Here is a 60,287-nt window from a genome sequence, read left to right as displayed (position 1 = left end):
AGTCTTGGTTTTTGTTGAACCAGAATCAAAGTTTAGGGAAATACTGTCTAAGACTCAAATTCTTTTTTTAGATGCCTGCCACCATGCCTGGCTAATTTTTGTACTTTTGGTAAGGACAGAGTTTGCCATGTTGGCCAGGCTGGCCTCAAACTCCTGACCTCAGGTGATCCACCTGCCCCGGCTTCCCAAAGTGCTGGGATTACAGGCGTAAGCCACCGTGCCTGGCCTCAAATCCTTTTTAATAATATATCATGGTGGTTCTGAGCACAGGCTCCAAGATCAAGCTGCCTGGGCTTGAACCCTGGCCCACATTCACTAGCAGTGTAACCTTGAGCAAGTTGCTCATCTCTCTGTGATTTCACTTCTCCATCTCTAACAAACACACATAAGTGAGATATGATTAGGGTTACGTGAAATCATTCATGTAATAGACAGTAAAGTGTATTAAAAATATGACCTATACTTAAGTATTAAGCAATCATTATGACTATTTATCCTATTATGCCCATGGCAAGCCAGGTTGTTTGGATTACCTGGTTCATAATTCAGGCATCAACATTAATTGGGTGGCATTATACTCAAGTTACGGTTGCCATACCTAGGAGGAAAAAACAGACCCAGAACACTGTAAGTAAATATTTTACCTACATTTGGGGATAGATGGTTTTTGCCCAGAACATACACTATGTATTCATAGCAGAATCCTTTCTGTTTCCAGTTTCTCAAAAGGAAGTAAAATGGAACACTTCAGGAGAGTTGTTGGTTGTAGAGAGACAGAACGCTCTATTGCCCTCACCTGAACCATTCTAGGCTGGATTGCTATTTCTAGGGACTAATCAGGCAAGAACTATGATCTTGTTCCTGCTTGAGCAGGTGTTATATGCAAGAAAGAAAACAGAAGGAGAAAAAAGAAAGATGCTTGGAAACGCTACTAAACCAGAATCTGTACTAAAGCTCTGTCTGTATTAGTACCTCATCTACTAGGATGGAAATTACTCATATTTTCTTTTTAAAAAATAAATTACAGAGTTGAGGAAGAATTTTAGCATTAGGAATATCAAATTATCTTACATTTCAACCTGCAAAGACTCACAAAACTCCTGGTCAGCTATGTCCTTATAAACTGTGGCTTAGATTGAGTTGTCATGAATTTAAAAATGTTTTTCATTTTGAGAATGTTTAGCTATTTCCTCCACATTGATGGGACTGTGATCTCTTGTGTTCTTGAGAACTACTGGGACTAATAATGTGCAAAAGAGCCAAAATTAATCATTTGTTAAATAAGTTTCCTGGAAATTTTTCTCATTAACTATTGGTCAGGGTGAAATGCTGGTCATTAAGTATCGGTCTACCCTAAGATAACAGAAGTTATAGAGTTTCTGGAGAGATTTTAACTAGAAGAGATTCTCTTCAGGCTGGATGGCTTAGACATGTCCTGCCTGCAAGCAGAGAAATGGACTCAATGATCCCTGATGATCTTTTTGCTCTGTGCCTACTGGGCCCAGGATGGCTTGGCATGGAGGCGGGCTCCTTTGCAATAGGTGGTGGGAAATCACTACAGTAACACTGCTCAGTATCAGGGGAGGCTGAGAGCAGAGCCAGAGCTGGGAGCCTTCAGGAAGACCTGAAAGGCTCAAGGAAGTTATGAGACTTTGACTGAACTGACACACTGACAGCACAACTAATGGGATCAGCAGGCTTGATCTTTTTGTGAAAACTTACTTATTTTTAATTGTTTTAGAGACAGAGTTTTGCTTTGTTGCCCAGGTTGGACTATAGTGGTGCAATCATAGCTCATTGCAGACTCAAACTCCTGGGCTCAAGCCATCCTCTTGCCTCAGACTCCCGAGTAGCTAGGACTACAGGCACATGCCAACATGCCTGACTAATTTTTAGTTTTTAAATTTGTTTTTGTAGAGATGGGGCCTCCTTTTGTTGTCCAGGCTGCTCTGGAAATGATCCTCCCGTACTGGCCCCCCGCCCAAAGTATTGGGATTATAGTTGTGAGCCACTGCACCTGACCAGCTTGATCTTGAGTACTAAATTGACCCTTAGTTAGAAAGGCTAATATAGACTAATTTTTGTGTTCATTCAACAAATATTTATTGAACATTGATCTGTATGCCAGCGATGTCCGAGGTAAGGGGATACTTATTAAGCAAAGCATCTTTATTAAGCAAAGCATCATTATTCCTGATTTCATGAGCTTATGATATGATACAAGAGACCTGTATTAACTAACCACATGCATATACAATTACAGACTGTGATGAGATTCCTGAAGAAAATTACAGGGCACAGTGAGAGTGTACAAGATGGGAACCTAACTGAATAAAGAGGTAGTGGTCAGAATTTGAAATTGTGTGGGCTTCCCTGAGGACGTGGTTGAGATCTGTAGGACAAAGAAACTAGAAAACCAGGTAAGATGGAACTTTCCAGGGAGAAGCATGGGAAAGGTGCTGAGGTAGCCAGGTGTAGAGAATAGTGCTATAAAATGAGGCTAATGAGGAGTATGGGGGCAGCAGGGTTCACAAAAGCATTTTAGTCTTTAGCCAAAGTGCAACGAGAACACGTTGAAGATTTTAAGAAAGCAACAACAGAAGGAGCAGAATGATTAGATATTAATTTTGAGCAATTCTGACTGCAATGAGGAGAAATCACTGATGGTGCACAAGGTGGATATGCTGTAGTAGAAACAAGAGACGGTAGCTTGAACAGGTGATCGCACTGGAGATGAAGAGAGGTATTCAGACTCCAGATCCCTATGGAGATTAAATTGACAGTAGTTGGTGCTGGACTGGGAAAATGTCTGTGGGGTGGGGAAGATGAAACTCCAGATTTGAATATATTGTGGCTGCCCAGATGAAGGACACAGCTGGATTTTTGGATCAGATCAGAGAGAGGGTTTGGGAGGTTCTCTTGGTCTCTCCAAACTAAGTGAGGAAGAATCCTTCAAGCTAGATGTGGTGGAGGACAACATCTCTGTTCATCTTGGCCGTGCATTCCTGGAGAAGGTCCTCTAAGGCTTCCTGAGTATTGGCCTTAGCCTTGGATTATTTCCAAAAGGCTCTATGGAGGAAGGCCTCACATCCATCATGTTCCTTATTACAGGCCAGTACTTAGAAGAATGTCCATCATCGTCAAAATATGTTTCCCCAAATATTTACAGATAAAACTTTGATAGGTATTTCCCCTAAAAGAACAGAGAATTAGAAGTGATTATGGTAAGATAGAGAGAAGTCTAGGAACTCCATGCCCAAGATGCCTGACATAGTGACCGTCTGATATCCTCATCCCTCCATTGCTCCCTACCACACGGGTCTTGTGCCTCTATAGAGACTTACGCCTCTATGCCCCCAACACCCCACCTTCTCGTGTATTTTAAACACCTTTAAAAATTGCTTAGGTGAATATATTTGGTATTATTTTGGAATAATATCACGCCTGATGACATTTAAGGAGAGACTTTTTTGGTTGGATGAAACAGGGAGTTACCAAATTGTAGCTACTAGAAGGAATGAACAAAGAACTCAGGTCTAGGCAAAACAAAAGAAAGAACACAGTTAGGTAGGCCCAGGAATATGACTGAAATTGTTAGAAGTTTGGCAAAGAAAGTTCCTTCAGATTCAAAGTATCTTGGCAGCCCTGGGAGGTCTGGAAAGTCAGGGAGGAGCTTGTCAAGAATTCTAGGCCGGGCGCGGTGGCTCAAGCCTGTAATCCCAGCACTTTGGGAGGCCGAGACGGGCGGATCACGAGGTCAGGAGTTCGAGACCATCCTGGCTAACACGGTGAAACCCCGTCTCTACTAAAAAATACAAAAAACTAGCCGGGCGAGGTGGCGGGCGCCTGTAGTCCTGGCTACTCGGGAGGCTGAGGCAGGAGAATGGCGTAAAAACCCGGGAGGCAGAGCTTGCAGTGAGCTGAGATCCGGCCACTGCACTCCAGCCTGGGCGACACAGCGAGACTCCGTCTCAAAAAAAAAAAAAAAAAAAAAGAATTCTAAAGCAGTGAAATGAAGCCAAGGTGTGAATTCAAGGCAAGGGGGTTCCCAGTAAACAACATTGGTGAACTTTACCTCCAAGGATGGACTGTGGGGTGGTTAACTGCAACAAGGAGAAACCAGAGATCTACAAGTGAGCTGTCTCTGGGGCTAGGTCCAAGATGGGGATGACCTCACAGGCAGGCAGGTTAGCTAACTTTGCCCCAGAATTCTTCCATCTCATTCTTGCTGTGATTTTTTTTTTTCATTTTGATGCAAAAAGGGTGAGTATATACTTCTTCAAAATTACAAAATGTATATACAAGTGGATTGACACCATTTGTAATTTGATTTTTCAGTCACCAATATGTTGTAAACTTGAAAGCAGAAAATTACCTAATAAGCAGATATTTCTAGAAAGGTGATTAAAAATGAGTAGAATTACTAATACCTTCAAATGGACATGGTTTCAAGCAGCAGATATTAAATATTTTTTCTTTTTTCTTTCTTTTTGAGACAAGGTCTTGCTCTGTCTTCCAGACTAGAGTGCAGTGGCATGATCACAGCTCAATGCAGCCTCAACCTCCTGGCTCAAGTGATCCTCCTGCCTCAGCCTCCCAAGTAACTGGGACTACGGATGTATGCTACCATGCCAAGCTAACGTTTTAGTTTTTGTAGAGACAAGATCTCACTATATTGCCCAAGCTGGTTTTGAACTCCTGGGCTCAAGCGATCCTTCTGCCTTGACCTGCTGGGATTATAGGTGGACTTTCTTCGCAATATGTTAAGCGTGTGTGTATATGCATGTGTGTGTGTGCGCGCACATGTGCACACTTGCACATGTACATTAGCTAATTTCTCTGACTCTTTACACTGTATTATTATGCAAAAAATGTTGCCACTGAAGACTTCTTGTAAATATTCTACAAACGTTTGCGAGCAGTATTGGCTGCTGGAATCGGGAAACGTCTGTTTAGAGAACTCTTTCTTTTGGATGGGGTGTGGGCCCAGGGTCAATTCAGTGTAGAAACATGAATACAAACAAGACGCAGATCTAATCCCACTGTAACTGTAGGCTAAAGAGAGTCTTTTTATTTAGCTCTATTTCTTCATGGGGCTTCAAAGACACCTCAAATACAGGATTTCCAGCCATCTCAGGTGTAAGTTGTGCCACCTGGTCTGGGTCTTGTTACTTTTACAATCATCAGAATAAACTAACCAGAAGAAAAATGTGACATTTTTCTTCTTTTGGAATGATTAGTTACTATGTCATTACATCTTTCCACCAGAAAACTGTGTGCATCAATGTTCTTAGTGGCCTTGAATAGGATGTTCATCCTCCATAGCTCTCTCTGGGAAGGCTCGTCTGAGTGTTGGGGAGTCTCTCTTCATATATACATATTTAGGTATGTATTCTTTTTTGCAGTCCTCTTATTCCTTTTCCTATCTTTTTCTTTCCTTCTATTTGCAGTTCTATCTCATGTTTTACTGCTGCTCTTAGCTTATACCACTGTCACACAATGCTTGATCCCTCTTCCTTTTCCTGTCCTTTTCAAAGCTTATCAGAACTGAGCTTCAGTCCTTCAGAGTCATCCTCAGCAAGGTAACAAAACATGTCTATCCACTCATGAAAATGTTTGATTTATCTTTTAATATTTAGATAAGAGACGATACTTAACATTCACAAGTTATTCTAAATGCTGGGGACCATAAGCACAGGGTAGGACACGGTGAAGATCATTTGGAATGGGCAAGTCTTTCAATTTCCCTTACATCATACCAAGCAGGCAAAGCCTAAACACAGGGCAGGACCTGCCTGTGTGATGTACCATTCCAGCCCTCCTTTTCAAAGAAAACTTGAGCAGGGACCCTAGGATACCACCAACAATGGTGGGACTCCCTTTTGTAATCCAAATAAGTAGGATCTAAATGAGTCCAGGTTGGAGCAGATAAAGAATGGGGTTGAAAAGGAGATGTGCTCTTGAAATCGGCCAATCTCATAGCCTGGAGCAGGCACCCGTGGTTGGCTGAGTCACACTGCCTTGGGATTAGCCAGCTCTGTTTTCTGTTTCAACAACAAAAAGTCTTGCAAAACTGCTGGCATGTGAGACAGAGGTATCCAGAAAATTTTGGCATCTTTTCCAGCAGCATAATGAGTCTTAGGGAAGAGACTTGTTAGAGCGTGGTCCATGCACTCTACCACCGGAGAGAGGTCCATGTTCGCATAGGATTTATTGCCTTTCAGTTTGTCTAGACCTAAAAAGAGACAAAAGCACATTTACTCTTTGGAAGAAGGGGAAAGCAGAGTGGAAGTCTAGGGTGCAAAGGGGAGGATGGATACAAGGGGATTTTTTCTGAATTGTCTGTTATAATGGAAGCTCATTTTGAGGATTTACTATCTATTCCTCAGAAAAGGATACTACAGTGCTTTCTTTAGACCGGCGGCTCTCGAGATTGGGTGGGCAGCAGAATCTTCTAGAGAGCTCAGTAAAACTCAGGTTTCTGGGTTCCACCTCCAGAGTTTCTGACTGAGGTATGAGGTGGGGCCCAAGAATGTGCATTTCTAACAAATTTCAAGATGATGCTGATGCTGCTGGTCCAGGGATCAAACTTTGAGAGCCAGTGCTTTAGAGCAATGAGCAAATGATACTTCATAAAGCCCACGAGGCCCCTAAGCCTAGAAAGTTGTATGTTTGATTTCTAATTTATTTTAGGGGATTATGTGTCTAGAGAAAATGTGGGTTGCACATGTGCTTGTGCATGTATGTGCATGCATGTGTGGATGTGAGTGCACACTTGTATACCACAGGCTTCTATAATCTGTAAATAAAGAGTGAATCATCCCGAATGTACTGACTCAGAAAGCTACAAGGATCCCAGTTCTCATGCAAATGAAATGTTTGAATAATGAGCGAAGGTACCTTTAGAGAGGCAGGTTTTTTCCAAGGGATTAGTGGTGGTTTAGAACCCTAGTCTTTTGAATACATGGTATTGGGAAAACAGTATATCTACATGCAGAAGCATGAAACTGAATATTACACCATATAAAAAAAATCAACTCAAAATGGATTGAAGACTTAAACATAAGACCTGAAATTATAAAACTGCTAAAAGAGGCCTGGCATGGTGGCTCACACCTGTAATTACAGCAGTTTTGGAGGCTGAGGTGGGAAGATCACTTGATCCCAGGGAGTTCAAGACCATCCTGGGCACCATAGTGAGACCTCATCTCTACTGAAAACAAACAAACAAACAAACAAAAACTACTAGAAGAAAACATAAAGGAAATACTTTTTGACATTAGTCTGGGCAATGATTTCTTTGGACATGACCCCCAAAGCACAAAACTAAACAAAAGCAAAACTAGATAAGTGGGATTATATCCAACTAAAAAATTCTGCACAGCAAAGGAAACAGTTAAAAGAGTTAAGAGACAACATATAGAATGGGAAAAAATATTTGCAAACTTTATATCTTATACACAGTTAATATGCAAAATATATAAGAAACTCAAATAACTCAACAGCAAGAAAAGAAATAATCTGATTAAAAAATGGGAAGAGAATCTGAATAGACTTTTCTCAAAAGAAGATACAAATGGCCAACAGGTATAAGAAAAAAATGTTTGTCATCACTAATCATCACGGAAATGCAAATTAAAACCACATGAAATATCACCTCACATTTGTTAGAATGGCTGTTATCAAAAGACAAAAGATACAAGCATTGACAAGGGCATGGAGAAAAAAGAACTCTTGTATACTGTTGGTGAGAATGTAAATTAGTACAGCCATTATGGAAAATGGCACAGAGATTTCCCCCTCAAATTCAAAGCAGAGCTATCATACGATTCTCACATACTTTTAAAACATACCTGAGTTGTGTATACGATTCTCACATACTTTTAAAACATACCTGAGTTGTGTCTTCTCAAGGGAAAGTCTATGAAGTTAGATCTTTCTTTCAACTTCAGGTCCCACTGGCCACAAGTTGTTCAAAGCACCTAATAAGTCTTAGTGGCTATTTTAAACTCCTACTATCCCAACTCGGGAAATTAAGAAAAGATGACCTTGAATTTGTGATCTACTTTGGAACTGTGCCTTTGGCTCATCTCCAAGTCCTGACTTGAAAACTCTAATAAGAACAACCAGTCTGAAACTGAGCTCAGTGGCTTTTGGTATTTCTGAGACAGAACACAAGAACCAGGAACAAAGCCAAAAATAAGTGGAGATGGAAGTCAGTGATATATTTAAAGGCATTTAAAAAGTATCGGTGTCAATATTAAACAGAGAAAGCTCTTTTAAATGAGGGGTTTTGTTTATGAAGTATTAAGTTCAGTCTTAGATGGAACCTACATAGAACCTTCAGAGTCAGGAACTGAAAAGTAGAGCATTTGATGGCAGTGGTTCTAAACCTATAGTGACATGTCAGCACTAAGACGCTTTAAGACCAGACATTTCAGTTGATATATAGATAATGTGTGTACCTCTGTGTGTGTGTGCGTGTGTGTGTGTGTGTGTGTGTGTGTGTCTGGGGTAGTGGTGGTTGGAGGAGTTAGACATTTTAAAAACCTCTCCAGGGGGGTCTGACTTGGCTTTTGGTTCTGCCTTGAAAACTGCTGACCATGAACCTTGCCACAGTTGACTGTCTTACCAAGTCCACTAATCAAGAGGCATGGGCACAGTTTGGAGGAATAGAACTACACATCTACACATAGTTAGGTGGAACCCTGCTCAACTCAAAGCAGGAGCTCAGTAAGTATTTGAGGAATATCAAGTAAACTTTAACCGACCCAAGACGTTTGTGGTGGAAGGGAAGGCCTGATAACAGGAGTGTGACCAAAGTCCTTAATGCCTTGTTCACATTATAGTGCTACAGCCAAGCATAAATGGCAGGGTCAGGCTGCCTGGGTCCAAATCTAGCTCTTCCACTTACTTGTGGTACAATTTTGGTAAGTTACTTCTCTATGCCTCTATTTCTATAAAATGAAGATGATAATAGAGTTTTTGGGGGGATTTTAAATGAGTGTCCATGTAAAGCACTTAGAATGGTGACAAATACATAGTAAATATTTACTATTTGTTAGCCATCATTATGCCATCTTTATTATTATTGTCCCATCACTGACTCAATCTCTGACTTATTCTCTCATCTCTGACTCAATCTCTTGACCAGGAAGGCTCCTGGTGTCTTCCGTCTCCTCCTCCATGTGTTCCTGCTCCAGACAGTTTACACCCAAGTAATTATTTCCTGTCCTTTGGGTCTCATTCAAACCTGACCTGCCCCATTAGGGTTTCTTAACCAGCAATGCTCTTTTCCTGGTCTGAATTCCCTGGGGAATTAGAAACCACACCATCTAGCACCATTTCTGGGCTGTTAGATTACACCTAAGAAGTAAACGATCAATTTTATTGTGTGCTACATTGTTTCATTGTTTTACATTCTCACTTGGTTACTTCTTGTTGTCAACTAGATTGTAAACTAGTTAAAGGTCAGAGGCTGAACCTTCTGTATCTTTTGTAACCACCATAAATCCTTAAACAATGCTAAGTGTACAGCTGGTGCTTGACGAAAAGAGGAGGTATGGCAAAGGTGAAGACCGTGGGCTGGAGTCACCTGCCTGGGCTCAGGTCCAGGCATGACTAGGAGGTGTTGTGTAATCTTGGGCAGGACATTTCACTTTCCCAAGCCTCTGCTCATTACTCTAATAGTTTTTGAGGAGTAAATGATATAATTCATAAGACACTTAGCAGATAGCTTGGCAGTTTGTAATTGCTCAGTAAATGGTTATAAACAGAAGCAAGAGATGACACTGAAATTAATAGGTGATCCCTGATCCATGGTTAAGATCCTTATTGGGGTATTACTCAGAACCTTGTTATTTCATCTGTGTTTGAATCTCCTTCATGCTGTTCAGGACAAAGAATTCCAGAGGACAGTGGCACCGCCCAGAAACTCACTTTTTTCAATGTAACCTTCTCCATATTGTTGTTTGATGTCTGGAGACAGCTGCTCCCAAATGGCGAGTTTTTTTTCAGTTGCCTTTACTGGATCTGCCAAGTTTGTTTTGAACAATCCTGGTTCAATACATGAGACGTGCACACCAAAAGCTTTCATGTCCCGTCTGTGAAAAGAACCCATTGAAGATGTTTAATTCAGGTTTGTTTAGAAAATATTTGCTATTTGAGTGACTATTTTCTCATAAATCTTTTCATGGAATCACAGATTTGGGTACATTTGAAAGAAATACCTTATTCTTTCTCCCTTTCATTTTACAAGTGAGGAAACTGAGGTTTAGAGTGGTGAAGTGAGGACTAGTTAACAGCAGGATAGGAAAGGGATCTGAGTGGACACCACCCACAGTCCACTGTTGTTCTTCCTAGAGTGTTCTTCACGCTCTCATCATTGACTTAGTGGACATTCAGGTTATGAACAGGTTTCTTATCAGTACTTATGGTGAAATGAACTAATGATAGTCTGGACGGACAAGTTCACCTCCATTCTAGCAACATAAGGAGACTGCAGCACAAATGAAGATGTGCTGAAGAACACAATACAATAATCCCTGATGTGACTAACCTGCTCCCTATTCTGTTGAGCATGCTTTTTTCTTTTTCTTTTTTCTTTCTTTCTTTTTTTTTTTTTTTTTTTTTATCATGCTGCAGCAGAAAACCAAAAGCCTACTCATTCCCTAGGCATCTAGGTTTTACAGGAATCATGGTGCCCCTTTCTTTAAAGCAAACCAATATACAGATGCTCCTCGACTTCAGATGGGGTCACATCCTCATAAACTCATTGTAAGTTGAAAATATCCTATGTCGAAAAATGCATTTAATATACCTAACCTGCCGAACATCATGGCTTAGCCTAGCCTACGTTAAACATCCTCAGAACACTGACATTGGCCCACAGTGGGGGGAAATCATCTGGCCACACAGCGCCCTGCAGGATAGCAGTTCTTTACCCTATGATTGCAATGGCTGACTGGGAGCTAAGGTTCACTGCACTGCACAGCATCGCGAGAGAGTACTGTCCATATTGTTGCTGGTAGAAGATCAAAATTCCAAATTCTAAGAAAAGTTTATAATACATGCATCTAAACGAAAGTTGAAAAGTCATGTTTAACATTTAAGTCAGGGACCACCTGTATGGCAAACCAGTATATGAATAATCATTTCCTAAATTTGATTTATATTCCTACCAGGAATATATAATATAAGGAAGTATTTATTCATTTTATAGAACTCTTCACCATAAGATTTTTAAAAAGCTCTATTAGTGAATTTAAAATGTAATTTATTTTTTCTTAGGTTCTGCGTTTTAGCAATGTTACTATTGTAAAGTTTGAAATATATTTTCCTAAAAATGCTAGTTAGCTTGACCTTGAGACATTCCAAAAGGTATGTGACTTGTACTAAAATTTTTCCCAACTTACTTTTGTTGTATTCATCTGTTGCCTGATTTCCTCTAGATCGTGGATGTAGCAGTGCCAAGAGGCTATTTGGGAAGACTTTCCTTCCCACCCACTCATAAAAATAACATACTAGGGACAAGTGGCTTTAAGTCCTCCAGCCAAGCTTACCAGATAAGTAAAAATCATGTTAAATCAGTATGCATACTGGAAAAATACAACTTTAAGGAGCCCCGACCCTCTCTGAGATGGACTGCTGCCCCTAAACCTTCCTATATATAGAAATTGTGGAGCTGACACTGGATTGTGGAGTACCTACGTAACACCATTTAAAATACTAGTTTCATGATTCATTTAAGAAAAATACTCTTTATTGATTACTTTTAGGCATAGCATAGCTGCATGGCAAAGCTCACAAACCCTTCAGTTGAAATCTTTTTTAAACGTGAGTAAATCTCTAAGTACATATACTAAAATTTTATTATGATACTGCTGGTTGTAGAGTGGAACCAAAGGTAAACCAAAGAGACCAGTGGAGGTTCTTTATGACCTTGCTACTCAAAGTGTGATCCCTGAACCATGGGCAGCACCTGGAGCTTGTTAGAAATGCATGGTCTCAGGCCCCTCTCCAGATCACTTTATCAAAATCTGCATTTTAAAAAGATCCCCAGGTGATTCAAATGAACATTAGTTTTTTGGAAGAATTGTTCCAATATTTTTGTGTTTATTTCCTAGGGGAATCAAACTTGGCAACCTGATCAAATGGTAAAATGAAGTTGCTCTATCTTTATTAATTTCAGTGGAATAATTTTAATCTTTTATTAGTAAACTAAACCTAGGTCCATGGTGTAGATAATAAACTCTAGCATATGCCTTCAACAAATAATAGTCAAACAAATAAATGGGTGAATCGAAGGAAAAACTATATCTAACTTTGTCTTCTCGCTTGCTTATTGCGGCACCACTCAGCTGAATATCTTCCACTTACTTGCTTCTCTAGTCCTTTCCTCCGCCCTCTGTCTGCACCATATTCTGGGAGTCTTACCTGCACTAAGTATTCTCTGGCTTCTGTTGAGTTCAGTCTATTGAAAGTGCCAGTAGGAAATCAGGAAAGAGGTGAGGGGGCCAGATTAGTTATCCTCCTGTGGTGTCAACACTGGTTATTTTTATCCCTTAACTGAAGACAACAGCCTCTGTGTCTCCAGGTTCTGGAAACTGCCCTGTCTCCTTGTCCCTTCAGTCCTCTGAAGAGAAATACCCCTGCTGTCATTAGCCCATAGATTCTATCCTTTGAGATTTCAGTAGATACCTCACACGTTTATAAGTCCTTTAAGCGTGCTCTGCCTTTTACCGAGTTTTAATGTGCCACCATTTCCTGCCAGAATCTTGACTGAAAGAACCACTTGTACTTTAGGGGATTTGAACTGATGGTGATAAGTTCTGGTTCCAGGTAAGATGGATTAAGCACACTTCCCCCAGTCTCTCCCACGGAATGAAGCTATAAAGCTTGGACAGCATGCATGGAGCTATTTAAGAACTAATGGTTTTCTACCGAAGGTTTAAATAGGATGGTACTGTTGTGTCTGCAACTGACAGTAAACCAATGAGAAGCCTATTCTGATCTAGCCTCTCTATATGATTCCCTAACTATTTGACAAACTGACCAGTTGAATATAAATTCGCTGCCACTCTAAGCATCATGTATTAAGGCAAAAAGTGAAAAGGAGTTAAACTCGGGTTCGAATCTCAGTTCTACCACTTACCAGCTGGATGACCTTGCACAAATGAATTAACCTCTGTTAGTTTTAGTGGCATCATCTATACACTGGGAATAACTTATAGTACTAAATAGGGTAGAGGTGGAGCAGGATGGCCAGATAGAAGCCTTCACTGATCATCCTCCCCACAGAAACACCAAATTAAACAACCTTCACGCAAAAAACCTTCAGACAACCAAAAATCAGATGAGTGATCACAGTCCCTAACTTTAGCTTCATATCACTGAAAGAGGCTCTGAAGAGGGTAGGAAAGACAGTCTTGAATGGTTGATGCTACTCCTCCTCCATAGACCAGCAGCAACTATGAGGCATGGAGACAGAATCTGAGTACTTGAGGTGGGAGGGAGAGCACAGTGATTGTGGGATTTGCATTGGAACTCAGTGCTGTCCTGTCACAGTGGAAAGCAATACCAGGCAGAACTCAGCCAGCACCCATAGAGGGAGCATTCAGACCAGCCCTAGCCAGAGGAGGACTTTCCCATTTCCGTAGTTAGAACCTGAGGGCCAGCAAGCCTCAACAGTGTGGGCTCATGTGCTCTGGGGTTCTAAATAAACTTGAAAGGCAGTCCAGGTCACAAGGATTGCAATTCCTGGGCAAGTCCTGGTGCTGTGCTGAGCTCAGAGACAGTAGACTTGGGGGGCAAGCAACCTAGTAAGATGCCAGCTTGGGCAGCCAAGAGGGTGCTTGTGCCACCCCTCCCCCAGCCCCAGGCAGCACAGTCCACAGCTCTGGGAGAGACTCCTTCCCTCTGTTTGAGGAGAGGTAAGGGGAGAATAAAGAGGACTTTGTCTTGTGACTTGGATACCAGCTTAGCCACAGTAGGATAGGGAACCAGGTAGAGTCCTGAGGCCCCTATTCGAGGCCCTACCTCCTGGATGACATTTCTAAACTTGTCCTGAGCCACAAGGAAACCCTCTGCCTTGAAGGGAAGAAACTAATCCTAGCAAAATTCGTTACCTGCTGACTTAAGAGCCCTTGGGCCCTGAAAAATCAGGAGCAATACCCAAGGTACTCACCATGGGCCTTGGGTGAGACTCAGAGACATGCTGGCCTCAGTGTGACCTAGGACATTCCCAGCTGTGATGGCTACAAGGGGAGACTCCTTGTGCTTCAGAAAAGGAGAGGGAAGAGTAAAGGAGATGTTGTCTTGCAGCTTAGGTGCCAGCTTGGTTTGACCGCAATGGGGTAGAGCACCAAGTGGGTACTTAGCGTCTCCAATTTCAGGCCTTGGGTCTTAGATGGCATTTCTTGACCTATCCTGGGCCAGAGGGGAGCCCAGTGCCCTGAAATGAGAGTCTCAAGCCTAACAACATTCACCACAAGCTGATTGAAGAGCTCTTGGGCTTTGAGTAAACATTGGTCATAGCCAGGCAGTACTTGCTGCAGGCCTGAGATGGTGGTAGCTATGGTGAGAGATTTCTCTGCTTGTGAAAAGGGGAGGGAAAAGTGGGAAGGACTTTGTATTGTAGTTTGGATGCTGGCTTAACCACAGTAGAATAGAGTAGGAGGTAGATTCCTAAGGTTTCTGACTTCAGTCCCTGGCTTCCAGATGGCATCTCTGGACACCCCACCCAGGGGTAGGGAGACCTTGCCACCCTGAACGGAAGGACATAAGTCTTATTGGCTGGCTTCACCACCTGCTAATTGTAGAGCCTCAGGGCTTTGAGTAAACACAGGCAGTAGCCAGGCAATTTTACAGAAGGCCTTGGGTCTGACTCAGTGCAGTCCCAATGATAGTGGTCAGGAGTGCTTGTGTCACTCTTCCACCAGCTCTAGGCAGCTCAGTATATAGAGAGAAGCTCCACTTGTTTGGGAGAAAGTAAGGGAAGAGAACAAGAGTTTCTTCCTGGTAAACCAGATAATTCTTCTGGATCTTATCCAAGACCATCAAGGTGGTACCTCTGTGAGCCTATAAGAGGCAGTCTTACTGGGCTTGGGGTGCCCCCTAATGAAGATATGGCTGCAGGAACCAAAAAGTTAGATCACAACACCCAAGTCCCTTCAAATACCTAGGAAGACTTCCCCAGAAGGATGGGTACAAACAAGCCCAGACTGTGAAGACTGCAATAAATACCTAACTTTTCAATGCACAGACATAAAAAAAAAAAAAAAAATCCACAAGCATCAAGACCACGGAGAAAAACATGACCTCACCAAATGAACTAAATAAGACGCAAGAGACCAATCCTGGAGAGACAGAGACATGAGACCTTTCAGACAGAGAATCCAAAATAGCTCCTTTGAGGAAACTCAGTGAAATTCAAGATAACACAAAGAAGGAATTCAGAATCCTATCAGATAAATTTGACAAAGAGACTGAAATAATTAAAAAGAATCAAGCAGGAATCCCGGAGTTGAAAAATGCAATTCACATAATCAAGAATGTGTCAGTCTTTTACCAGCATAATTGATCAAGCAAAATAAAAAAATTAGTAAACTTGAAGACAGGCTATTTGAAAACACACAGTCAGAGGAGACAAAAGAAAAAGAAATAAAAAAGAATGAAGCATAACTACAGAATCTAAGAAATAGCCTCAAAAGGGCAAATCTAAGAGTTACTGGCTTTATAGACGAGGTAGAGAGAGAGAGAGATGGGGTAGAAAGTTTATTCAACAGAGAACTTTCCAAACCTAGAGGAAGACATCAATATTCAAGTATAAGAAAGTTATAGAACACTAAGCAGATTTAACCCAAAGAAGACTACCTCAAGGCATTTATTAATCAAGTTCCCAAAGGTCAATTATAAAGAAAGGATCTTAAAAGCAGCAAGATTTGTTTGGAGATTCCTCAAAAACAAATAACATAAAATGGAACTCCAACCCAATTTGGAAAGGAAGAAGTCAAATTATCCTTGTTTGCAGGTGATATGATCTTATATTTGGAAAAACCTAAAGACTCCACACACATAAAAACTATTAGAACAAATAAATTCAGTACAGTTGCAGGATACAAAATCAACATACAAAAATCAGTAGCCAACAGCAAACAATCCAAAAAAGATTTCTGTTGCCAACAGCAAACAATTTCTATATGCCAACAGCAAACAATCCAAAAAAGAAATCACAGAAGTAATTCCATTTACAATAGCTAAAAATAAAATGCCTAGGAGTTGAAATGAGAGATCTCTGCAATAAAAGCTATAGAGGACACAAAAAACAGAAAGATATTCCATGTTCATGGATTGGAAGAATCAGTATTATTAAAATGTGTATAATACCTAAAGCAGTCTTCAGATTCAATGCAATTCTTATCAAAATACCAATGACATTCTTTACAGAAATAGAAAAAACAATCCTAAAATTTATATAGAAACACAAAAGACCCAGAGTAGCCAAAGCCACCCTGGACAAAAACAACAAAACTGGAGGAATTACATTACATGGCTTCAAATTTTCTATAAAGCTATAGCAAATAAAACAGCATGGTACTGGCATACAAATGGACACATACACCAATGGAACAGGACAGAGAACCCAGAAACAAATCCATACATCTACAGTGAATTCATTTTTGACAAAGATGTCAAGAACATATATTGGGGAAAGGACAGTCTTTTCAATAAATGGTGCTGGGAAAACTAGATGTCCACATGCAGAAGAATGAAACTACACCCTTATCTCTTACCACATACAAAAATCATATCAAAATGGATTAAAGACTTAAATCTAAGACCTCAGACTATGAAATTACTACAAGAAAACATTGGAGAAACTCTCCAGGACAATTAGCTGGGCAAAGACTTCTTGAGCAATATGCCACAAGCACAGGCAACTAAGGCAAAAATGGACAAACGGGATCACATCAATTTGAAAAGCTTCTGCACAGCAAAGGAAACAATCAAAAAAGTGAAAAGACAACCCATAGAATGGGAGAAAATATTTGAAAGCTACCCTTCTGACAAGGAATTAAAAATTGGAATATATAAGGAACTCAAACAACTCTATGGGGAAAAGTCTAATAATCCAACTTAAAATGGGCAAAAGATCTGAGTAGATATTTCTGAAAAGACATACAAGTGGAAAATAGGTATATGAAAGGTGCTCAACATCCTTGATCATCAGAAAAATGCACATCAAAAGTACAATGAAATATTATCTTACCCCAGTTAAAATAGCATATATACAAAAGACAGGTAATAACAAATGCTGGTGATGACGTGAGAAAAGGGAATCCTCGTAACACTGTTGGTGGGAATGTAAATTAGTAAAACCACTATGGAAAACAGTTTGGAGGTTCCTCAAAAAACTAAAAATTGAGCTACCATATGATCCAGCAATACCACTGTTGGGTATATACCCAAAAGAAAGGAAATAAATATATCAAAGAGATATCCACACTACCATGTTTGTTGTAGCACTGTTCACAACAGCCAAAATTTGGAAGCAACCTAAATGTCCATCAGCAGAAAAATGAATAAGGAAAACGTAGTACATATATATAATGGAGTACTACTATTGAGCCATAAAAAAGAATGAGATCCTGTCATTTGCAACAACGTGGATGGAACCGGAGGTCATTATGTTAAGTAAAGTAAGCCAGGCACAGAAAAACAAAGTTCACATGTTCTCACTTATTTGTGAGAGCTAAAAATTAAAACAAACTATAGAGACAGAAAGTAGAGAACTAGTTACTAGAGGCTTGAGAGGGTAGTGGGGGTGAGGGGGAATGATTAAGGGGTACAGAAATATAGAAATATAGCTATATAGAATGAATAAGATCTAGTATTTGATAGTGCAACAGGGTGACTACAGTCAATTTATCATGGTTTTTTAAATAACTAAAAGAGTATAATTGGATTGTTTATAACACAAAGAAAGGATAAATGCTTGAGGTGATGGATACTCCACTTACCTTGATGTAATTACTATGCATTGTATGCTTGTATCAAAATATCTCATATAACCATTAATATATATGCCTACTGTGTACCCACAAAAATTAGAGATAAATATGGTAGGCTTTTTGAAAAGTACTAAATAGGATGTCTTGTACATAAGCATTCAGTAAATGTTTGCAGCTATTGTTTCCTAATAAGTCAATTAATTTGATTTACCTTAAGCTGTCATTGAAACCTTCCACTGCATATTTGGATGGAGTATAGCCCCCTCCAACGATTGCAAGGCGACCTCCAACACTGGAGACATTAATAACTCTCCCTTGAGCTTTCTTGACCAAGGGAAGCATATTTAGTGTCACACTGATGAGTCCAAACAGATTCACTTCAATAGGTTCTCTGTAGTCCTCTAGTGTCAGCCAGTCAGTGGGAGCCAGCACACCGGGAATACCAGCATTATTGATCAGACCCCAGAGACCTAGAACAGAGAGGGAAGAAAAGAGGTGTGGTAAGAGAGTACTTATTTGCCACCTTTGATGAAAATACAGCCTCTGCTTTGCACAATGGTGCCATTTCCTCCTTGAAGTCATTTTCCTACTCTGAAATACTTCGCAGTTTTGGGAAGTGATAGCAGAGAGGGTGGGAGGCTAAATTGAAGTAGTTGAAGTTCTCACTGTTACTCTGATTCTGGTTCTGAATGTCAAATACTGAAACTCTGTGAGCGAGTCTTTCTGCTTTTTAATCTCAGATGTGGAGTAAATTGATCTATTTTTCCTCCCTTGCTAGATGGTAAGGCCAGAGAATATTTATATAATGTTCTGTATGGACAAAGAGTGATATCAATCTATTTCACATTTATTTTTGGTTAAGAATTGAGACATTCACTTGGCTTGTTTAAAATGGGAAACATTTAGTATTGTTAAAGGTGTTGGAATTCAAGTGTTAAAAACTGAAGCCTTATCAAATCATTCTTTTGAGCTTCAGAGTCTCAGCTATACGATCAAGATGTACTAGAAAAAAAATCACAAACATTTGTTTTTTCTTTGTGAATCCCAACATCTTAATCCTTGAGAATGTTTCACTCTTCATTCAAAGCCAATAAAATTTCTTCTAGTTCAGAATGCAGTCACCACAGCAGAATCTATTGCAGAATGAACATCCAATGGCTCACGACTCTACCTTAACTATGTAAGACACTCACACTCAAATTCTCAGGCCATTTTCAACCTTGCCCATTGAAAATATGTGAGCTCTAGAATCATTTTGTAGTGAGAAGTGGGTCCCAGGTATTCAGATGGCAATTTGGGAATTGCCCCCATATTCTCCTGTACATTTTAGTCTAAATTCCTTTGCTGTATATGGGACAGGGGGGAATAGCGCTTCACAGGAGAAGACCTTGGAAAGTCAATCTTTTCATCTCAGCCCCAAATTCACCCACTGAGGCTTAGGCCCAAGGGTCTTCTGGGCCGTGTTTCTCATGCACACAGACAGCCTGTACTTGGAACTACTCAGAAGCTATCCTAAGATTAGAGAAGTATACAGCCGGTATTTAGGAGACATTTTCTCGAACGGCCATTTAAAACTTGAGCACATTTTATTTAGCTTCAGTTACTTCCCTGTCCCCTATCCCTGTCCCATCCTCCCCACTTTCATGTCCCTCACCTTTTTCCCCAACTTGGTTCTTCACCCACTGGGCAGTCCTCTTGACATTCTCTGGGTCAGTCACATCCAGAAGCACAGTACGAAGTCTCTCTGAGGTTTCTGCCTTTAAAGCGGTTGATCCTGATTCAGTCAGACAGGCAGCGATTACATGAAATCCCTTTTTATCAAAAGTTCTGGCTGCCAAGTTTCCAAAGCCCGAGTCACATCCAGTGATAAAAATGTACTTATCAGTGATGTCTGCAATCTTTAGTTTTCCTTTACGAGTCCACAGAAAACCACAGAGGATTAGGAGGCCTAGCACCCAAAAGAGCATTTTCCCCCTGTGTGTGATAGGTACACTCCTTTCTTGTATAATAAAAGAAGATGGTGTCCTGAGTGTTCAAAGTGAAAAAGAAAATTCGAATTAGAACCACCAAGGCATTGTAACCCAGGACTGATGATATTTTAATGCATTTGTGTGGATAAACAGAAAAAGAAACAACAACTCTTACTTGGTTGGTTGTTGGGAAGATGGCCATTTAAATGATAAATTGCTCCTCTAAAATAATGCAAAAACTAACGCAGTAGTATTCAGAGAAATTAAATGGAAGAGAGGGAGGTGGGAGCCATGGCAAAATCGACACAAGCCGTTGAGTTGACATGGCCAGCTGGAGCTGTGTGGAGTGATGGTATTAATCTCAGGAGTGAACTCGTCCATCAGGAAGACAGATTCTCACAGTAAAATCTTACCTCTTGCTAGTTCATGAAATTCCACTGCAGAATGGGCTTAAAATATATTAGAAACAATAATTCAATTTTAATTGTTCTGTCAGATTCCCAATTATCTTCAAACTGTCGGAAGAAGAAGGGCATTTTGGTGTTGCCACTAAGAAGATATTCCCAACTTGGCTTCCATTTTCTTATTTTAAATGGGTTAATGTCAATCTTCAGCCCAACTTTGAGATCATTACACCCCAGTGCAGAGGAGTATTAAAGTGGGAGGCAACAAGTGAGTTCACCAAGAAAGAGCAAGATAAATGGGAAGCGATTGAGAGAGAAATGCTCGCCAATGCACCATATTCCAAACCAGACTCCCACATCCCCAAATTCTGTCTTCTGTGAACACCAGCCTCCTGTGAGAAAAAATCACATGGACAGAGGATAAAGTAAAGCAAATGCATGCTGTAAAGCTGAAGCTTTGACCATACGTGCAGCAGAACTACTTGGAAAATTAGTTTTGTCAGGGCTAGAGGTAGCCTAGGGCCTAAAATCAGGCAGGTAAAGGGCTTTCTTTCCCTTTTCCTCAGAAGCCTGCATCTGCGTTTCCCCTCCGTATATATCACTCTTACCATGGGGTATTGGTGCCAGGGAAAAGCAAGCCATCCAGAAAGAGGAAGTGAACAAGAACCTGAGGGTTATGCCTGGGTACCAAGGCTGTTTGGCCGGCTGCCTCAGGTCTGAGTACCATGGGCCCAGCCCTCCGCACTCATAGCCATGGGGCAGCCCAAGAGAATGAGATCATCAGCTCCCTCCCCACAGAGGAGCAGATCTGTATTGGCTCTCCTAGCCTGTGGAAGGGAGAGGGGCTAAAGAGAGCACCACATGTGGGAAAGACCTTATTTTCTTCCTCTGTGACCCAAAAAGCTTCCTCCAGTGTCCACACAATATCTTTGCCCTCAATCTTGACCCACCTTAGACTCAAGAGGGGCTTTAAATACCTCACAGGGGACAATCAGTAGGCCCTGAGTTGAAGTTCAGAACTTGCAGATGCTTTTGGAATCATGGCTATTCCTGGACACTGAGTTCAAAAAGGAACTGAGAGGCCAAGAGAGTTTATAGACTTTGAACTTTATTTTCTTTTTCTTTCTTTCTTTCTTTTCTTTTCCTTCCTTCCTTCCTTCCTTCCTTCCTTCCTTCCTTCCTTCCTTCCTTCCTTCCTTCCTTCCTTCCTTTCTTTCTTTCTTTCTTTCTTTCTTTCTTTCTTTCTTTCTTTCTTTTCTTTCTTTCTTCTCTTTGTTTCTTTCTTTCTTTCTTTCTTTCCTTCCTTCCTTCCTTCCTTCCTCCTTTCCTTTCCTTTCCTTTCTTTCCTTCCTTCCTTCCTTCCTTCTTTCCTTTTCCTTCTTTCCTTCTTTCCTCCCTCCGCTCCCCTCCCCTCCCCTCCTCCCCTTTTTTCCTGTTTTTTTTTTTTTTCTAATTTCACTCTTGTCACCCAGGCTGGAGTACAGTGGCACAATCTCAGCTCACTGCAACCTCTGCCTCCCGGGTTCAAGCGATTTTCCTGCCTCAATCTCCCGAGTAGCTGGGATTACAAGCATCCACCGCCATGCTTGGCTAATTTTTCTATTTTTAGTAGAGGTGGGGTTTCTCCACGTTGGCCAGGCTTGTCTCGAACTCCTGACCTCAGGTGATCTGCCTGCCTCGGCCTCCCAAAGTGCTGGGATTACAGGTGTGAGCCACCGCGCCCAGCCTGGACTTTATTTTCTTAATATTATTTCCTGATTTTTCCTTTGAATCCTTTTCAAAAATCATATACTTTTTTTCTGCTTATAAAAGTAATTTATCCTCGAGAAAAAACATAGAGAAAAAGAAGATAGCAATGATTATAACACTTAATTCAATATTTTAGTGCATTTTCCCCATTTTTTTCTGTATATGTAAAGTTTTCTTTCTATATCAAGAAATATAAACATGCACACAGAATTTTAAACACCACACACACACACACACTTTATTTTTACTGCTGTTTGAGAAACAGACTATTTCAGATTTTTTTAAAAATCAATGTAATGTCTTCTTCACTTCTCAAGAAAATTTGGGGCTCTGCTTTTATCTTTCTTCCCCTAGAAGATCTATAGCTAAAGAAAAAAAAAGGGGGGATAAAAGAATTATCATTTCAGCTGGGCCTGGTGGCTCACACCTGTAATCCCAGCACTTTGGGAGGTAGAGGCGCGCAGATCACGAGGTCTGGAGTTTGAGACCAGTCTGGTCAACATAGTGAAACCCCATCTCTACCAAAAGTACAAAAAATTAGCCAGGTGTGGTGGTGGGTGCCTGTAATCCCAGCTACTCGGGAGGCTAAGGCTAGAGAATCAGGCAGGAGAATCGTGAACCCAGGAGGTAGAGGTTGCAGTGAGCCAAGATTGCGCCATTGCACTCCAGCCCTGGCAACGGTGCAAGACTCTGTCTCAACAAAAAAAAAAAAAAAAAAAGAATTGTCAATTGATAAAAATTAAGTCAGAGGAGTATTAAAATATGTTAAGTTTGGAGAACCTACTTGATTCTTGTGGTATAACTACGACTATTTCTAAAGTAGTAGATTACCATGGCTTAATAATTTGGTATAGTTTTTCCAACTCTTTTCTGTGTAGGAGTTATAATTTGTTGCAAATCAATGTCCACGTAGCAGGATTTCCCCTTCTCAAATATATTACAAATGTGTAGTTATGGGAAGGGAAGTGGTATAACTAACTCTTGCAAAATTACATAGTTAAACCTTTTAAGGAAATTTTATATTTATAAATTCAACTAGTATAGGGTTTTGCTCAAATCGCTTCAGTAAATAATCACCGAATGGCTAAATGTTTAATACATCTTCTGAATGGATTCTGTAGCTTTCATTGCAATCTAAACTCCCAGGGGAATTATTTGAAGAAGACAATATTTGTGGGGTTTTATGTTCTCTGGAGCAGGGAGTTGGAAGTTTTTGTGTTGTCATTTTTACCAGGGGTATGCATGAGGGAGTCACAGTAAAAGAATGTCATACATTAGTAAGGCACTCTACGCTGTGCTTTCACACACAGGTCTCGTTTTGTTCTCTCAACAACGTTTTGAGTTAGAGAGGGCATATTATTTGCCTCAGAAACCGGCTCAAAGCAACAAAGCGATTTGCCAAGGTCACTGGGACTAGAGTGCTGTGCCCTTCCGCTGTAGGAGACAGATGAGGGGCTCTGGGGACTGGAGCACTCCACTCTGGGCTGGGCTGAGAAGTGTCCAGGCTGACAAGCTGAGTTGATAAAGTCAACACCTCACACCTTGCCCATGCTTGCTGAGAGGAAGGGATAAAAGTCCACTGGCCAAAAGCAACATCTGACGTCTGAAATAGTGGTGGCTACAGGGTCATCTCCCCTCATAGCCTCCTCTGTTATAGTATAATAACTGACACAAGGTCCCAGAGGGGAAAGTAGATGAGGGAATGGGAGAAGGGAAACCACAAGGAGGGTATTTTCTGTTCCTGTGCATGAAACTGGGTTACCAGCCCCAAAGGGATTGAATTCAGTTGGATAGATGATTTGGGCATCTGTGAAAGCTTCTTAGGCAAAGAGGTGCCATTAGAGCTCTGAGAGAGTCTGTGGATAGAATTCAGGGGTTTCTCCATTTGGATGGGAAAAAGATCCCATCTTTTTTTTTTTTCTAAACTGTAACTGAAGTTTAGCACAATCTTCAATTATGAAAGAAACAACAAGCCACAGTAGTATTTTATTGTCTGTGATTTTGTTACCTATAGCAATAACAAATATTTTCATGTTACATTGCATTTGTTGGAGTTATCTCAAAATATGATTAATGCTAATTACTACTTCAAAATTGTGGTGGTTATTGTTCCTGCCACCATGTTAATACAATAAGCTTGTAAATATTTGGGTGTATTTCAATACCGTAGGTTTCTTTTGTAATACTATGTATTTCACTTCAAGTGTTAAAAAAGTATTCTCACTTCTGAGGTAGCTGTAGTAGTGACAGTCATGTCAATCTAAATTTCCTAGGACATACTCCAAAAACTATGTACAATTCAAAGAGAAGAACAAATAGAATAACATAAAATCCATGCCTCCACCAGAACTAGAAAACAGACAACCCTAATATTTCCAATTATTTGATTGAGAAAATAAGCACAGCTGACATCTGAACAATATGGGTTGTTTGGATCCCATATTGGATCCAGACTGCCTGGATCCACGTATGTGCTTATTTTCTTCAGCCTCTGCTACCCCTGAAACAACAAGACCAACCTCTCTTCTTTTTTCCTCTTCAGCCTACTCAACATGAAGACGGTAAGGATGAAGACCATTATGATGATCCACTTCCACTTAAAAAATAGTAAGTGTATTTTATCTTCCTTATGCTTTTCTTAATAATATTTTCTTTTCTCTAGTTTATTATAAGAGTACAGTATATAATACATATACAAAATATGTGTTAATTGACTATGTTTTTGGTAAGGCTTCTGGTCAACAGTAGACTGTGACTTAAGTTTTGAGGGAGTCAAAAGTTATACATGAATTTTCAACTGAATGGGGCACTGGCGCCCCTAATCCCTGTGTTGTTTAAGGGTCAACTGTAACTAAGTTGTGGATGATGGAAGCCAGACTTCACACTGTCAGAAAGAGGAGTAGCAAATATGAAAAGGGAGAGACTGGAATGAACCCTGTGGAGTGGGATTATAGTTGGAAGAATCAGCATGAACTCCTGGTTTTAAATATGAGTGAGTAAATATAGAAATAGATAGGTAACTTTCTAGATCTACATGATGAGCTACAAATAATGACACTCCAATAGCAATGAACATACCAAGGGCTCAGATACCAATTTCTAAACATTGTGTTCATGTTCTTTGGAAAAGCTGACATTGGGGCTGAGCTTGGATGGGAATGTACAAAATAAGCCTGGAGAATCTTATGCTACAGGTAAGTAGGTGCTCAATGAATGCTGGAGATACATCACTAGTTCATAGGTGTCAGCTGGAAGGGGCTCCCACTGGCAAAGTATGAGACAATTTGAACATCAAAGCCAATAGTGATAATGGATAATAACTCATTGAATAAGATATGAATTAATGAATCCATTCTGCAGTAAATCAATCAATAAATAAGGGTAAAGGGAGAAGTTTTCCTTAGAATTAATATGCCATCTAATAAGTGTCAGAGGAATGATGGAATTGGAATTAGAATATCACCATTTGGCAACTGACATAGCAGCAATGGTTTCAGGCAGGAATGATCAATGGATGCTAAAACTAGTGGGTCAAATTCGGATGACAGGCAGTAATTATAGAATCTCAATCTCCTTGTCATATACTTTCAAATTAAAGAGAGAATAATGGTCATTTTATGGTGGAGAAATCTGACAGATACCACCTTAACCAAGTGATAAGGATTCACATCACTAGTTATGGAACAAACCAGCGTCCCATGCCCTCTGATATGGTGCACAGGGAGGGACACAACAGCTCTTCTGTGGAGCATCCAAAGCTAATTATGCATGGGGAAACGTCTTCCGGTGCTACTAAATATATGGCTGTACTCTTCAAAAACATCAAAGTCATGACAGAAAAGAAAGACTGAGGACCATTTCAGATCGAAGGAGACCATCGAGATACAACAACCAAACACAACATATGATCCTGGATCAAAATTTTTTTTCTTTTTTCAGAAAGAACATTATTAGGCCAGCAAGTGAAATCTGAATAAGATCTTAAAATTTGATAAATAGTATTGCATTAATATTAATTTCCCAATTTTGATAATTATACTGTGATGATGTAGAACATGGCCTGCTTTTTAGGAAATACACACTGAAGTATTTAAAGAGTAAGGAGCATCATGTCTTCAACTTACTCTCAAACAGTTAAGAAAATAATAATGATATGTATATAAATAAACATATTAAAACCATACATGCACCTCTGTATATAAAGAGGAATGAGAAGGCAGATGTGGTAAAATGTTAATATTTGAGCAATCTGGGTTGTCCTAGTCTCTAATTTTTCAATAATTCTGAAATTATTTCTGAATAAAAAAGTTAAAAATTTGGCAAAGGAGAGTAAAACTTTTTTTTTTCTGTGAAAAGGTTTTATTGGGCTGCTTTGGATGTCATGCACAAAATAAGTAAGAACCCCAGAATTTTGGATACCACATTGTATACCACATTGCCTGTCATCTACGCTTTGGTAAGCTCACCTCTACAAGTACCAAAGAAGAACAAAAGCTCAAACCAAAGTAGTTGGATTCCCTCTTTAATTCTCATCCATTCTGCTTCCCCCTCAATCTGCACCTTCTCTATGCAAACCCATTTTTCCCTGGTGACAAGCAAAGAGGAACTTTTTTGCTGTTAAGAATGGACTCACATTAAAATGTGTTGTCCTTATTAGGTACAGCTCTGGACTGAGGGTCATTCAGGCCTACAGTCTGAATCCCAGGGACTGCCCATGCTAACCTAGAGTTTTGCTAACACTCTCCTTACCCCAAGTATTATTGTCCAAAAATGCTGGTTCTTCTTCAGTCTCTAAGGTTCACATTCCTCTAGACCACTCGACTAAATCTACCACAAACACACACATATCTTTGACCTCTAGCAATATTTTAGCCATGATGCCACCTCTGAGCAGTAACCTGGGTCAGAGCCATGGGAACGTGACCTATACACAAAGCTGGTTGATAGGCAATTGGTTCATTGACCACTGAGAAATAAATGAGTAACAGCAACTAAAAGGCTAACAGGGCCACCTCAACCACACTATGCCAGCTGTGGTTACCTCTGCATGGCCCCTTGGTCCCAACAATTCAGAAACTCCAGGAACTGACCTAGTTGCTTGAGTTGTTTGCTTATCTGCTGTGTCTTCCAATTTATCGCACAACAAATTGCTTAATAGGGTATAAATCTCTTGGCTCGAGGCAGGAGGCAGTAGTTAGTAGCCCAGACCTCAGAAGCAAGCAGGCAGAGGTTCCATCCCAGTTTCACTATCATCAGAGGGCCCTTGGACAAATTAACTTTTCTTAGCCTCCATTTTCCTACCTGTAAAATAGATATACAACATCTGCCTTGGAGAGTACTGGGTGAAGTAAAATGACCTAATGTCTGCCATTACAGTAAGAACCTTGTTATCTTCATGGCAGGATGAATCGCTTTCACTTTATGAGGCAGTCTGCTGTATGTATTGCTCATATTTAGGCACTGGTTCCTCTACCTGAGTACTTTTGATATTTTGGGCCAGGTAATTATTTGTTGTGGGGTTAGTCCTGTGCATTGTAGCATGTTTAGTGGCATCCCTGGCCTCTACTCTCTAGTGAGCAGTAGCACCCCTCCCCAAGTTGTGACAACCAAAAATGTCTCCAGATAATGCCAAATGTCCCCTGGGGACAAAATATCCCCCAGCTGAGAACTACTGTTCTAGAACTTCCTAGTTTTGGGAGTCCAGAACATCATAGCACTAGAACTATTTTTCTGGAAACTTAGTCATTGGCTCCTTGGTAGTGTCACATTGATGAGTTTCTTTTTTTAATGGCCTCAGTGGAAAAGTTGGGTTACTTATAAAAATTACTCAGATCCTGCTGCTGCAAGCATTAATTTCTCTCTATATAAATATTTTAAAATGTCTTTTTGTCATCAGGAGGATAGGAGGCTGATATGGTTTGGCTCTGTGTCTTCACCCAAATCTTTTCATCTAATCACCTCCCATCTGTTCCCTCCCTCAAGGTTTACCCCATGCTGTTGACCCCCAGCTCCTCTGGGGGTACCATTTTGTAGGTGGCCAACTGACACTACAGAATTCAAAATATCCTCCTAGCAAATTTATGGTTCTCAAGTTCCTGGTTGACCAAGTCAGGGAGGAATGATAATAATGCTGTGGTTCATTGAGTGCCTAACATGTTGTAGGCCCTTTTCTAGGATCTATAAATATGTATCTTATTTACACCTTACAATAAAATTATCTCCACTGTATAGAGCAGAAAACACATCCAGAAACTCTGTTTAATTGACTCCAGCTACAGTAGTAGTGGCGATTTCAGGACTGATACCCAGGCCATTTTGTTCTACCACTTCAGTCTGTATTCCCACTCAACTCTGGGCTATGCGTACACCTCTCTACATTAGCAGTTCCTTGCATGATACTTGGCATTATGTTGACATTTAGTAAATGTTGTACAGCAAAAAAGGAAAAGAGGAAGGAAAGAAAGAAGTCTCCACTCTAGCTCCAGAGTTCTAGTGATAATTGGATTAATCTTTGAGACCTCGGAATCGCTGGGGCAAAAGGATAATAGAAATTATAATAATATATAATATTCACACTTCCAATTTCAATAACATTACAAAGTTTTGGGAAGTGTTTATGTAATATTTATCTCATGTAATTGTCAAGATATTTCTGGTGTAGAGTAGAGGTCATAACTATGGTCACTTGCCAGAGAGTGACCAGAACTAAAACTTCGATCTCTGAACTCTAAACTGTGTGAAAAGAGAAGGAAAACCTGCAGAGATGAACACATTATCAGTCGACAGCAGGCACAAGAACACTTTATCAAAAGTTCTCTACCATACCACAAAGATTCAAAAGAAACCAAGAAAGGAGAACTAGTTCTGTCTTTCATACCCCATGCTCAATGCTTTATAGTAACTGCCTGTCAGCAGCCAAAGGAAAATATTGCAACTCTAGTGCTCTCCTTGATCACTTCTGCTTTTCTTAACTTTTTCTTTCTGAGTTTCTTTTCCTAGTAAAAAAGTTAAAAATAGGATTAATTTCACTTCTCTTATTCACCTTCCTCTGTTCCTTAAAAATAAATGACACAGTTAAAAAAAAAAGAACAGAAAATATCTCAATATTATTGTAAAGTATACTTTTTATAAGCAATGTAGAGTTCTTTCTAGATAGTTCCGCCCAGACCAGTTGATTTTATTTCCACATAACTTCATGAAGTGTTTCCTTTTAGAAAGCGATACCAAAGCTAGTCAACTACACTGTCAGGAGTTTGTAGAATCTTTATTTACTTCCAATGTGTTGCAATTGTGGTCCAAGTTGAATCAACAACTATGTTGTTTACCAAAATACATCAAATAGAAAGCATTGAGCAATGATTTTCTGAAGTATTCTCTTTTTGGAGTTCTCTTGTATGACTTTCTAAATACTGAAAGCCACTGAACATGCATGCCCCTTGTATATTTGAATACTGTAAACCTGGGTAACTTACACAACATTCCTTTTTCATTTTTTCTTTTTCATTGAAGTAAAAAAAAAAAAAAAAAAACTGGTTTTTGTTTTGCTTTGTTTTTTAAAAAACCCAAGTGGCTTTTAGAGATTTCTTCCACACTTAAAAAAATGAACACTGGAACCTACTGACATAAACTAAAAAATTATATTTCTGTGAAAAATGTGTTCAAATGGTCCACCCAGAAATCTGAAAAAACATTTTTTTAATAGAGCTAAGGGACCCTACATTAAATGTGCTTGCATTAAGCAACAAATGCATTTTTGAGAGTCTGACTGAAATAATAATTATAATAATTATTATGCTGCTGATGATATAATTGAGTTGGTATTTACCGTCATGGGAGGGTAAGTTCCCTTACTCAATGGATGAAGAAGCTCCTCCTCTGGTTAGTTACAGTGCCCTTGATTCCTGCTTCCCTGAGGACGGGAGGTAATCCTTGGCAGTCAGACTGTGCTTTGGGTAGTGGGACAACGAGGCTTGGGGTTTGTGTGTACTTCCACTACTGGTTCACTCAGACAGCCTCCTCGGGACGTAGCTTCCCTCCCTCCTAGCAGAGGTGTACCAACTGCCTCATGTAGGGAATATCTGCTGGATTTACATTTTGCATTTTTAGTTCTAAGGATAAAAGCATCTCTGATTTTCTTTTGCCTTCCTTCAAAACTTTTAAATTATAATTCATCATCACATCCATAACTATTCATTAATTATCCCAAGTCCCTCCTAGATTTATTATTTTGACAGTGTTTCCTGACAGTATTAGCAGGTTAAGAATTATTGTTAAAGCTATGATTACTTTATTTATGGTCACTGCGTAAAAATTGCTAGCTGGGAAAGATTATATGTTGTGTACAATTATCATTTGTAGTCACAAGGCTTTAAGGAAAGCTTAGAGCATAGAACATATGTGTAGATTCCAAAAGTGTGTTTAAAACTTCAGCACATTTCAGCCACAGTGATCTTTCAGCAGAAGGAAAGGTCTGAGTTTTTAAACACTGTCCCTTAAGACAGTGACATTTGTTATAAGAGTTTTAATACCAGTTCCCATTTGCTACCCTTGAAATGTATGAGTTAATGATTTTTTTGTGTGTACTTAAGCATTGAGATTTGTTCTAAAATCTGAGCACCCTCTTTGAATATTAAAAATAGAATAGAAATGTGGTCTAACATTTAACTTTCATTTGATGCAGTGTGTAGCCAAGGACATTTTTAGAGCAGTTAATATATGCCGAGGGTACTGGGATAAATAGTACAGAAGCACAATCTGTGCCCTTGGTCTAATAGTGTAGCGGGACATTTCAGAGCCATTTGTACAACTCTAACTTGATTGTTTATTTTAAAATGTAATTATTGAAGTACACCTCCTAAACATCAAATCATTGAGAAAGGAGCCGTATCATCATTTGAAAAACCAAACTATCGCATCATAAAATGAGGAGCAAATATCTGAAGCAGGCTTATTGCTGCCACCCCAGGATCCAGGGATCAAATGTGAACTGTTGGGAATTTCCCTGCTTTTCATGACCTACAAGGCATTTTCTCCCTCGGTTTAGTGTATACGTGTGTGTATTCATGCAAACTCACATCTGATAATATTGATAAAGCAGACAGACAAGCAGATCAGACCTGCAGTTGACAGTGAATCTGTTGCTTCAGTAAGAAACTCATCTAAGAATCCTGTGCTTTTTGGAGACTTCCCCCTCCAGTTTCCAATTAATCATATATTCACAGAGGGTGTCAAGAAGGCCCAGAGAAAATAACAAAATATGAATTGAAATGGGACACTAGGGTGCTAAAGGACATTCAAAGAGTGTCCTGGAGGAGTTTAAGGCAAGATCCCAGGTCACACTGAGGTCTTTTCTATGGTGAGATGGACCCAGCTCCCATCACTGCATTCTAATGTGTTACATTAAAAGAAGTAGTGACGGTTGACCACAGCTTGAAAGACCACTGATTCATTCTGCAAGAGTGAGGAAAATCAAAGAAAGTTTAGATTGACGTGATAAATAAAAGAATAAATGACAAAACTGTCATCAGTTACCTTATTAAAGACGAAGTGGGACACAGAAACTGTTGGTGGACTTGCTCAGCTGACGGCAGCTTTCCTGCTGTGCACGGGGAAGGAAGAGTTGTGCCACCCTGGCCAGGCTGATCCTCTTGAGGTTGAGGTGCCTGGGTTTCTGTAGAGCTCTGAGTACTACATGTGTGAGGAATCCTCAGGTTCTCTCCTTGCTCTGTGAGTCACTCCCATTGTGACACAACGTGATGACTAAATCTCTCTTGAATAGCTCATAAAAGCCAAGAAGCTGTAGGTCACATTTCAAAAGGAATCAGCAGTATAAATTTAGCCACTTTTAGAAGAGACTTTAAAATGATCAATAATATTCATTTTATGATGAGTACAATCTCTTGATCAAATTCAGCAGCAGAAATAATGTAACAAAGAAATATTTTGTAAACTGCCAGGTGCATCATTTTAATAATTTTCAAATTATGATTATTATTCATAATCTCCATTTTTTTCCTTCCTGTTAGCATGCCTTTGCTTATTTAACACTCCTTCCCTCCTAAGAAAGTAGGAGAAATCAGTCTCTGAGATTTGTGTTACCACATTTTTTTAAGATTGGTGAGCAAGGAGATAAAAACAACATAATAAAATGAGGTTTTGGAATTGCTTATGGGTTTTAATATATGTTTTAAGGTATGACAAGGAGAGCTTACTAAAGTGGTCTCCGGAGCTGAGACCATTGAGAATAGGAAAGGATGCCTCCTCCCCTCCCAGAGTTTGCCTGTTTCAGAGTTGATCACGGTTGACCTGGCGTATCCTGGGACCACAATGGAAAGTATTGAGGCTGCAGGTGAGGAGAGGAAGAGATGGTGCTAATATCCCCCATCTAGCCTTCCACCTTTCACCTTCACTGCTGTAGCCACTCAGGCAGGTACAAATGCCACTTTGCTGATTTTTCATTTTCAGTTTCCTTGTATACCAGTTTGTTGCCATACTCTTCCGATTTCCCAGGCTCTGTATTCCTTCTTTGAAAATTGCAGTTATTGTGGTTCAGCTGGAATGAACATATGAATGAACAGATCTGTCTAGGTAGAGTCAGGACACTGCTATCACCCTTTAAAATAAGTAGGGATCTTTTTTCTTTAAAAGAACAACAAACCCACTTTGGGAGGCCGAGGCAGGTGGATCACATGAGGTCAGAAGTTCGAGACCAGCCTGGCCAACATGGTGAAACCCCATCTCTACTAAAAATACAAAAATTAGCTGGGCGTGGTGGCAGGTACCTGTAATCCTAGCAACTCGGGAAGCTAAGGCAGGAGAATTGCTTGAATCTGGGAGGCAAAGTTTGCAGTGAGCTGAGATTGTACCACTGCACTCCAGCCTGGGCAACAGAGTGAGACTCTGTCTCAAAACAAACAGGCCGGGCGCAGTGGCTCACGCCTGTAATCCCAGCACTTTGGGAGGCCGAGGCGGGTGGATCACAAGGTCAGGAGATCGAGACCATCCTGGCTAACACGGTGAAACCCCGTCTCTACTAAAAATACAAAAAAATTAGCCGGGCGCAGTGGCGGGCGCCTGTAGTCCCAGCTACTCAGGAGGCTGAGGCAGGAGAATGGCATGATCCCGGGAGGCGGAGCTTGCAGTGAGCCGAGATCGCACCACTGTACTCCAGCCTGGGGGCAGAGCGAGACTCCGTCTCAAAAAAGAAACAAACAAACAAAGACAAACAACTCAAAAAACTGAAATTTACTCAGGTACACATTTAGGGTGCCCCAAATGTGCTAAATATACTTTTTCCTCTTCAACGTTTCACAAGTATGGCTTAAATATAAAACTTCATAGATAATATATTGACTTAAATCCACATGAAGTAAGGTGTAAATAATTCATATTGAACCCTTCCTGTGAGCATGTTATTGTCACTAAGAGAAGAAGAGAGCCTCATGCACCCGGGCAAAGACATGGTTATAACAATAGTTAAAGTTTTGCTTACTTAATGATCTTGCCTAGTGCAGCCCTGTTTCAAAACCTTTCCAAATAGACTTTTAAAAAGTCAAATGTTTAGACTGATTTGCATACTGGAAATCAGAATTCTTGCCATCTATCTGGCTTGTCCCTCAATTCCAGTGGGCCTAATTCATGGGTTCAGTTTCAGTATATGGCACCACAGCCGGAACACCCCTTCCCCTTGTCCAGTGGTCGCACATAGGCGATGAGTTAATGAAATCATTTGTTAACAGTGTCTTATCCAGACTGTAACCATATACACATTCAAATTCACATCTCAAGTGCTAAGTTGTCTTTCATTTCGCCTTTTTAATATGCAACCTTTGAAAGTGCTACTTTGTTCAGAGCTCTTCCTATATTGACTTCCGATCAAAGATCCCATTAAAAAAAAAAATCCGGAACCAAATTGACAATTTGAGTTTTTTTCTTTGTTCCTCTTTAAAACAAAGGAGTGCACTGTGGATTTTATTTTAATGTTTGTAGGTGGAATGTAAGTATACAGTGGGAAGGCTAGATACTGCCATAGACAACACACTAAAGATAGAGTCATCCTTTTTCTTCTAAATTTGCATGCCTCTCATACTTCTACCCAAGAGTGTCTTCTCCACCCACTTCCAAATACCAAAACGTAAGGAGGAAACTCAGATCCAAGGCTGTCTCAGGTGACATACATCAGGCTTCCTGCAACTGCACCGTTCTGGGGATGGTCTAAGTCCCAGATAATTCTAAGATGAGCTTTGACTGGAGGAAAGCACTTACTCCAGTGTGCAGGCTGTGGTGGGTCCAACTCCTGGAGTATATCTAGTGTCATTCTTGTAAGGCTGACCAGGAGGGTGAGGCTGGTGATGGGGCATGCACAGTGGCCTCTTCCTTCTGGCATAATAATGTAATCCTCTCTCCCAGGTCACTCTCAGTGGAACATGTTTCTCTGAACGACTATGAACTGCTATGAAGCCTTCATGTTTTAAAAGTGTACTTTGTATTTTCTTCCTCCTCCCTTTGTCAACAGGCAGTTCTCTTATTTCTACTATAAAGGGAACCTGTACATTGGTTCCCTTTTTATACAAACAATGCCTTTGACATTTAAGTAGCTTCTTTGTAGCTAGGCTTGGTCAAAACTAGGAGCTTTGTTACCCATTTGGCCTTTCATGACTCTCCCAGCTGTAAGATGAAGCAGGGCTAATCTTTTGTTTCTCTCTACTATATGATCTTTAGATATACAAATAGTTAGGGATGGAGTCATGGGAACATTTGATAGATTCTTTGAACAAAGACTTTCCTTATTTACAGAACACATATCCTTTTAGCTTACCCAACAAGAGGTCCTGCGTTGAAAAGTGAGGTGAGAAGTATTATATTGGGGGTTATTGTTCTGGTAGATGGAGCAAGAGGGAAGATGGTTGAGAATGAAAGTAACAAATGAACAGAATCACCGGATTTTCAGCAACAGGGAGACTTGAAAGAAGGAAAGGTGGAGGCTAAGAAAATGTATCTATCACACAGGGAGGGAGGTGGGTGCTCCTTTTGGTGTGACCATCACATATGCATATGTGAGCATTAAAATTTTTTTTACCTGGCTTAAGAATGATCTCGCTAAGTTTCCTAGTTTCTTTCAATCCCAGGCAACTTCTTTTTCCCAGAATCTTAACTGAGATGATTAAAATATCAAATGAAATTAAGAGCAGATGCTAGATGCAGCTGATTGTGTAATATGCAAGTACTATCCAGTAGGAAAGAACTCACAGGGATTCACGAGGTGGGGAGGAGTGAGTTAGAGACAACTGTCTTCAGACCCTGTTTTGGGGTGTCCTGGACTTTGGTTCTGTGTGAGGCCTACTTGGCTAAAGAGATCCAAAGATGCCAGAAAGAGGCCTTTCTATTGAGGAATAATTCACTGTTAGCTCATTTATTGCTGAGTAGGGAATCTCATAGAGTTTCCCCTCTCCTTGAAGAACTGCTGATCCTTGCTGGCTCCTTGAGGCTATTTAAGATTGTGGGGGAAAGGGTGATCTCATCCTTTGCTGATGGATATGTAAATTGCTACAGCCTTTTTTGAAAGCTGTCCAGAAAAAACATCTGTTAAAATAAAAAGCTACTATTTGAGACAAAAATCCTACTCCTAGGATTCTATCCTGTATAAATGTATATAAATGTATATGAACAGGATGGGGCAAAAAGAACTGGGAGCAAAGCAAGTGCCCACTAATAGTGAGATAACTGAATAAATTGTGGTGCATATGCACAGTGGAATATTATTTTGCAGCCACTAAATAGAACAAACTCGAGCTCTACTATTTGACTTGGAAGGCTTTCTGTGACCTCATTTTTGGAAAGCAAACTCTGTGTGTGCAGGTGTAAAGATACCTATGTGAATATGGAGAAAAATATGAAAGGGTATGCACTCTATTTTTAATATGGGTTACTTGCAGATAGAAGGTGTGGGCAAAACAAAGGCAAGGATGAGGTAAGAGAAAAAAAGAAAAGTTAGCTTTTAAAAACTTCACTGAAAATGATAGGATCTGACACAATGAAAGCAAGAAAAAAGTCTTCCCAACACCAAAAAACCCCAAAACGAAAAAACCTGAATTGAATGGGGCCTTTACATCCAATGACCTAGTCACAGGAAAAACAGAGAATAAAGGAAACAAGTGCAACTATTCTCTAATCATCAAACCAGCAGGGGAATCTGAAATACAAACAAATTGTTTTATTCAACAGAAATAAATCACACACACAAAATGGAGAAGTAATACGGCATGCTCTCACCTATAAGTGACAGCTAAGCCATGGGTACACATGGACACAGGTGGACATAATAGACAGTGGAGACTGCAAAAGCGGAGAGGTTGGAGGAGGATGAGGGTTGAAAAATTACCTTTTGAGTACAATGTTCAGTATTTGGGTGATGAGTACACTAGAAGCCCAATATCCCCCCTTACACATGTAATACCTGTGTAACAAACAAGCATAAGTAACCCCTGAATCTAAAACAAAATAATCAGGGAAAATGAAGGAGCAAGCTTTAAAACAACAAATCTATTTATGACAATATTTATCTAAAACAAAACAATCAGAGAAAATGAAGGAACAAGTTTTAAAACAACAAATCTATTTATGACAATGTTTATGACACAATTATAAATGTAAATAATGGATAATTGATAATTAAGGAATATTAATTTTTCAGATATGACAATAATACGGTTATTTATAAAAGAGTTTTTATCTTTTAGGTCAATTACTTACCTATTTAACCTAAATATTAATGAATGAAATATATATAATATCTGGGATTTATTTCAAAATAATGCAGGACTGTAAGGAATGGATAAAGGTGGTGGACAGGGCAGGATGACCCATGGGTTGTTGGTGGGGCTGGTGATATGTACATGGGCATTCATGATACTATTCTGTCTACTTTTATGTATGTTTTAAGTATTCAATTATAAAAAGCTTAAAATACATGACCAGACCAGGCGCGGTGGCTCATGCCTGTAATCCCAGCACTTTGGGAGGCCGAGGCAGGCAGATCACCAAGTCAGGAGATCGAGACCATCCTGGCTAACCCAGTGAAACCCCATCTCTACTAAAAATACAAAAAATTAGCCAGGCGTGGTGGCGGTTACCCGTAGTCCCAGCTACTTGGGAGGCTGAGGCAGGAGAATGGCGTGAATCTGGGAGATGGAGCTTGCAGTGAGCCGAGATCGCGCTACTGCATTCCAGCCTGGGTGACGGAGTGAGACTCTGTCTCCAGAAAAAATAAAATAAAATTTAAAAAAATAACATGACCACACTTTATTTATACAGAATATTTTACAAATATGCACATATTTTTAAAAGAAATTAAAGACTGATTTTGATATTTTTAAAAATTCTCCTGACTTAAACATTCTCCTGAGTTAGAGTTAAAAACTAGATTTTAGAGGAGGAGGGGGATACACTGAGATTAATTTCAGGTCCGATACCTGTGCCCAGGATGAGTATCATCTTAAGAATGGGCTGCCAACGCAATGGAAGTTATAGTTTTGCTGTCAGAATTTTACACTTTCTGAATACCCGTTCAAATGTTCACTGTTCCTTTGCCATATGGTGTCAGAAAAGTAGATACCTCATTGCTATTTTTTAAAATGCATCAAATGCTTTCCCTGTGGTTATGAGGTTGAGCCTGTACCTGCAAGGCAGTACTGCCTCACAAATGTCAATACAAGTATTTTGGATAGTAATCAACAAAACCAATCAGGTCCCAGGTATGTCTTGTGCAAAATACTTTGCCCGGTGTTTTTGGAAATACAAATAATACAGGACAATCGGGTCCCAAGTATGTCTTGTGCAAAATACTTTGCCAAGTGTTTTTGGAAATACAAATAATATAGGACACTAACTTGACCCTCAAAAAGCTTGCAATATCTGGAATAGTTGGTGGTTTTACACCTAAATATCTTTATCCTCTAGATACACTGGATTCATTTAGTTTGCAAGGTTCATTGACACTATTATGTTTACTGAAATTTGTGAAAGACTATCCCCCTTTGTGCTTTTCTGAATATCGTGTTACTGTCCTGCTCGACTACAACAACATAAACTTGACTTTATGGTAGTTGTTTATTTTAAAATGTAAATTATTAGTTTGAAGGCAAACTGCCTATAAACTAATTCGAGTGCAAAATTGACGGGGTTTGGGACACGTTACCCTAAAATATGGAATCTTAGCATTTGAGGAAATGGCAGAAGCAGTATGTCACGTTCACCCTTGCCCCTTCTTTCTTGAAGCAGGTCATAAAATGTAGCTGACCTTCCCCTGAAGTAGGTCATAAAACCCTCATTCCAGAGGTGCCCTCCCTGTATCTGGGGGAAAGAAGTGCGCCTGTCTCTGAAGACACGAAGACAGAAGAATCTGAACAAATAAGCCTTGCTAAATCTCCCCGTTTATTACCATTAGCTCATAGCCCCTCTAGCTGCACAACTATTCACTCTTCCTTGCATAAAAACACACAGGTTTACCTGGATCTCCAGATCTTTATTTATGAAGGCTCCTGTGTCATGTAAAACATTTATTAAATAAATTTGTATGTTTTTCTCTTGTTAATTTGTTTGTTGTCATGGGGCTTTAGCCATGAACCTGACAAAGAGTGAGGAAAGAAATTTTTCTTCCCTTACACATCATATCCTGGGAATGGTAATGTTCATGAAACTTCCAAAAATAAAGGACATATCGTTATAACTACCCTGTTGAAGTTGGTTGGCTATAGAAAATGGCCTGTAGTGAAGTAGATCTGGCCTAACACAGGTTAATTTTCCAGCTATCAGTGGCACTCTGTGTTTCTCCTGAGTTTTCCCTGTGCAGGGGGACCTGTTTTTCCAACTCCTCTCAAAGGAAGGAGAGCCTTTCCTTGTTGAATCACAGCTCTAGCACTGTGGTTTTGGCTCTGTCCATCTGTATGGAGGCTTATTTAAACAAAATCCCCAGGGCCAATAATCCCAGGAAATGTTCTGTACTGTTCTTCTTAGTTAGTTTTTTTAATTAAGTGAAATGATTCAGTCTCATCTAACAAAAATAGGAGATAAGCAAAAAGAAGAAAAAGTACTCCTTATTTATCAAATCAGAGTAATACTAACAATCTTTAATTTTTTGTGCCAAGTGCTACTCTGCAAGTATTATCTTATTTAATTAGCACAAACAACCCCATGCTGTTGTTTCGGCTCCAATTTATAGTAGAGAAAACAGACTCAGGAGGGTTAAATAACTGATCAAATTAACTTATTCAGACTTAGATCTGTCTTACTTCAGAATCCACATTGTTACAATCAATCACTATTACAATTTAGAATACATCCATTTAATCTTTTATTCTCTATGATATTTGTTTCTCTCTCTCTCTCTCTCTCTCTCTATATATATATATATATATATATGGGTTTTTTTTCTGTCATAAGGGAACCATGACCTTCCTTTTTAAATATACATTAATTTTAAGTTCAAGGGTACGTGTGCAGTTTTGTTATATAGATAAACTTGTGTCATGTGGATTTGTTTACAGATTATTTTGTCATCCTGGTATTAAGCCTAGTATTCATTAGCTATTTTTCCTGATTCTCTCCCTCCTCCCATCCTCCACCCTATGATAGGCCCCAGTGTGTGTTGTTCCCCTCCATGTGTTCATGTGTTCTCATCATTTAGCTCCCACTTATAAGTGAGAACATGTGGTATTTGGTTTTCTGTTTCTGCATTAGTTTGCTAAGGATAATGGCCTCCAGCTCTATCCATGTTCCTGCAAAGGGCATGATCTCATTCTTTTTATGGCTGCACAGTACTCTGTGGTGAATATATACCATATTTTCTTTATCCAGTCTATCAGTGATGGGCATTTAGGTTGATTCCATGTCTTTACTATTGTGAATGGTGCTGCAATGAACATATGCGTGCATGTATCTTTATAACAGAATGACTTATATTCCTTTGGGAATAAAACCAGTAATGGGATTGCTGGGTCAAATGGTATTTCTGTCTCTAGGTCTTTGAGGAATTGCCACACTGTATTCCACAATGGTTGAACTATTTTACACTCCCACCAACATTGTATAAGCATTCCTTTTTCTCCACAACCTCACCACCATCTGTTATTAATATTTTTGACTTTTTAATAGTAGACATTCTGACTGATGTGAAATGGCATCTCATTGTGGTTTGATTTGCATTCCTTTTATGATCAGTGATGTTGAGCTTTTTTTCATATGTTTGTTGGTCACATGTATGTCTTCTTTTGAGAAGTGTCTGTTCATGTCCTTTGCCCACTTAAATATGTCTAAATTCCTTGTAGATGTTAGATATTAGACCTTTGTCAGATGTATAGTTTGCAAAAAATTTCTCCCATTCTGTAGGTTGTCTGTTTACTCCGTTGATAGTTTCTTTTGTTGTGCAGAAGCTCTTTAGTTTACTTAGATCCCATTTGTCAATTTTTTTTTGTTGTTGTAATTGCTTTTGGTGTCTTTGTCATGAAATCTTTGCCCGTGCCTATGTCCTGAATGGTCGTGTCTAGGTTGTCTTCCAGGGTTTTTATAGTTTTGGGTTTTACATTTAAGTCTTTAGTTCATCATGAGTTAATTTTTGTATATAGGGTAAGGAAGGGGTTTCAATCTTCTGCATATGGCTAGCCAGTTATCCCAACACTATTTATTGAATAGGGAATCATTTCCTCATTGATTTTTTTTTTTGGTCAGGGTTGTAGAAGATCAGATAGTTGTAGGTGTGCGGTTTTATTTCTTGGTTCCTATTCTGTTCCATTGGTCTATGTGTCTGTTCTTGTACCAGTACCATGCTGTTTTGGTTACTGTAGCCCTGTGGTATAGTTTGAGGTCAGGTAGTGTGATGCCTCTAGCTTTGTTCCTTGTACTTAGGATTGCCTGGGCTACTTGGGTTCTTTTTTGGTTCCATCTGAATTTTAAAATAGTTTTTTTCTAGTTCTATGAAGCATGTTAATGGCAGTTTAATGGGAGTAGCATTGAATCTATAAATTGCTTTGGGCAATATGGCCATTTTCATGATATTGATGCTTCCTATCCATGAGCGTGGAATGTTTTTCCATTTGTCTCTGTCATCTCTTATTTCTTTGAGCAGTGGTTTGTAGTTCTCTTTATAGACATCTTTCACCTCCCTAGTTAGCTGTATTCCTAGGTATTTTATTCCATTTGTGGCAATTGTAAATGGGAGTTCACTTGTGATTTGGCTCTTGGCTTGAGTGTTGTGGTTGTATAGAAATTCTAACAAATTTTGCACATTGATTTTGTATTCTGAGACTTTGCTGAAGTTGCTATCAGCTTAAGAAGCTTTTGGGCTGAGACAATGGAGTTTTCTAGATATAGAATCATGTAATCTGCAAACAGGGATAGTTTGGTTTTCTCTCTTCCTATTTAAATGCCTTTGATTTCTTTCTCTTGCCTATTTGCCTTGGCCAGAACTTCCAATACTATGTTGAATAGGCATGATGAGAGAGGGCATCCTTGTCTTGTGCTAGTTTTCTTCCTTTTTTTTTAAATTAAATTAAGTTTAATTTTAAGTTCCAGGATACATGCGCAGGATGTGCAGGTTTGTTACACTGGTAAACATGTGCCATGGTGGTTTGCTGCACCTGTCAGCCCTTCAACTAGGTATTAAACCCTGCATGCATTAGTTATTTTTCCTGATGCTTTCCCTCCCTGCAACCTTCCAACAGGCCACATTGTGTGTTGTTCCCCTCCCTGGGTCCATCTGTTTGCATTGTTCAACTCCCACTTATAACTGAGAACGTGTGATGTTTGGTTTTCTGTCCCTGTGATAGTTTGCTGAGGATAACGGCTTCCAGCTCCATCCATGTCCCTGCAAAGGACATTATCTCATTCCTTTTTATGGCTGCATAGTATTTCATGGTGTATATTTACCAAATTTTCTGTATCCACTCTATCATTGATGGACATTTCTATTGATTCTCTATCTTTGCTATTGTAAATAGTGCTACAATGAACATACGCATGCATGTATCTTTATAATAGAATGATTTATATTCCTTTGGGTATATACCCAGTAATGGGATTGCTGGGTCAAATGGTATTATAGGTCTTTGAAGAATTGCCACACTGTCTTCCACAATGGTTGAATTAATTTACATTCCCACCGACAGTGTAAAAGCACCCTTGTTTCTCCACAGCCTCACCAGCATCTGTTGTTTCTTGGCTTTGTAATAATCACCCTTCTGACTGGTGTGAGATGGCATCTCATTGTGTTTTGATTTGTGTTTCTCTAATTATCAGTGACGTTTAGCTTCTTTTCATATGTTTGTTGGCTGCATAAATGTCTTCTTTTGAGAAGTGTCTGCTCATGTCCTTTGTCCACTTTTTAATGGGGTTGTTTTGTTGTTTTCTTGTAAATAAGTTTAAGTTCCTTGTAGATTCTGGATATTAGACCTTTGTCAGATGGATAGATTGCAAAATTTTTCTCCCATTCTGTAGGTTGCCTGTTTGCTCTGATGATAGTTTCTTTTGCTGTGCAGAAGCTCTTTAGTTTAAATCCCATTTGTCAATTTTTGCTTTTGCTGCAATTGCTTTTGACATTTTTCATCATGAAATCTTTGTGTGTGCCCATGTCCTGAATGGTATTACTTTGATTTTCTTCTAGGGTTTTCAGTTTTGGGTTTTACACTTAAGTCTTTTATCCCTCTTGAGTTAATTTTTGTATAAGGTGTAAGGAAGGGGTCCAGTTTCAATTTTCTGCGTACAGCTAGCCAGTTTTCCTAGCACCACTTATTAAATAGATAATCCTTTTCTCATTGCTTGTTTTTGTCTGGGTTGTTGAAGATCAGACAGTTGTAGATGTGCAGTCTTATTTCTGAGATCTCTATTCTGTTCCATTGGTCTACGTGTCTGTTTTTGTGCCAGTACCATACTGTTTTGTTTACTGTAGCCTTATAGTATAGTTTGAAGCCCTGTAACGTGATGCCTCCAGCTTTGTTCTTTTTGCTTAGGATTGTCTTGGCTGTACGGGCTCTTTCTGGATTCCATATGAATTTTAAAGTATTGTTTTTCTAATCCTGTGAAGAATATCAATAGTAATTTAATGGGAATAACATTGAATCTATAAATTACTTTGGACAGTATGGCCATTTTTATGATATTGATTCTTCCTATCCATGAGCAAGGAATATTTTTCTATTTGTTTCTGTCCTTTCTTATATCCATGAGCTGTGATTTGTAGTTCTCCTTGAAGAGGTTCTTCACTTCCCTAGCTGTATTCCTAGGTATTTCATTCTCTTTGTAACAATTATGAATGAGAGGTCATTTGTGATTTGGCTCTCTGCTTGCCAATTGTTGGTGTATAGGAATGCTTGTGATTTTTGCACATTGATTTTGTACCCTGAGACTTTGCTGAATTTGCTTATCAGCTTAAGGAGCTTTTGGGGGCTGAGATGATGGGGTTTTCTAGATATAGGATTGTGTCATTTGCAAATAGTTTGACTTTTTCTCTTCCTATTTGAATATGCTTTATTTCTTTCTCCTGCCTGATTGCCCTGGCCAGAACTTCCAACACTATAGTGAATAGGCATAGTGAGAGAGGACATTCTTGTCTTGTGCTGGTTTTCAAGGGGAATGCTTCCAGCTTTTGCCCACTCTGTATGATACTGGCTGTGGGTTGTCATAAAAGACTCTTATTATTTTGAGATATGTTCCATCAATACCTAGTTTATTGAGAGTTTTTAACGTGAAGGGATGTTGAATTTTATCAAAGGCCTTTTCTGTGTCTATTGAGATGATCATGTGGTTTTTGTCTTTGGTTCTGTTTATGTGATGAATTATGTTTATTGATTTGCATATATTGAACCAGCCTTACATCCTAGGGATGAAACCTACTTGATTATGGTGGATAAGCTTTTTCATGTGCTGCTGGATTTGGTTTGCCAGTATTTTATTGAGGATTTCTGCATCAATGTTCATCAGGGATATTGGCCTTAAGTATTTTTGTGTGTGTGTATGTCTGCCAGGCTTTGGTGTCAGGATGATGCTGGCCTTGTAAAATGAGTTAGGGAGAAATCCCTCCTTTTCAATTGTTTGGAATAGTTTTAGAAGAAATGGTACCAGCCCCACTCTGTACCTCTGGTAGACATCAGCTGTCTGGTTCTGGGCTCTTTTTGGTTGGTAGTCTATACATTACTCCTTCAATTTCAGAACTTGTTATTGGTCTATTCAGGGATTCAGCTTCTTCCTGGTTTAGTCTTGGGAAGGTGAATGTGTCCAGGAATTTATCCATTTCTTCTAGATTTTCTAGTTTATTTGCATAGAAGTGTTCATAGTATTCTCTGATGGTTGTTTGTATTTCTGTGGGGTCAGTGGTGATATCCCCTTTATCATTTTTATTGTGTCTATTTAATTCATCTCTCTTTTCTTTTTTATTTATCTAGCTAGTGGTCTATCTATCTTATTAATTTTTTCAAAAAACAGCCCCTAGATTCATTGATTTTTTGAGGGTATTTTTTGTGTCTCTATCTCTTTCTGTTCCACTCTAATCTTGGTTATTTCTTTTCTGCTACCTTTTGGACTTGTTAGCTCTTGATTCTCTAGTTCTTTTAGTTGTAATGTTAGGGTGTCAATTTGAGATCTTTCTATCTTTTTGATGTGGGCATTCAGTGCTATAAATTTCCCTCTTAACACTGTTTTAGCTGCATCCCAGAGATTCTAGTACACTGTCTGTTTGTTCTCATTGGTTTTAAATAACTTCTTGATTTTTGCCTTAATTTCATTATTTACCCAGGAGTAATTCAGAGGCAGGTTGTTCAATTTCCATGTAGTTGTGTGGTTTCTGAGTGAATCTTCAGTTCTAATTTGATTGTGCCTTGGTCTGAGAGATGGTTTGTTATGATTTCAGTTATTTTGCCTTTGCTGAGGAGTGTTTTACTTCAGATTATGTGATAGATCTTAGAGTAAGTGCCATGTGGCAAGGAGAAGAATACATATGCTGTTGTTTTGGGGTGAAGAGTTCTGTAGATATCTATCAGGTTCATTTGATCCAGAGCTGAGTTCAGGTCCTGAATATCTTTGTTTATTTTCCATCTTTATGATCTGTCTAATATTGTCAATGGAGTGTTAAAGTCTCCTACTATTATTGTGTGGGAGTCTAAGTTTTTTTTTGAAGGTCTCTAAGAACTTGCTTTATGAATCTGGGTGCTCCTATGTTGGGTGCATATATATTTAGGATAGTTAGTTCTTCTTGTTGAATTGAACTCTTTACCACTGTGTAATGCCTTTCTTTGTCTTTTTTGATCTTCACTGGTTTAAAGTCTGTTTTGTCAGAAACTAGGATTGCAACCCCTGCTTTTTGCTTGGTAAGTTTTCCTCCATCCCTTTATTTTGAGCCTATGTTTGTCATCGCACGTGAGGTAGGTCTCTTGAAAACAGCATACTAATGGGTCGTCTTCTTTTTTTTTAAATCTAGATTGCTACTCTGTGTCCTTTAACTGGGGAATTTAGCTCATTGACTAAAGGTTTAAGGCTAGGATTGTTATGTGTGGATTTTGATCCTGTTATCATGATGCTAGCTAGTTATTTTGCAGACTTTATTTATGTGGTTGCTTTATAGTGTCACTGGTCTGTGTACTTACTGTTTTTGTAGTGCTGGTAATGCTCTTTCCTTTCCATGTTTAGTGCTTTCTTCAGGAGTTCTTATAAGACAGGTCTGGTAGTAACAAATTCCCTCAGCATTTGCTTGTTTGAAAGGGATCTTATTTCTCCTTCACTTACAAAGCTTACTTTAGCCGGATATGAAATTCTGGTTTGGAATATCTTTTGTTTAAGAATGTTGAATATTGGTCCCCAATCTCTTCTGGCTTGTAGGGTTTCCACTAAGAGATCTGCTGAGAAGTCTGCTGTTAGTCTGATAGGCTTCCCTTTGTAGGTGACCTGGCCTTTGTCTCTAGCTGCCCTTAACATATTTTCTTTTTAGAAAAATATTGTATGTATTGTAGGCTCATTTCTTTAAAAAAAAAAATACAGGCTGGATGTAGTGGCTCACACCTGTAATCTCAGCACTTTGGGAGGCCAAGGTGGATGGATCACCTGAGGTCAGGAGTTTAAGACCAGCCTGGCTAACATGGTGGAACCCCGTCTCTTCTAAAAATACAAAAATTAGCTGGGCATGGTGGTGTGCACCTGTAATCCGAGCTACTTGGGAGATTGAGGCAGGAGAATCACTTGAACCTAGAAGACAGAGGTTGCAGTGAGCTGAGACTGTGCCACTGCACTCCAGCTTGGATGAGACAGTGAGACTCCATCTCAAAAATAAAATAATAATAAATAAATAAAAGTTAAAAAAAGATAAATAAAAATTTAAAAATTTTCATAAGCTTATCCCAAACACTTTCTTGTATCAATACATATACCTTTATGCAGTGGTTTCTTGTTTGTTTGTTTTTGTTTTTATTACTTTAAAAAAATTTTTTAATTATTATTATTATTATTTTTTATTATACTTTAAGTTCTAGGGTACATGTGCATAATGTGCAGGTTTGTTACATATGTATACTTGTGCCATGTTGGTGTCCTGCACCCATCAACTTGTCAGCACCCATCAACTAGTCCTTTACATCAGGTATAACTCCCAATGCAATCCCTCCCCCCTACACCCTCCCCATAATAGGCCCCGGTGTGTGATGTTCCCCTTCCCGAGTCCAAGTGATCTCATTGTTCAGTTCCCACCTATGAGTGAGAACATGCGGTGTTTGGTTTTCTGTTCTTATGATAGTTTGCTGACAATGATGGTTTCCAGCTTCATCCGTGTCCCTACAGAGGACACAGACTCATCCTTTTTTTATGGCTGCACAGTATTCCATGGTGTATATGTGCCACATTTTCTTAATCCAGTCTGTCACTGATGGACATTTGGGTTGATTCTAAGTCTTTGCTATTGTGAATAGTGCCGCAATGAACATACGTGTGCATGTGTCTTTATAGCAGCATGATTTATAATCCTTTGGGTATATACCCAGTAATAGGATGGCTGGGTCATATGGTACTTCAAGTTCTAGATCCGTGAGGAATCACCATACTGTTTTCCATAATGGTTGAACTAGTTTACAATCCCACCAATAGTGTAAAAGTGTTCCTATTTCTCCACATCCTCTCCAGCACCTGTTGTTTCCTGACTTTTTAATGATTGCCATTCTAACTGGTGTGAGACGGTATCTCATTGTGGTTTTGATTTGCATTTCTCTGATGGCCAGTGATGACGAGCGTTTTTTCATGTGTCTGTTGGCTGTATGCATGTCTTCTTTTGAGAAATGTCTGTTCATATCCCTTGCCCACTTTTTGATGCGGTTGTTTGTTTTTTTCTTGTAAATTTGTTTGAGTTCTTTGTAGGTTCTGGATATTAGCCCTTTGTCAGATGAGTAGATTGCAAACATTTTCTCCCATTCTATAGGTTGCCTGTTCACTCTGATGGTAGTTTCTTTTGCTGTGCAGAAGCTCTTTAGTTTAATTAGATCCCATTTGTCAATTTTGGCTTTTGTTGCCATTGCTTTTGGTGTTTTAGACATGAAGTCCTTGTCCATGCCTATGTCCTGAATGGTATTACCTAGGTTTTCTTCTAGGGCTTTTATGGTATTAGGTCTAACATTTAAGTCTCTAATCCATCTTGAATTAATTTTTGTATAAGGAGTAAGGAAAGGATCCAGTTTCAGCTTTCTACTTATGGCTAGCCAATTTTCCCAGCACCATTTATTAAATAGGGAATCCTTTCCCCATTTCTTGTTTTTCTCAGGTTTGTCAAAGATCAGATGGCTGTAGATGTGTGGTATTATTTCTGAGGACTCTGTTCTGTTCCATTGGTCTATATCTCTGTTTTGGTACCAGTACCATGCTGTTTTGGTTACTGTAGCCTTGTAGTATAGTTTGAAGTCAGGTAGCGTGATGCCTCCAGCTTTGTTCCTTTGACTTAGGATTGTCTTGGCAATGTGGGCTCTTTTTTGGTTCCATATGAACTTTAAAGCAGTTTTTTCCAATTCTGTGAAGAAACTCATTGGTAGCTTGATGGGGATGGCATTGAATCTATAAATTACCTTGGGCAGTATGGCCATTTTCACAATATTGATTCTTCCTATCCATGAGCATGGTATGTTCTTCCATTTGTTTGTGTCCTCTTTTATTTCACTGAGCAGTGGTTTGTAGTTCTCCTTGAAGAGGTCCTTTACATCCCTTGTAAGTTGGATTCCTAGGTATTTTATTCTCTTTGAAGCAATTGTGAATGGAAGTTCATTCATGATTTGGCTCTCTGTTTGTCTGTTACTGGTGTATAAGAATGCTTGTGATTTTTGCACATTAATTTTGTATCCTCAGACTTTGCTGAAGTTGCTTATCAGCTTAAGGAGATTTTGGGCTAAGGTGATGGGGTTTTCTAAATATACAATCATGTCATCTGCAAACAGGGACAATTTGACTTCTTCTTTTCCTAACTGAATACCCTTGATTTCTTTCTCTTGCCTGATTGCCCTAGCCAGAACTTCCAACACTATGTTGAATAGGAGTGGTGAGAGAGGGCATCCCTGTCTTGTGCCAGTTTTCAAAGGGAATGCTTCCAGTTTTTATGCAGTGGTTTTTAAAAAAATGGTTGTATCATAGTTAATCATATGAGCTTGCTTGGCTAACCTCCTATAATTGGGCATTTAGATTGTTTCTAATTTGTCATCATTATGAATAATACTTTGAAGAATATCTTTGAATGAACATTTTGTTTATGTATAATTGTTTCCTGAGGATGAATTCCTAAAATTTGTACCATTTAAGCATGTTTATATGGATGCAGTTTGTAGTAGATTGTTTTTGCAATGCACAAATCTCTATATCCTTGCCCTTATCTGTAGTTCATTCCCACATTGGCTCTGTGTTTGGCCATGTTACTTGTTTTGGACAATGGGATATCAGCATATGAGATGTAAGCACAGGCTTAAGAAAGCACAATAGGGCTTGTCCTGTTGGAATGCTGCCACCATATAAAGAAGTCTGGACTGGCTTGCTGGAGACCTGTGGCTTCAAACACCAACACCAAACCACTTCAGACCATTCAGCCCAGTTGAGCTGCCCAATGATTGCAGACACATATATGGTACTTGGTAAGACTTCCATTTGAGGTCACTTCAATTCTTTTTCTGTTTGTTTGTTTTTGGAGATGGAGTCTCCCTCTGTCACCCAGGCTGGAGTGCAGTGGCATGATTTCGGCTCACTGCAACCTCCACCTCCTGGGTTCAAGCTTTCAGCATCCTGAGTAGCTGGGATTACAGGCACACTCCACTATGCCCAGCTAAGTTTTTGTATTTTTAGTAGAAACGGGATTTTGCCGTGTCACCCAGGGAGGTCTTGAACTCCTGAGCTCAGGCAATCCACCCTCCTTGGCCTCCCAAAGTGCTAGGATTACAGGTGTGTCACCACACCTTGCCTGGGTCACTTAAATTCTTAGCCTGCATAATTGTCAGTGTTGTGGCTCAGAGCATGGTACCCAAAATATGGCACCTTGGCATACTGAGTATGTTAAGTTGGAGAAAACTGAGAAAACTGCACAATCAGGCAGGTTACTCTCTGTCCTTCTCCAACCTTTCTCTCTTGAAGCAGGTCATAAAATAATTCTCTGAACTACATTCCCTGAAAGTAGGTTATAAGACCCTCATTCCGAGGGGTCCTGTTCTATACCTGAAGTGCAAGAAAAATCTGAACAGGCCTTGTCAAGTTCCCCTAGCTTATTACCATTAGATCACACCCTTTTGTCCTGCAGTCACACTTCTGCGCCACTGCCCATAACAATACAGTTTTCTCTGGGTCTTTAGGTTTTCTCTCTTTGGGTCTCCTGTATAACAAGAGACAGGTTAACAAGAGAAAGGCATACAAGTTCGTGATGGGTGAGGAAAAGATATTGCTTCTCCTCTACATCAGCAAGTAAAATGGTTGTCGTTTTAAGCAGTGAAGCTTTAGGGTACTGTGTTACACAGCAAAAGCTAACTGATACAAGCTTATATAGCAAATTCTTATGTTTATACGTAGTTATTTTGGGGTCATTTGCAATTCCAAGTTGAAAAATGATGCTGAGTGCTTAGTAACTGACTATATCTGCCAGTGGATGTTTTATTAGTCTTTTGTAATTAACAGGTCATTTAATGTGGATTCTAAAGATACAAAATATCATTTCTCAATTTCCTTGGTGTTAAAAACCCTCATTTCTTCTGCAGCAAGCAACTGTTTATTCGTTTAAATAATAAAAAAGCAAACGTTTAGTGATTTCCTAGGCAAAGACAGTGTTCTACATTTACAAAAAATTGAAAAATTATTTAATCAGGACTATCAAGTTTTTAACAGAACAGCACCAGTAATTTTTTAAACAACTGTCAGACATGGTAAGTGATCATTTCAAAGGTGAACATTTTTTGTCTTAAATATTTTCAGAACTTTTTTCTCTATTTTTATGATTTGAAATTTTTACCAGAAACTAAGCAAGGGTGGTTTTGTTTATATTGACCTTTAATCTTTATACTTTGAAATTTTTCTACTCAGAAAGTTAATTTTTAAAATGATTATTGCTTCAATTTTATTGGCTTTGTTACTTCTTCAGGAAGCTTCACACTTCCTGTAGGTCTCTGTTTTCTGTAATTTAAATTGATAACCTCTACTTCATCATTTTGTAATTTTTATGTTCTTCTACAGTTTGGAAGAATTCTCACATTTATATATCATGTCACAGATTCCATTTCTTATGTTTGCTTGTGGTTTACTGTTTATAATGAAGATTTCAATTCTGTTATAGTAATGCCTTTTTAGTTTTCTGTTCCCCTTCCTTATTTCCTTCTATTATCTTTTCACATAATTGTTTTCTCTTCTCCTGTCTTTTACTCCTATTTCATTTATTTTATATGCCCCTGCTTCATATTTGGTTTGCCAAACAGTTTTCTAAATTTTATTTTTTTCTGGTGTCAATTTTAGTCACTTTTAGGGCTGTGTACTTGTTATTAGTGTGTTAGGTCTGCCTTGATAAAAGACTATAGACAGGATAGCTTAAACAACACAAATTTATTTTCTCACCATTCTGGAGGCTGGAGGTCCAAGACCAGAGTGGTGGCTGGTGTAGTTTCTTCTGAGGCCTCACCTTGCCTTGTAGATGACTGCCTTCTCACTGTGTCCTCACATGGTCTTTCCTCTGTGCACGCACATCCCTACTGTCTTTTGTGAGCCAGGATGCCTCTTCTTACAAGGATACCAGTCAAATTGGATTAAGGCCTACTCTAACAGCCTCATTTTAACTTAATCACTGCCTTTAAAGGAACTATCTCCAAATACAATCACATCCTGAAGCTTCTAGATAGGAATTGGGGTTGGAGAGGACAATTTAACCCACAACAGTACCTCAAGTGTAAGTACGACATTCCCTTTTTGTCATTAATCATTGTGTGCATGCATCATGTTTTTTTGTTTTATTCCTGCTTAGTCATCTTTGCATGAGTAGAAGTGATGAGTCCCGAAATAATGTTTACAATTAGATAAAGCATGTAAGTTTACCTTGAAAGTGCTTTTTGTTCATTTGAATAGTTGTTTCTGTTCTTTGTTTTGTGTGGCAAAATACACATAACATAAAATTTACCATTTAAAATTTTAAGGTGCATGATTTAAAGATATTAAGTGTGTTCACAATATTATACAACCATTACCACTATCTAGTTCCAGAAATTTTTCATCATCCCAAAGAAAACCCTCCATCCATTAAGCAGTCACTCTCTATTCTCTTCTCCCCTGCATCTCTGGCAAACAATAATCTCTTCTTTCCCTATGGATATGCCATTCAGGATATTTCATTTAAAAATGGAGCCATGCAATATGTGGCCTCTTCTGTCTAGCTTTTTTCACTTAACATAATGATTTCAAGGTTTATTTATGTTGTAGCATATATCAGTACTTAATTTCTTTTATAGCTGAATAATGTTCCATTGTGTGCCACATTTTGGTTAACTCCTCAGTCGCTGATGAGCATTTGGTTTGCTTTTGACTATTATGAATACAGTTGCCATGAAGATCCACGTACTCATTTTTGTTTGAATGTCTATTTTCAATTCTTTTGGTTATATCCTCTAGGAGTGAAATTGCTGGGTCATATGGTAATTATATGTTTAACTTACTGGAGAACTGTCAAACTGTTTTTCATAACAGACAGCTGTACCATTTTAAATTCCCACCAGCAATGCATGAAGGTTTCAATTTCTCCACATCCTTGTCAACCCTTGTTATTACTTATATATTTTTTTAACTTTGGCCATCCTAGTGGGTGTAAAGTGATATCTCACTGTGGTTTTGATTTGCACTTCCCTAATGCTGAACACCCTGTTTATATGTTCTGGACGCCAGAGCCTTCTCAGATATTTGATTTGCAAGTATTTTCTTCTATTCTATAGGTTGGTTTTTACTCTCTTGATAGTATCCTTTGTTGCAAAAAAGTTTCAAATTTTGATGAAGTCCAATTTTTATCTTCCTTCTTTTGTTGCTTGTGCTTTTGGTGTCTTATTTAAGAACCACTGCCAAACTGAGGTCATAAAGATTTGCCCATATATTTTCTTCTGAGTTTTATCACTTTAGCTCTTACATTTAGGTCTTTGATCTCTTTTGAGTTAATTTTTGTATATAGTGTGAGATAGGGGGGTCCAAGTTCATTTTTTTGACTTGCGGATAACCACTTGTCCCAGCACCATTTTGTTGGAAAGTCTATTATTTCCCTGTTGAATGATCTTGGCACTTTTGTCAAAAATCAGTTGGCCATAAATGTCTGAGTTTCTTTCTGTTTTCTGGTTGATTTATAGTCTTCTCTTCCTTCTTTCCTGTCTTCCTTTTAGTGAAGCTAATTTTCTCTGGTGGTATGTTTTAATTTCTTGCTTTTTTGTTTTTTGTGTGTGTCTGTTGTATTTTTTTTGATTTTAGGTTACCATGAAGCTTGCAAATGATATCTTACAACCCATTATTTTAAACTGACGACAACTTAACAGTGATTGCATAAACAAACAAGCAAAGAGAAAAATAATACAAATTCTACATTTTAACTTCATCCCTCTGCTTTTAAACTTTTTGTTGTTTCATTTATACTTATTGTGCTGTCTTGGAAAGTTGTAGTTATTATTTTTGATCCGTTCATCTTTCTTTCTACTCAAGATATGAGTATTTTACATCCCACAATTACAGTGTTATAATATTCTGTGTTTTTCTGTGTACTCATTGTTGGTGAGTTTTACAACTTCAGATGATTTCTTATTATTCATTAATGTCCTTTTCTTTCAGACTGAAGAACTCCTTTTAGCATTTCTTATAAGACAGGTCTGATGTAGATGAAATCCCTCACCTTTTGTTTGTCTGGGAAAGTCTTTGCTTCTCCTTCATGTTTGAAGGATATTTTCACAGGATATACTATTCTAGGATAAACAGTTCCTTGCCTCCGCACATGAAGTAAGTCTTGCCACTCTCCTGGCCTGTAAAGTAACCCCTGAAAAGTCTGCTGACAGACGTATTGGAGCTCCATTTTATGTTATTTGTTCTTTTCTCTTGCTGCTTTTTGGATTTTTTCTTTATCCATGACCTTTGGGAACTTAATTAATAAATGCCTTGAGGTAGTCTTCTTTGGGTTAAATCTGCTTAGTGTTCTCTAACTTTCCTGTACTTGAATATTGGTATCTTTTTCTAGGTTTGGAAAGTTCTCTTTTGAATAAACTTGCTACCCCATCTCTTTCTCTCTCTACCCCACAAAAGCCAATAACTCTTAGATTTGCCCTTTTGAGGTTATTTCTAGATCTTGTAGATCTTGTGGACATGCTTCATTCCTTTTTATTATTTTTTCTTTTGTCTCCTCTACTGCGTATTTTTAAATAGCCTTTCTTCAAGCTTACTAATTCTGCTTAATCAATTCTGCTGGTAAGAGACTGACACATTCTTCAGTGTGTGAATTGCATTTCCAGGATTTCTGCTTGATTCTTTTTAATTATTTCAGTCTCTTTGTTGAATTTATCTGATAGGATTCTGAATTCCTTCTCTGTGTTATCTTAAATTTCATTGAGTTTCCACATAACAGCTATTTTGAATTCTCTGTCTTAAAGGTCACATATCCCTGTTTCTCCATGATTGGTCCCTGGTGCCTTACATAGTTAACTTGTTGAGGTCACGTTTTTCTAGGTGGTCTTGATGCTTGTGGATATTTGTTGGTGTCTGGGCATTAAAGAGTTAGGTATTTATTGTAGTCTTCACAGTCTGGGCTTGTTTGTACCTGCCCTTCTTGGGAAGGCTTTCCAGGTACTGAGTGTTGTGACCTAAGCTTCTGGTCCCTGCAGCTGTAACTGCATTAGGGGGCACCCCAAGCTCAGTAATACTGTGTTTCTTGTAGGCTCATAGAAGTGCCATCTTGGTGGTCTTGGATAAGATCCAGAAGAATTTTCTGGATTGCCAGGCAGAGACTCTTGTTCTCTTCCCTTACTTTCTCCTAGAGTCCTCTCTCTGTGCTGAGCCACCCGGAGCTGGAAGAAGGGTGACACAAGCACCCCTGAGGCCACCACCACTGGGACTGCATTGAGTCAGACCTGAAGCCAGCATAGCACTGGGTCTCCAAGGCCCTTGTTATCCACTGTCAGGCTACTGCCTATGTTTTCGCAAGGACCTAGGGCTATACAATCAGCAGGTGGTGAAACCAGCCAGATTGTGTTATTTCCTTCAGAGCAGAGAGTTCCTCTGATCCTGAGTGAGTCCAGAGATGCCATCTGGGAGCCAGGGCCTGGAGTCAGAAACCTTAGGAATCTGCCTAGTGGTGTATTCTGCAGCTGAGCTGTCATGCAAGCCACAAGACAAAGTCCTTCCCATTCTTCCTTCCCTTTTCCACAAACAGAACAGTCTCCCCCATGGTCATCACCACCCTATGCCCTTGCTGAGTACTGCCTGGCTACCACCAGTGTTCATCCAAAGCCCAAGGGCTCTTAAGTCAGCTTGTAGTGAATGCTATAAGGCCTGGGACTCTCCCTTCAGAGCAGTGGGCTCCTCGCTAACCCAAGGCCAGTCCAGAAATGTCCAAGAGCCAAGTCCTGGAACTGGAGACTCCAAGAGCTCACTTGGTGCTCTACCTCACGGTGGCTGAACTGGTACCTAAGGTGCAAGCAAAGTCCCCTTAACTCTTCTATCCCCTTTTATCAAGCACAAAGAGTCTCTGTACATAGCCACCACAACTGGGAATGTGCTGGGTCACAACCGAAGCCAGCACATCCCTGAGTCTCACCAAAGGCCCGTGGTGAGTACTACCTGGGTATCACTCCTGATTATTCAGGTCCCAAGGGCACTTTAGTCATCAGATGATAAATCCTGCCAGGACTCGGTCCTTCCCTTTAAGGAAGCAGGTTCCCTTCTGGCCCAGGGTGTGTCTAGAAATGTCATCTCACTGGGTCACGTGCCCCCTCCCCTCCAAGTCTACTGGCTCTGAGCCCGGCATAGCACCAGGACTTGCCCAGGAATTTCAGTCCTTGTGGCCTATATTGCCTTTTAAGTTTGGACAGGACCCTAGAGCACTTTAGCCTGTAAGTGGCAAGGCTTTTTGGAATTCAGGTTCTGACCTCTGGGATGGGTGATTCCCCTCTAGGTCTGCTCTAACTGCTCTCTCCATGGACACAAACTGAGTTTTTCCCAGTGTTGCTTTCCACTGTGACAGGGAAGCACTGAGTTTCAATGCAAAGTCCCACAGTCACTGTGCTCTCCCTCTCCCAAGCATACAGATTCTCAGATTCTCTCTGTGCCATGCAGCTGCTCCCAAGATGATGGGGGAGGGGTGGAATTGGTAATTCAAGTCTCTCTTTCCTACTTTCTTCAGTGCATCTTTCAGTGATATGAAGTTAAAACCTGGCGCTGTGATCACTCACCTGATTTTCAGTTTTTATCAAGTTTTTTTTTGTGTGTGTGTGTGTGGATAGTTGTTCAATTTGGTGTTCCCTGCAGGAAGGATGATCCGTGGAGTCTTCTATTTGGCCATCTTTATCTGCTGTCTGCCCTGAGTTTATTTCTGAACTCTCAATTTTATTCCATTGATCTATATATCCATACTTGTGCCAGTAACGCACTGTTTTGATTGTCATAGCTCTGTAGGAAGTTTTAAAATCAGAAAGTGTGAGTCTTCAAACTTTATTCTTTTTCAAGATTGCTTTGGTTATTCTGGGAACCTTGAGATTTCATATAAATTTTAGGCTCAGCTTTTTCTATTTGTGAAAAAAAGTGGCTGTTGAGATTTTGATAGGGATTGCATTGAATCTGGGGATCACTTTGAGGGGTATTTTCATCTTAATAATATTAAGTTTTACAGTCTATGAACACAGAATGTCTTTCCATTTATTTGTGTCTTATTTAATTTCTTACAGCAATTATTTGTAGTTTTCAGTGTACAAGTCTTATACTTCCTATGTTAAATTTATTCTTAAGTGTTTTCTTTTTGATGCTGTTATAAATAGAATTGTTTTTAAGTTTTCATTTTGGATTGATCATTGTTAGTGTATAGAAATACAACTGTTTTTTGTTTTTGCATGTTACTTTTGTATTCTGCAATTTTGCAAAACTTGTTTCTTAACTATAACAATTTTTTATGGGTGACTTTGGATTTTCTATATAAGTCCGTGAGATCTATAAATAAATATATTTTTACCTCTTCGTTTCCAATTTGGATGTATTTTATTTATTTTTCTTGTCTAATTGCCCTAGAATTTCTAGTAGGATGTCGAATAGAAGTAGCAAACGACAGCATGCTTGTCGTGTTCCTGATCACAGGGAAAAACTTTCACCATTGAGTGTAGTGTTAGCTGTGGGGTTTTTATAAATGCCCTTTATCATGTTGAGGAGGCTCTTTTCTTTTCCTATTTTGTTGTGTTTTTAAAAATCATCAAAAGATGTTGGAGTTTGTGAAATGCTTTTTTCTGCATCAATTGAAATGATTGTGTGTTTTTTTCTCCTTCATTTTATTAATCTGGTATACTACTGTATTCCTCTGTTTTTGTGCTGCTGATAAAGACATACCTGAGACTGGAAAGAAAAAGAGGTTTAATTGGACTTACAGTTCCACATGGCTGGGGAGGCCTCAGAATCATGGTGGGAGGACAAAGGCACTTTTTACATGGCAGCAGCAAGAGAAAAAATGATGAAGAAGCAAAAGTGGAAATCCTTGATAAACCCATCAGATCTTGTGAGACTTATTCACTATCATGAGAATAGCAAGGGAAAGACTGGTCCCCATGATTCAGTTACCTCCTCCTGGGTCCCTCCCACAACATGTGGGAATTCTGGGAGATACAGTTCAATTTAAGATTTGGGTGGGGACACAGCCAAACCATATAATTTCACTCCTGGCCACTCCAAATCTCACGTCCTCACACTTCAAAACCAGTCATTCTTTCCCAACAGCCCCCTAAAGTCTTAACTCATTCTAACATTAACCCAAAAGTCCACAGTCCAAAATTTCATCTGAGACAAGGCAAGTCTCTTTTGTCTATGAGTCTGTAAAATCAAAAGCAAGTTAGTTAATTCCTAGATACAATGAGGGTACAGATATTGGCTAAATACACCTATTCCAAATGGGAGAAACTGTCTAAAACAAAGGGGTTGCAGGGCCCATGAAAGTCCAAAATCCAGCTGGGCAGCCAAATTTGAAAGCTCCAAAATGATCTCCTTTGACTCCAGGTCTCACATCCAGGTCATGCTGATGCAAGAGGTGGGTTCACATGGTCTTGAGCAGCTCCACTCCTACGGCTTTGCAGGGTACAGCCTCCCTCCCAGCTGCTTTCATGGGCTGGTGTTGAGTGTCTGTGGCATTTTTAGGTGCATGGTGCAAACTGTCAGTGGACCTGCCATTCTGAGGTCTGGAGGATGGTGGCCCTCTACTCACAGCTCCACTAGGCAGTGCCCCAGTAGGGACTCTGTGTGGGGGCTCCAACCCCACATTTCCCTTCTACATGGACCTAGCAGATGTTCTCCATGAGGGCCCCACCCCTGCAGCAAACTTTTGCCTGGGCATCCAGGCATTTCCATATATCTTCTGAAATCTAAACAGAGGTTTCCAAACCTCAGTTCTTGGCTTCTGTGCACCCACAGGCTCAACACCACATGAAGGCTTCCAAGACTTGGGGTTTCCACCCTCTGAAGCCACAGCCTGAGCTGTACATTGGCCCCTTTCAGCCACAGCTGGAGCAGCTGGGACACAGGGCACAGAGTTCCTAGGCTGCATACAGCATGGGGAACCTGAGCCTGGCCCACAAAACCACTTTTTCCTTTTGGGCCTTTGGGCCTGTAATAGGAGGGGCTGCCGTGAAGGTCTCTGACATGGCCTGGAAACATTTTCCCCCTGGTCTTGGGGATTAACATTAGCCTCCTTGCTACTTATGCAAATTTCTGCAGCTGGCTTGAATTTCTCCTCAGAAAATGGGTTTTTTCTTTTCTATCGCATAGTCAGGATGCAAATTTTCCAAACTTTGATGCTCTGCTTCTCTTATAAAACTGAATGCCTTTAACAACATCCAAGTCACCTATTGAATGCTTTGCTGCTTAGAAATTTCTTCTTCCAGCTACCCTAAATCATCTCTCTCAAGTTCAAAGTTCCACAAATCTCTAGGGCAGGGGTAAATGCCACCAGTCTCTTTGCTAAAACATAACAAGAGTCACCTTTGCTCCAGTTCCCAACAAGTTCCTCATCTCCATCTGAGATCACCTCAGCCTGGACCTTATTGTTCATATGACTGTCACCATTTTGGGAAAAGCCATTCGACAAGTCTCTACGAAGTTCCAAACTTTCCCACATTTTCCTGTCTTCTTCTGAGCCTTCCAAACCATTACAACCACTGCCTGTTACCCAATTCCAAAGTTGCTTCCACATTTTTGGGTATCTTTTCAGCAACACCCCACTCTTGGTATGAATTTGCTGTATTGGTCTGTTTTCATGCTGCTGATAAAGACATACCTGAGACTGGGAAAAAAAAGAGATTTAATTTGACTTACAGTTCCACATGGCTGGGGAGGCCTCAGAATCATGGTGGGAGGCAAAAGGCACTTCTTACATGGTGGCTGCAAGAGAAAAAATGACGAAGAAGCAAAAGTGGAAACCCTTGATAAACCCATCAGATCTCATGAGACTTATTCACTATCATGAGAATAGCATGGGAAAGAGTAGGCCCCATGTTTCAATTACCTCCTCCTGGGTTCCCCCCACAACATGTGGGAATTCTGGGAGATACAATTCAATTTTAGATTTGTGTGGGGACACAGCCAAACCATATCAACTACATTGATTGATTTTTGTATATTGAACCACCTTTGCATTCCTGGGATAAAACTCTGTTAATCGTGATATTTAAGCCTTTTAACATGCTGCTGATTTCAGTTTTTTGTCTTTTATTGAAAATTTTTGCTTTCATCTTCCTAAGGAAAGTGGCTTTGGTATCAGGGCAATACTGACCTCATAGAATGAATTAGGGAGTACTCTTCTCTCTTTTCCTTTTCAGAAAGAAACTGAGAAAGATTGTTATTAATTCTTTAAATGTTTAATAGCATTCACCAGTGAAGCCATTTAGTCCTGGGCATTTATGTAGGGCAATTCTTCTAGCAACAAACTTGATCAGCTTTCATTTCTCATGGCATATCTTAATTTTGTCTTCATTTTTGAATGATAGTTTTGCTAGGTATAGCATTCTTTGTTCATAGTTTTTTGGTTTTTTTTTTTTTTTTTTTTTATCAGCACTTTAAATGTCATTTCACTACGTTCTGGCCTTCATGGTTTCTGCTGAGAAGTCAGCTGTTAATCTGATTGAGATTCCTTGTATGCAATGAATCATATCTCTCTTGGTACTTCCAAGATTCTGTCTTCGTCTTTGTCTTCCAACACTTGTATGATTATAGTGTGTCTTGGTTTGGAACCTCTTTACATTTATTTTTCTAAGAGTTGGTTGAGCTTCTTGGATGTGTAGATTCACATTGTTCTTCAAAATTGGAAAGTTTTCAGCCATTATATTTTCAAATATTCTTTCTGCCCCTTTTTCTTTTCTCCTGAAACTCCCTTTATGTGCATATTGGTATATTTGATGGTGTCTCACATGTCTCTTAGACTCTGTTCATTTCTA

General features: G+C 39.4%; 1 protein-coding gene across 2 annotated transcripts; it reads right to left on the bottom strand.

Annotated features, from left to right (window-relative positions):
* Positions 1-5,611: 5,611 nt before the first annotated feature.
* On the bottom strand, positions 5,612-31,930 carry DHRS9 (dehydrogenase/reductase 9). Of its 2 annotated transcripts, none has more exons than XM_028830816.2 (5): positions 31,666-31,930; positions 19,666-20,036; positions 18,223-18,481; positions 9,940-10,103; positions 5,612-6,235 (listed from the first exon to the last, which is right to left on the bottom strand). In XM_028830816.2, exons 2-5 carry the CDS (start codon positions 19,976-19,978, stop codon positions 6,012-6,014), a joined length of 960 nt encoding a protein of 319 aa, XP_028686649.2. In that variant the 5' UTR covers positions 19,979-20,036; positions 31,666-31,930; the 3' UTR covers positions 5,612-6,011. The 2 variants fall into 2 exon arrangements, with proteins under 2 accessions (XP_028686649.2, XP_077813280.1); XM_077957154.1 differs by having other exon boundaries at positions 19,666-20,777; positions 31,666-31,809.
* Between the last annotated feature and the right edge of the window lie 28,357 nt (positions 31,931-60,287).

Source organism: Macaca mulatta, chromosome 12 (assembly GCF_049350105.2).
Source record: "Macaca mulatta isolate MMU2019108-1 chromosome 12, T2T-MMU8v2.0, whole genome shotgun sequence".
Taxonomy (NCBI): Eukaryota; Metazoa; Chordata; class Mammalia; order Primates; family Cercopithecidae; genus Macaca; species Macaca mulatta.
This window is presented reverse-complemented; position numbering and strand designations above follow the sequence as displayed.

What these genes read in the sequence shown, in the direction of transcription:
- DHRS9 (XM_028830816.2), bottom strand. Translation starts at nt 19,978, where the DNA reads ATGCTCTTTTGGGTGCTAGGCCTCCTAATCCTCTGTGGTTTTCTGTGG. An exon ending in GAACCAAGTTGGGGAAAAAG is followed by an intron (nt 18,482 to 19,665) that starts GTGAGGGACATG and finishes TCTCTGTTCTAG; the next exon opens with GTCTCTGGGGTCTGATCAAT. An exon ending in AGAAGGTTACATTGAAAAAA is followed by an intron (nt 6,236 to 9,939) that starts GTGAGTTTCTGG and finishes GTCTCTTTTTAG; the next exon opens with GTCTAGACAAACTGAAAGGC.